This window comes from Cnephaeus nilssonii, assembly GCF_951640355.1.
Source record: "Cnephaeus nilssonii genome assembly, chromosome: 9".
Taxonomy (NCBI): domain Eukaryota; kingdom Metazoa; phylum Chordata; class Mammalia; order Chiroptera; family Vespertilionidae; genus Cnephaeus; species Cnephaeus nilssonii.
The window spans coordinates 1,012,700-1,077,834 of NC_137080.1; the positions used below are offsets into that span (position 1 = coordinate 1,012,700).

General features: G+C 58.1%; 2 protein-coding genes across 3 annotated transcripts; both read right to left on the bottom strand.

Annotated features, from left to right (window-relative positions):
• Nucleotides 1-1,748: 1,748 nt before the first annotated feature.
• On the bottom strand, nt 1,749-8,643 carry CCR6 (C-C motif chemokine receptor 6; the record flags this gene model as incomplete). The annotated part of the gene is made up of 4 exons (XM_079781147.1): nt 1,749-2,846; nt 2,944-3,015; nt 8,249-8,351; nt 8,534-8,643. 4 exons carry the CDS (start codon nt 8,641-8,643, stop codon nt 1,749-1,751), a joined length of 1,383 nt encoding a protein of 460 aa, XP_079637273.1.
• A 21,351-nt stretch (nt 8,644-29,994) lies between these two features.
• On the bottom strand, nt 29,995-57,154 carry CEP43 (centrosomal protein 43). 2 transcript variants are annotated; one of them, XM_079780894.1, is made up of 13 exons: nt 56,989-57,154; nt 56,498-56,551; nt 51,556-51,610; nt 51,036-51,124; nt 50,216-50,353; nt 47,840-47,920; nt 45,585-45,644; nt 41,206-41,432; nt 39,398-39,510; nt 36,806-36,874; nt 34,993-35,032; nt 34,142-34,238; nt 29,995-33,322 (listed from the first exon to the last, which is right to left on the bottom strand). In XM_079780894.1, the coding sequence occupies exons 1-13, from the start codon at nt 57,088-57,090 to the stop codon at nt 33,242-33,244; spliced, it is 1,206 nt and encodes a 401-aa protein (XP_079637020.1). In that variant the 5' UTR covers nt 57,091-57,154; the 3' UTR covers nt 29,995-33,241. The 2 variants fall into 2 exon arrangements, with proteins under 2 accessions (XP_079637020.1, XP_079637021.1); XM_079780895.1 differs by lacking the exon at nt 45,585-45,644.
• Nucleotides 57,155-65,135: the final 7,981 nt, after the last annotated feature.

The following is a 65,135-nucleotide window of genomic DNA, read 5'->3' on the forward strand; positions in this document are numbered from 1 at the left end:
ACACCCCGAGCATTTCCTGCAGGAGGAAGCCCCACGCAGCTCCGTGCCGTGGGTGGGCGCCAAGCGCTATGGAAGTGCCCGACGTACCTGACGTGCGGCAAGAACAAAGCACTCAGGACATTCGGAGACATTTTTATTCATCGCGGCGGCGGAGGGGGAAGGGCTGCTGCTTAGAGAGGCGAGCCTCCCCCTCTGGGGGTTCCGGTCACACAGAGGAGCCATTTCCGCGTGCCGGGCACCAGGCGTCTTGGTGCCATGGGGGTCCTGTCCAGACGGAGAGGAGGCCGGACAGGGCCCACACAGCCAGGCAGATGGCGCGGTGGTGCGCCCGCACGCGGGCACGCAGGCGGAAGGACCGCGTGGCCTGCACGATGGCCACGTAGCGGTCCAGGCTGATGCAGGCCAGCAGCAGCATCCCGCAGTGGAAGTTGACGGCGTAGACGCCGCGCACCAGCTTGCACAGGGCGCCGCTGAAGGCCTCCGGGTGCAGCCGGGCACCAGGCGTCTCGGTGCCACGGGGGGTCCTGTCCGTGCCGGGCACCAGGCATCTCGGTGCCACGCGGGGTCCTGTCCGTGCCGGGCACCAGGCGTCTTGGTGCCACGGGGGTCCTGTCCGTGCCGGGCACCTGAAAGGGGCCGCTGGGGGCGTCTCCTTCGCTTTGATTTCCGGAGGCGACTGCTGACGGGTGTGAAGGGCGGGAGAGTCTCTGCTTCCCATGCAAACCAGTTTCGTTTTGCGAAGCCAATGCCGTGTTTTAAATGCGAACTTCAAGCCCAGCCGGCGTGGCTCAGGGGTTGAGCGTCGACCTATAAACCAGGAGGTGACGGTTTGATTCCGGGTCGGGGCACAGGCCCGGGTTGTGGGCTCGATCCCCAACAGGGGGCGTGCAGGAGGCAGCCGATCCGTGATTCTCTCTCATCACTGATGTTTCTCTCTCTCTCCCCCTTCTTCTCTGAAATCAATTTTAAAAAAAGAAATCATTTTTTTAAACTAGTGGCTTTAAAATTTAAAAAAATAAAATAAAATGCAGACTTCAGGCCCTAAGATGTCACTTTGAATCTCACGTAGACGCTCGTGAGCGCGAGAGAAAGCTGCAGAGGCCATGTTCGTCCGCATCACACGCGCCAGCCTCCAGGAACGCGTGTCAGCATCTCCCCAGCACGCCTGTCTTTCGGACGTGTTGAGCTTTTCCCTCTTGTGCTCCTACATGTACACGGCCCTCCCAAACACGAGTTCCAGGAACTTTCTAGAAGCTGAGAGATGGAGGAAACCTGATTCCTAATGGACCTCCGCCTCTGGGAGCCGTCTCAGCGTCCACAGCAGAGCCAGGAGCCTCTTCATGGCCCGCCCCCTCCCCGAAGGGGACAGGGTCCCTGTGTATTCCTCAGCAGTGTCCTTGTTCTTTTTGTGTATTTTTGTTTTGTTTTTTGTTTGTTTGTTTTTAGTATTGTTTTCTCTGACCGGGAGAAATGGTGGTCTAGGGCTGGTTCATGAATATTTCCCCAACGGTCCGTTTGTCAACCCTCCCTGAAACGCGGCGTTGCCCGGAGCCTGCTTCGTGGGGTGCCGGCCCTCAGAGGCGGCAGAATCAGAGTTTCTGGTGGAGAAAATTTGCATGAGCCCCCCCTCGCCGCCCCCCAGATGTCCACAGCCCAAGGCCACCCGGCCCCGGTCCCCGGGGGAGATACCGCACACTCTCCCGCGAGTCCTCTCCCGCCGTGAGCGCGGCCAGGGCGCCCGGGGCGGGTCACATGGTGAAGGAGGACGGGTTGTCGTTGTCGGCGGTCTCGCTGTTCTGCCGCGAGGGGAAGGCCTCCGGGTGCAGCCGGGCGCAGGCCAGGCCGGGCGCGCGCCGCCGCCCCACGCACAGCAGGTCCTTGGCGACCTTCAGGAAGTAGCTGCGGAACTTCTGGCCGACGAAGGCGTAGAGCAGGGGGTTGAGGCAGCAGTGCAGGAAGGCCAGCACCTCGGTGCCCGTCTCCAGGTAGCCCCGCACCTTCTCGCCCCAGCAGGACCGGCCCACCTTGCCCAGGTTCGCGGCCGTCACCAGCAGCACCACGTTGTGCGGGACCTGGCAGGCCAGGAACACGAGAACCACGGCCATGATCACGCGGATGGCCTTGTGCCGCCTGGAGTTCTGGGCCCGCACCAGGGTCCGCACGATGAGCAGGTAGCAGAAGGTCATGAACAGCAGCGGGACGAAGAAGCCCCACAGCAGCTGCAGCCCCAGCAGCAGCAGCTTCCAGCGCAGCGGCTCCGCCACGTCCAGGTACCGGGGCTCGCACACCTCCCGGCCCTGCAGCGGGTACTTCTGGTTGAAGACGACGGTCCAGACGGAGAGGAGGCCGGACAGGGCCCACACAGCCAGGCAGATGGCGCGGTGGTGCGCCCGCACGCGGGCACGCAGGCGGAAGGACCGCGTGGCCTGCACGATGGCCACGTAGCGGTCCAGGCTGATGCAGGCCAGCAGCAGCATCCCGCAGTGGAAGTTGACGGCGTAGACGCCGCGCACCAGCTTGCACAGGGCGCCGCTGAAGACCCACCGGCCCGTGGCGTGCGTCACCGCCCAGAAGGGCAGGGTCAGGACGAACAGGATGTCCGCCAGCGCCATGTTCAGGAGGTACACGTCCGTCATGGACTTGGCCTTCTTGTAGAACGCGAAGGTGAGCACCACCAGGACGTTGCCCAGGAGGCCGAGGACGCAGATCAAGGAGTAGGTGACGGGCACAAACAGCCGGGAGAAGTCCCGGACGTCCTGCAGGACACACAGGACGTCCGCGGCGTAGTCCGCCGTGGCGTTATAGTCGTCATCGTCGGGGTAGGCGTCCATGTAGGTCACGGGCTCCTGGGACGGGCGGAGGGAGAGTTAGCGGCCGGGCCATTTTCAAGGAGCCACCGTGAACCCAACGTCTGCCCCCAGCCAACACCCCGGGGACACTCACCTCACTCATGGTGCTGCCGGTGCCGGGCAGAGCTGTGGGCCCGCCCACGGGGATGACAGGACAGGAGGGACCCTGGGCAGGAAAGAAAGCAAGAGACACGGGGCGTTAAGACACGTATCTGGGAGGGCCAGACAGTCGAGGGCGTCGTCCTCTCCCACAGGAACAGGAGCGCACACGGGTGCGCCACACAGACACACCCACTTCCAGCAGGGGGCAGCACCCTCCTGGGAGGCCGGACAGAGGTCTCAGGCCCTGCAGGTCACAGGGTCTCTGCCACACTACTTTTTATCCTTTTAACAGGTTTTTATTTACCTTTTTAGAGAGAGAGGAAGGGAGAGGGAGAAAGAGCTAGAAACATCAATGACAGAGAATCACGGATCGGCTGCCTCCTGCACACCCCTCACTGGGGATTGAGCTCGAAACCGGGACATGTGCCCTGACCGGGAATCAAACCGTGACCTCCTGGTTCATAGGTTGATGCTCAACCACTGAGCCACGCCAGCCGGGCTCTACCACACGACTGGAAAGTGGTTGTGGGCGATCACACGCACACGTGGGCTGGCCCAGACGCGGCCCCTGGGCTGCGACTCGCGGATCCCTGATCCACAGGGTGAACAGGGTGACGTCAGCACCGCCGCAGACTCTGACCTGCACAGAACGCCTCACGCCAACCCAGCGGCAGCGCAGGCAGCCAGGTCCCCTGACGAGCTTGTGCCCGAGGAGTCGGTCCAAATCCTGACCGCTTGCAGCGCTCGCCGGCAAGGCGCTGACAGCACAGCTCAGGGCGCCGGCACGTGAGCCGTCTATGGGTTTTCTTTAAACTCTGAACGTGAGGGCCATCCTCAGGATATGCTGGCAAGACTCCCTGGCCGGGGAAGGCAGCAGGAATGTGTACATCCTCAACTAGAGGCCCGGGGCACGAATTCATGCTCCAGTGGGGCCCCTCGGCCTGGCCTGCAGGATCGGGCCGGAACCGGCTCTCCGACATCCCCTGAGGGGTCCCAGATTGCGAGAGGGCACAGGCCAGGCCGAGGGACCCCACCGGTGCATGATTGGGGCCGGGGTGGGATGTGGGAGGTTGGCCATCCGGAGAGGGACCGCGGGAGGGCTCCAGGGCGTGTCTCTCCTGGCTCGCTCAGTCCCGATCGGCTGGACCACAGCAGCAAGCTCACCTACCAGAGTGTCTGCCCCCTGGTGGTCAGTGCACATCATAGCAAGCGGTTGAGCGGTACTAAAAGCCTAATATGCTAAGTGTCTGGTTGTCTGGTTGGCCGTTCAACCAATCAAAGGGTAATATGCTAATGATATGCTAAGGCCACTCAACCGCTCATTTGATGTGCACTGACCACCAGGGGGCAGACGCTCAACGCAGGAGCTGCCCCCTGGTGGTCAGTCGCTCCCACAGGGGGAGCGCCACTCAGCCAGAAGCCGGGCTCACTGCTGGTGAGCGCAGCGGCGGTGGCGTGACTTATACCACCTCCACAGCAGCGCTAAGGATGCCTGACTGCCGGCTTAGGCCCGCTCCCCGCGGACATCCCCCGAGGGCTCCCGGACTGCGAGAGGGCACAGACCAAGCTGAGGGAGCCCTCCCCCCCCCCCCGCCCCCGAGTGCACAAATTTCGTGCCCCGGGCCTCTAGTATTTTATATATATATATATATATATATCTCCAGTGCCCATGCTTCTTAACAACCGCTCATCTTCCAGGCAGACACGGCGCGATCCTCAGAAACTCGCACGTGGGGGAGGGTAAGAGAGCATGATTCGGAAAGGCTCCGTGGACAGACCTGCTCGGGTGGTGGGGACGCAGCGAGGGCGGCAGGAGGGGCACGCCTGCGGGAAGTGGGATCGAGCACTGAGTGTCTGCCACCAGCCCCCCCCCCCCACCCCCGTTCCAGCGCCCACCGCGCTGCAAGGTGCTGGGCAGCCAGGAGGGGTGCTGCACGGACCTGGCTCCAGAGCTTGGCGGGAGGTGAGGGAGGGGAGGGGCTGGCCTGGGAGTGAAGGGCGGGAACTCCATCCCGGAGACAAAACCAGGAAGAAAGCTTTGCTCTTTCTGCTCACTCCTTCGCCTTAGCTGTGTCCTCACCCTGCCTTACTCTCTCGCACACGCCCGTCCCCCCCAAAACCCCCGGCCTCGAGTTCCTCCTGCCACCACTCATTCCATCCTCTCGCCGACCCCTGGCCGCGTGGCCGGGAGAGGTCAGGAGGAGGGAACACGGCAGAGGCAGGTGGCGGGTGCGCTGGCACGGACACGGGTCCCACCGGCCAGGTCCGTCCTCACCTGCAGGCCCGCGTGTGTCCCGCGTGTGAGGAGGGAGCCAGCATGACCCACAGCTCCCCTGACGGGTTCCTGAGCGCGTGCCCCTGTGAGGTGACTCCCACTCTGTCCCTCGCACGCTCGATGGGCGGCCTCACCCCTCCCTCCCGTTGCCGGGAGCCGGCACCGGCAGGCAGCTGTGGCCGCCCCCCCGCCCCCCAATCGCAGCTCTGAGGCAGGGGGGCGGGGGCTGCGGGAGGCGGGGCTGCGGGAGCTGCGGGCTGGTGCTGGGAGGTGAGGGTGTCCGCTGGGTTGTCTACCTGAGAGGCACTGTTTCAATCCCCTCTGATTCCTGTGATTGGAATTTCAGGATTCATCACAGGGACCCTGGCGTGTGAGTTCCGTGTTGCTTGGGGATGGTGTTCGGGACCACGGGGTCAAAGGGCACGCACCTGCAGACAATGCCTAGTCCGCGCACGTGGCTGAGAATCGGTGCTCGGAACCCAGACCGCAGCGCATCCCCGTGTCTTCCCGGCACCCGCGCTGCTGGTGGTGATTCAGCCGCCAGGCCACCGTGTCACCACAAACATCACGTGGATTGTTTCAGGGAAGCGGTGCTGGTGACACATGCCACCACGACACGTCAGGAGGCCTGCACGCGCCCTGCTCACGTGACTCGCCGGTTCAGCTCTTTGGAGAAACACCGTTTCTGCCATGAAGATTGTGGCAGAGGGGGAGGGGTGCCCTGGAGTAGGTGAGTTTGGGAAACGCTGAGGGCATCCTCCTCCTGGACATTTAGCAGAGCCGAGGCCAGTGCCCGGAGAGCTGTGCTTGAGGGACGCCCCCCCCCCGCCCACCCAGTGCTGCCTGGACACGGGCAGGCGGACGGGAGCTGCTCAGGAGCCCACTCAGGGCCACGCCGGGCGCACAGGGGCCGGGCGCACAGGGGCCGGGCGCACAGGGGCCGGGCGCACAGGGGCCGGGCTCGGCTGGCCTCCTGGCGGTCCCTCACCGGCTGCACCCAGTGGCTCAGAGACGCACGCACGCAGCTCACTCCCGACCCGTCGTCCCGTGGCGGCGTCCCAGCCGTATCAGCAGCACCGAGGGACCCACTGTCCCGAGGACGCCTCGCGGAGCGGCTGCTCTCCCCTCCCCGGCACACGGGCTGCGTCCGCCCTTCACAGGCTGCAGGTCCGCTGGGACACGTGTCAACGCGGCGCCTTCCCCGCGAGAAGCCAACGTGCTGGCACCCGGGCGAATGCAGGCAGGTGGCCGGCGGTCGCGCCGCTGCCTTCGGTTTAACGTGGCAGAGCCGTTCCCGCGCGTGGAGAGCGGTGTTACTTGGAGAAAACGAGGTGTTGCTTAGAGTCACATTTTAGACGCGGCACTTACAATATTAACTTACATTTTGCAATAAAATCATGTGGCTTCCTCGTCCCGTTGGTGTTAGGTACCACGAGCAAAACACCACCTCTCCGAGACCGACAGCGAGTATGAGTTCGCTCGGCAGCGAAAAGAACGCCCTGAGAGCCGGGCCACGCGGGAGCCGCCGAGGGGCTGGCGGGCCACACCCACACGCCGGCCCCCACACCCACGCGCCCACGCACCGCAGAGACCCCGGGGCCTCCTCAGAAACCACGGCTTCGCACGTGGGGGCTTTGGGCGCCTCCGGCCACAAGCAGGTGACCGGGCCCGTGGACAGCGCAGGCGCCCTAGCGGGACCAGCCGGCAGGCAGCGCGGCCGCGGGGAGTTGGCGGTGGGTCCCGGTGGGGCCGGGGCGGGGCAGGGAGGTCCCGGAGCTGAGGAGGCTGGAGAGGCGTGTGGCCGGCGGGCCCTCCGATCTTGGGCCACTGGCCAAGGCGGACTCACCCAGAAAACTACCCCGGGAAAGCATCGTGCGTGACAGCATTGAAATACCGCCAGCAAGCACAGCGGTTAAAGTTAATTTAAACAAGTTCAATCACAAGGTTAAGTTCGTTACAATTAAGTCAAAGCAGAGACTTAAAATCTGAGCTTGTTTTCACAAACAGTGAAGCCTGCAGGCCAAGGGGCAAGACTGGGACAGAGTGTGAGTTATGTGCATGTGTGTGTTGTACATAAACGGATGTACACACGTGCATGCATGTGATGTGTTCATGTGTAATGTGCATGTACCGTGTGTGTATGTGTGTGCACGCATGTAGGCATGAGTTCTGAGTACATGCTGGACATTGGGAATCACTGCTCCACATCCATGGTCTCTACCCTCGCACACCCCCTGAGGGGGACAGAGCGCCCGCCTTGTAGCCGGGACACTAGCCCCCTGAGAGCCTGTGGGCTCCCACCATCCCCCTCACTTCGTGCCAGAGGCCTCGGGGGGGGGGGGGCTGCGAGGCGCCCCGAGACCTTACATGGAGCGCAGTTAAAACCCGCTCTGAGGCAGAGCCCCCGGCCGCCGTCTGTGCTCAGTGAGCGTGCTCTCTCGCCTCCTCGGAGCCCGGCCCGGCGCTGTGGCGGTTTTTAGATCAGCCGCCGGGGCTGAAACTCGCTGCTTCCTTCTGCTTTTGAGCGAGCGCGGTCACCGCGGCAGGAGGTGATTTCCAGCGATTTGTGCAGAGGTCTGTGCGCTCTCTTTCTTCTTCTTCTGGTTCCTTTTGCTGCTTCGGGGGCTTGCTTTCGCATTTTCTTTTTTATTTGCAGAAACTACCTCTGTGAGCCTCTCAGAGTCGCGTTGACTCGGCACCGCATTTCCCTCCACAGCACAAGCCCCTCCTGCCTGTGTCTCGGCCCCACAGGCGTGGGGACGCTCACAGGGCCGTCGCCGTGAACCTCCACGGCCGCAGGGCACCTGGGGTGTGAGCAGAGCTGCCCCTGATCCGGAGCCCAGAGCACGCCCCATCAGCTTGTGGGCACAGCTCTCCGGACGATTCCCTTCCCCGGGGCCGGCCCCCTCCCCACGCGGCCCCGTGCCTTGCGGTGCACAGGTCACCGTTTGCATCGCCCCAACGTCCCCCAGCGTAGCTGTCAGCGCTGCAAACGCCACGCTCCGCTGGATGAAGAGAGCACCTGTCTCCGAAGCAGGGCCCGGCCCCCGGCCCCGGGAAAGGCGATGAGGGCGCAGCCGTCGCTGTCCTCCCGGGCCGTGGGCTTGTGCCCAGGACGGGGCCCGCTAAGACCCGAGGGCCACGTCTGAAGCGCGAGTGTTTGCCGAGTGCGGCCCGGTCGGCCGCCAGCACTCGGGAGCCGGGAGCCGGGAGGGAAGCGGTTTCGAGTTTCAGGGCCCTCGGACCAGGGGCGCGAGGCCGAGGCCCGGAGGCTGGAGAGGAGGAGCCCCTTTCCCGCCGCACTTACCTTGAGCGACGCCGCGATCCGATCCCGGGCGTTCCGGCCACGCGCCCACGAAGCTCCAGGCTCCCCGTCGCCACAGGGGACTCTGAGAACGAGATGGGACTCCTGGTCATGGAGGGAGACTCGGGGAGACTGACATTGGCCCCAGGAGCAGGCCACTTCCTACTCAGAGGCAACGCCTATTTGCCCAAATGCAGATGTTAACCACCTCCAGCCCGCGGGCCGCAGGTCATCATGTGACTCCCTCCCGCAGGGCCAGGGGCCAGGGGACCTGGAGGCCCACCCTTCCCCTCCCCCCCCCTGTCAGCAGGGACGCCGGCGGCTGCCTGGGAAGGGGAGGGAGCGCCCAGCCGAGCCCCCCGAGCAGGGTGCTGGGTGCACCAGGCGGATCCCCAACCCCCTCCCCGCACAGCGCCCTCCTCGCTGCGCTGGAGACGGGACAGTCCCAGGCGGGGCGGGGCGTGTCAGAGCACCTGGGCGGGCTCTGAGTACCCGGCTCCTGGCGTGGCCACCATGTCACAGCAGGTGTCCCGCCCGCAGGCTGTGGCCTGGAACGCTGGACGGCAGTCACGTCGCGATAAACACACACGCTAGCCCCCGACGCGGGGACGGCCGTTCGACGGCAGGTGCGAACCCAGGACCGCCCGCCCTCAGCTACGACCACGGTGGACCCCGGGCACTCAGCTCAGGGCCAAGGACCCCAACTCCCCACGGGCAGGCGGAGTCAGAAAGGTGTTCACCACAGCGCGGCGTGGCTGGGACCAGCCCCGGAAACGCCGGAAGTGTCACGGCCGAGGGACCGGCCACCGAGACGCGCCGGGGCTGGCTCAGCTTTCACTGCTCAGGCCACGGCCCCTTTCCGCCGTGACCGGTGTTCACGCGCCCCCCACCCCCGCGGCCCCTTCCCACGGGCCGAGCTCTGCCGCCTCCACGCCTGCCGAGCAGCAGGTGCAGCGGCCCCTGTCGCCGCTCAGATCCATCTCTTCCACCTGCCCCCCCGCCCCCTCCCACGTCCTATTTAGCATGGAGCGGGACGTGAGCCTGCGGCAGGAATGGTGGCCGGGAAGAGAAGCAGGTCCGCGTTCCTGACACGGGACGGGAGCGCCGTGAGCAAGCTGTTCCGTGTGGCCGCATGGAGGGGGGCGGGCTGAGCGGCTCAGTGGCTGGTCCTCCCCGGAGACAAGGGTCACCCCACTGTGTGGCCGCCTTTCCGAGGCGCAGGGCCGGGGGGGGAGAGGCTCCGAGGGGTGACCCCTCCACCTGCGCCCTCGCTGCCCCGGAGGGAGGGCCTCAGAGACGGGAGGGGCTCCCCGCCCTGCCCTGCGCAGCTGCCGACCCTTCTGCCCGTGAGGCTGCTGCTCGGACTCACTGGCCAGGACGGAGTCTGGAATGTTCTATGTCCCAATATCCCTTCCGTGTTTCAAAGTGAAATCCACCTGCTCCACCTGTTATAACGTGATAGCTCAGTGACGGCCGCGCACACAGATTCCACGCAGGCAGCCCGCCTCCCGCCTGTGGGAACTCACACCGTGGGGGAGGGGAGGCACACGGGGGCCGGCCACGCCGCCACGCCGCCACGCCGGGCTGCCGGTGGGCCGTTGCTGGGGAGCCGCACTGGGAGTGTGGGGAGCGCGCAGCCAGGAGACGCGGGACCTGCCAGGGGGCGGGGGCGTGAGGCCAGCGGCGTGAGCAGAGGAGAGTGCGGACCCGCTAACCCGCACAGGCAGGTGGGGGCCGGACGCGGGGCGGCGGGGGCTGTGGCGTGGCGCGGGCAGCAGCTCACAGAACCGAGGAGACACAGGAGTCAGACGTGGCCGCGGCCAGGGCGCGGGGCAGGGGTCGCAGCCGTGGGCGGGACAGGCTCCCAGGGGCCTGGGGGGGACCCCGCGGGGTTTCCCTTATCCTGTCTCTTTCACCCCTGGACGGTCGGTGTCCTCGCTCCGAAACGCGGAGAGAAAGCAACTTCCCCAACTCCATCTGCCCAGAGAGCGTCCGCCGGGCCCCGGGACGGCCCCGAGGACGGAGGCGTGAAAACGGCGCCCAGTTTTCCGTCGCAACAGACACGGGGCGTGGGGACTGGACGCGCGTTCTGACGCTGACACGGCTGTGCACAGGGAAGCTGTCGAGGCGCAGCCGAGGGGCGGAGATGCGGCTCCTTTAAGGCACACGGGTGCGAGGGGACGGCCGTGTGCGTGGAGATTCCTGATGTGACTTCAGACCTGCGTCCGCCCCTGACCGGCCTTTCCAGGTTCCCCCGTGGGCGTCGGCCTCCTCACGGGGAGCGAGGGTGAGGGATCTGCAGGGCCCCTGCACCTCAGAGACGCTCCCAGCGCGTCCCTCCCGCGGTAACAGGCGGCGATGGAGGCTGAGGGACGGGTGCCCACGGCCCCGCAGCGGCGCCGAGGACGGAGCGGGCCTGACCGGGAGGCGGAGGGGAGTTTGTCCAGACGGCAAGTGGGCGCCTGGAAAGAGCTGTCCCCCTGCCCGTCTCCCCTGCGGCCCCGGGTCAGACTGTGACCCCGTCACCCTGCGATGCGCGACGCGGCCTCGGTGTGACCGGGACTGAAAAGTCAGCGTGGAACTCCCGGGACGGCGCTCCACGGCAGCGGGCGGGCTGAGTGAGCACGAGGGGGGGCCGCTGGGGGGGGGCGGGGGGTGGGCGCTGCTCTGTCCCGTCCCGTGCCTCCGGGCGCTGAACGCCGGGCCCCGCCGGAGCGGAGCCTCTAGGAGCCTCGAGGGCGGGTCCAGGGTCACCTGTGTTCACGCCGGAAACTTCCACCTTCCAGGCCGTTCCTGGCCGTCTCCCCCGGGTGCCCCAGGCCCGCTTCCTCCTCGGTTTCCAGAACAGAAAACACGCTCTCTCGCCTCAGAGGCAGACACAGGAAATGGGGGGGAAGGGGGCCCTGCTCAGCACAGAAGCCAGGCCCGTGCCGCTGACCTGAGGCGGCGGCATCGGGGAAACGCTCCAGGCCCTCAAACGCGCTCCCTCGTGGACGGGGCTCTCCCGGACCCACGGCAGCACCTGGCACCCTCTCCCAGGAGGCTCGGCGGCTGTCGGGGGGGGGGGGGGGGCTCCTCCAGTTCTGCCCAGTCCGGAGCCTGAGGCCCCTCGGCCGCCTCGGGTCAGAGGCCGGCGGCAAGGCTGAGCGCAGGGCCTCGCTGGTCAGCCCGTTGCCAGGGGCAGCGGGAGCCCACAGAGCCCGCGGCCCACACTCAGGACGCAGGACGCAGACACGGCGTGTTCACTGCGCTCGGTCTCACACACGAGCCGTGATTTGTAGAGTCACCAAAATAGCTGTTATCTACCGGAAAGCCACGTGGAAGCCACACTCGGCGGGTGCCAGGCCCCGCTGCGCGATCGCTGACAGATAACCCACCGCCCGCCCACGGCCCTGACGGCAGGCGCCTCCCTGCGGGGGGGGGGGGGGGGGGGGGCGGCGAGCAGAGGGCCTGCCGCGGACTCTCTGCGCTCGGGGGACCCAGACGCGGGCCTTCCTTTCGTCCTGGGTGACGAAGCGCCACAGGGATGAGGGGGCGTGAAGGCGTGGCGGCGGCCACGGGCTCGGTGCCTGTCCCGCGGGGGCTGCTCACCCTGAGCCGGGTTACAGTGCGAGGAGCACGGACCTCCCTCGGACCGGTCCCAGCCCGGAAGGGTCCACGCCGCCTGTGCGCACAGACCCCTCCCGGGGTCGCGCGTGGGTTCTGACTGGGCCCGAGGGCAGCCCGAGGCCCGGCTCAGGGACCACCTTGAGCAGAAGGACCTAGAAGGCCTCGGCGACGTGCACGCCACTTCTCACCCCTGAGCTCAGCCTCCTTTCGCCCCCAGCACCCCGGGTGCTTGGGCGTGGCCAGTAGGAGGGACAGCGCGGGACGAGGGTCCGTAACTCCGTCCAAGGAGGAAGGTGCCGACGGGCCTGCAGGGCCGAGGCCTGGCCCTCCCCAGTTCTAGGGACCCCGACCCCAGGCTGCGGGCGCCCACTTGCCAGATGAGAGTCCACTGAGCCCAGGGCCTCGGTCATGGCACAGACTGGGCCCTCCTCGGTCACGGTGCACCCGCCCCTCCCCTGCCCTCCCCTCCCCGCCCCCAGCCTCTGCTGGTCGCCCTCACATCCCTCCCTCCTCCCTCCCTCCCCCATCTCGGACCCTCTCCCCCCCTCCCCATCCCTCGCCTGCCTGTGCCCACCTCCTCTCGCCCCACAGTGGAAAAGCTCCACCAGTGGAGGGTTGTGGGGAGCAGCCCTCTCTGGCGTGGGGCCCCGTTAGCTATCGTGGGCTCTGAGCCCCGCCGGGCCGGGGCGCTCGCACGCGTCAGGGAGCAGGGCCAGGCCAGGCGCTCGTTGGAGGGACGGTGCCCAGGGCTCTGGCACTTCAGAGCTGTTAAAACCGGAGTCGTGGCCGATGGAGAGCCAGGTCCGCACCGCGCCCGGCCTGATGGCGCCTGCGGTCACCAGGGCCTCAGACCCGGCTACTCGGCTGCGTCCCCTGCCCGCCCCTGGGGAGCTCACTGCGTCCTACCTGCACATGGGGTTTCCCTTCCCAACGTCTGAGGGCAGGGCCTCTGTCTGCCTGGGCTCTCCCGAGACTGACCCCTGGCTGACCTCCTCCCCGCTCCCCTCGGCTTATGCGAAGGGCCCCCAGAATAGGGGTCAGCACCTCGAGGTACCCTGAGCCCCCCCCCCCGGAGGAACTCGGGGCGCGGGCTTGGTGGGGCCCACTTCGCCGCGTCCTCTCTCCCGGTTTGTCCTCGGGCTCCATCACAGACACAGGCTCGGTGGGTGCGGGGCACGGGGAGCCGCGGCCCGAACAGCCTGGAGGTCACGGCGGCTCCAGCGAGGGGCGCAGTGTGCTCATCGGCGAAGGCGGGACGGATCCGCCTTCAGGCACTTTCACTCGCCAGACGGGGTTTCACAGGCCGTCCTCCGTGATCGCAGCCGCGAAGGCGCCACGATGAGCACAGCCGGCGTTCCCCGTGGGGTTCGCACCTTCGCTGAGCGGGCTCTGGCCACCCTCCTCTCCTCCGTCCCGCTGTCCGCGCCGGCCTGTCCACGCGGGCCCTGCCCCGCCCGCTCTGCTCACCACATGCCGCCCCCTCCCCAGTCATCACCTCCCCGAGTCCCGGCACATTAGGCCCGCGGCCCCCTCGCTCGATCCCACAGGCGCCCCCACAGCGCAGTGCCCGGCGCCCGGGTTCTGTCGGCCGGGTTCCTGACCTGCACTCCCCCTCGTTGCTGAGCCTCACACAGACCCTGCTCGGGCGGCTCGGCCCCCTGGGCGCCTGTGAGCAGCATCCCTACGGCTTCTCCCCAGGGGTCAGCCCGCCTCCGGCCACCGGTGCCGGGGGTCCCGGCTCCTGTCCGCGTGAGACAGGCCCGCAGGCCTCTCAGAGGGCTGGACCCGCCCTCCACCCTCCACCCTCCACCCTCCACCCTCCACGCAGGGGGCGATGCATCCCTAACTGCTCACACCGCCTCCCGGGACTCCCGTCAGCATCGCATGAAACAGGCCCCGGAGCAGGTCCCCTCCCAGGCCCCCAGGGGTGAGCCCTGCCCGCCCCCGGGGCACAGGAGGCCCAGCGAAGAAGCCCCAGCTGGTGGGGGGGCGGCCGCCTCGGCCACGCACACTCGGCAGGGACACCGGCCGCACCGCCCAGGGCCCAGCAAAGCCAGCACTCACCGGGGAAGCAGGTGTCCGGCACCGACGGCACCGAGCTCTCCTAGGAGCTTCAGACACAAACCCGAAGTGCTCTCCCCAGGGCGGCGCCGGGCCCTCCTGGCTGACGGGGTGGGCGGTGCTGCCTGCAGGGCTCCTGGCCGGGGCGCCGCCTGTCCGTCCGTCCGTCCGCACAGCTCGGCGACCTCCGTGAGCCTGCTGGGTCCTGCACCCCGACGCCGGGCTGCGGGGAACTGCTCGCCACAGCGTTAATGCTTCCAGCACGTTCTTCAGATCACAGAAGAGGGCACGGCGGGGAGGCAGGAAGGCAGGGTTATGTAACTAGGTCACTCGATCATTTCAATTTCAGATAGAAATTTTTTTGTGTGTTTCAGAATTATTCGTCTGTGGAATGTTTTTGCTGCTTCTTGGAAATTCCCAGTTCGTTAGAATGACAGTGACGTTCTCTGAACAGCCCCCCACCTTCCCCAGCTCACTCGATCACCAACTACCCCACTTCTCGTCCGTAAAAGAACAAAACGCCGGAGAATGACAGGACTTGGGCCTCTGAGGGTAACAGAACGGACGGAGACCCGGAGGCCACCACGGGGCAGGCGGACCCTCAGGAGGCGTCCCGGCTGGGAAGGAGGAACACCGCCCTCCGGGGTCCTGCTGCCTCCTTCAGCAGCTGCGCCCGCCCCCGCCCCTCGCCGCTGTGACCATGGCCCCCGGGAACCGTCCGGTTCGTTCCAGGAAGACCCCGCGCTGTGAGGGGCTCGGGGTCACCTCCACCACCTAAGCCCTAGTCACGCTGCTAACGCCCCCAAGAAAAGTCCCGCGTTAGCCCTCGGCACAAACCCCAGGACTGCACAGCCTGTGGTTTGTCTTATGGTTGGAAGTAGCATTGCTGGTGCTCATTAACACGCAAACGGGAAAGTGCTTTCCGTATGGATCGTTTCATTGAACACCGACTGACAGTTCTGGCAAAACGTCATCGGGCAGGGAGTGCCTGAATCAGAGCGGCGGGTGCCACATGAGGCCTGGGTCTCCCACGCCCCCTCCACCCCACTCATTTGTCCGGCAGCAGGACTTCCTGGGCACCTACTGTGTGCTGGGCACCTACTGTGTGCTGGGCACCTACTGTGTGCTGGGCACCCCTCTAGGCAAAAGGGTCACGGGAGCGAATAAAATGGACAAGAGCCTTGACCCCAGGGATTTACATTCCAGTCATGGGAGCTGGACCACAGATAAAACAAACGAAAGGATATACAGCATGGTAGGTGGTGATAAGGGCTTTGGAGGAAAATCACGCCGGAGGTCGGATGGGGGCGCTGAGGCAAGTTCAGGTGGAGTGAACGGGGACCGGCACAGGCCAGGCAGCAGGGAGGCAGAGCCTGAGGTGGGAGGGAGCCACGTGCACCTGGAGGAGGAGCGTTTCGGGGGAAGGGCAGCGTCCCGGATGCAGATGGCTGGCGTGTTCGAGGCCAGCGCGGCGGCGGGGAGCCAGCGGGAGGGCGAGGGGAACGGAGGTCAGAGAGGCGGCAGGGCCGGCTTCGGGGCCTTGCAGTCCCTCCTAACGGCGTCACCTTCTCCCCAGGGCCCGTGGGAAGCCAGTGGGGGGCGTGAGCGGCATCCTCCGCTGACATGTAAGGAGACTCCTCTGGTGGCGTGTTCAGGTCGGTCAGGAGGAATCAGGGGCCTCCTGGTAGGAGACGGTGGGTCTGTTTTGGAGATAAAGTGAACAGAGCGTGCTGCCAGGCTGGAGACGGGTTTGAGAGAAAGGGAAGCACAAGAAAATGACTCAGAGAGAGAAGCATCAGTGATGAGAGCGAATCACGGACCGGCTGCCTCCTGCACGCCCCGCACTGGGGATGGAGCCCGCAACCCGCATGTGCCCTGACCGGGTATCGAACCGTGACCTCCTGGTTCATAGGTCAATGCCCAACCACTGAGCCACGCCGGCCGGGCCACCTACAGGGCTTTATATGAGAGAAAAGCCAGCCCAGCCCGCCGAGGTTCCCTCGCTTCTATTTGGTGTAGGACACGCAGCACAGCCAGTCCTGCCCACACCCGTCCCCACGACGCAAACCGGGAGGCAGGCTGAAGGGCGGGGGTCGGGGGGGAAGGGGAGAAGGCAGCCTCCGGGACCGTGGCCACAGAGGTCACAGGGCGCCAAGGGCGTGGAGAGTCCGCCGGGAGGAGGCGGGATGGCAGGTGGGTTGGGGCGCAGACCCGGGCAGAGGGGGCCCGTGGGTGCAGGGGTCTGGTCTATCCATGGGCGAGGGGTACGGAAAGGCCCCCCCAATACGCCTCTTATTGTGACCCAAAGCCCCCGAGAAGCAGCAGCAAAGCTCTGGGAGCCGCACGGGGTCTCCTGGGTGAGGAGGCCTGGGCTGCGGTCCCTCCGCCGTGCGGGGGGGGGGGGGGGGGGGGGACCCATGTTCTCGTGGCGGTGGCGGCCGGGTCACAGACACACGGCTTCCCCCGGTCACCTGCCCCAGCCTGCCTCCTCCCCAGACGGCTGGCCGGAGCCGGTGCCCACTGCCCAGCGGGGAGCGGATGCGTGTGCGTGAGCTGTTCTCTGCTCATCAGTCTGCGGTCACTCCCAGGACAGGGCCCCGCGGGGGGGGGGGGGGGGACGTGGAGAAACAGCGCGTCGGCTGCAGGCACCGCGCGGTGCGGATGCTCACACCTCGTCCATCTTCTCACGCAAAGTGTGTGACATCGGAAACCGCCTCTTCCCACCCCCACCCCACCCCCACCCCGGCAGCCGCACTCCTGCCCCGTGTCTGACTTCTGCGTGCGGGGTGTGTGTAGACCCGTGCGCGTGATGCCATGGTGTCCGTCTCTGTCCGGTTCCCGCTTCACACAGGCGCCCGAGAACACGGTGTTGTTGCGAACGACAGGACCTCCCCTCGGTAAGGGCCGTGCTGCCCCGCTGTGCACGGAGGTGCCGCTCCCCATCAGCCTGTCGAGGGGCCCTGGGCTGCGCCCGCGCCTGCTGCTGTGAGTAATGCCGCTGTGAACCGGGAGGAGGGACGTGTTTTAGGATTTATCTGTTTCCTCCAGGTTGTCCCAGTTCTTGGTGTATAACTGTTCACCGTTGTCTCTTAGGAACCTTTGTAATTTTGTAGCATCAGTTGTAACAACCCTTTTTTCTGATTTTATTTAGTCCTCTCTCACCCCCCGCCCCTTGTTTTGTAAGTTTGGATAAAGGTTCGTCTGTTTTATTTATTGTTTCGAAAAACAGCTCTGAGTCTCACTGGTCTTTCCTGTTGCCTTGTCAGTTTCTATTTAACTGATGTCTGCTCTGGCCTTTGCTAGTTCCTCCCTTCTGCTAACTTTGGGTCTCGTTTGTTCTGCTTTTCAAGTTCTTTGAGGTGGAAAGTTCCTTGAGGTGTAAAGTCGGGTTGTTTATTTGAGATCTTTCTCTTTTCTGAATGTGTGTGTTCATCACTTCCCTCTCAGAGCTGCGTCTGTGGTTGGGAAGACGGCCTGATGGGACTCCAGGCTCCTGAGCTGTACTGAGAACCGCTCTGTGGCCTCACACACGACCCGCCGTGGAGGACGCCGTGTGGCCCGGAGGAGTGTGTCCGCTGCTGCTGGGTGGACGTTCTGAACATGATCGTCTCTCAGGTGCCTCTGAGCTAAGGTGCCGTTCGGCTCACCTTCTCCTTGGTGATTATCTGTCTGGGTGATGTGTCCATTGTTAAAAGCAGAGTATGGAAATCTCCTGTTATTACGGTGTTGCTGTTTATTTCTCCCTTCAGATATGTTCATCTTTGCTTTATATACTTAAGTGCTCCTATGTCGGGTGCATAAATATTAAAACTGTTACATCCTTCTGTTGAATTGACCCCTTTATATAATATAATAAAAGGGTCATATGCAAATTGACCGAACGGCGGAACTACTGGTCGCTATGACGCGCACTGACCACCAGGGGCAGACACTCAACGCAGGAGCTGCCCCTTGGTGGCCAGTGCGCTCCCACAGGGGGAGTGTCGCTCAGCTAGAAGCTGGGCTCACGGCTGGCGAGGGCAGCGGCGGTGGCAGGAGCCTCTCCCACCTCCATGGCAGTCGGACATCCCCCAAGGGGTCCCGGACTGCGAGAGGGTGCAGGTTGTGCTGAGGGACCGCCCCCCACTCCCGCCCAGTGCACGAATGGCCTCTAGTTATCCTATATAATAAAAGCCTAACATGCTAAGTGTCCGGTCATCCGGTCGTTCGCTCAGCCAATCAAAGCATAATATGCTAATGATATGCCAAGGCTGCTCAACCGCTCGCTATGATATGCACTGACCACCAGGGGGAAGACATGCCGACCGGTAGGTGAGCTTGCTGCTGGGGTCCAGCCAATGGGGACTGAGTGAGATGGGCCGGACATGCCCTGGAGCCCTCCCATGGTCCCTCTCTGGCTGGCCAACCTCCCGCGTCCCTCCCCGACCCCAATCGTGCACCGGTGGGGTCCCTCAGCCTGGCCTGTGCCCTCCTCTCACAATCCAGAACCCTTCAGGGGATGTCAGGGAGCTGGTTTTGGCCTGATCCCAGAGGCCAGGTTGAGGGACCCCCCCCCCCCCCCGCCAGTGTACAAATTCGTGCACCGGGCCTCTAGTTATATAATAACCTTCTTTGTCTCTTGTTAAAGTCTCTGGCTTGAAGTCTACTTTGTCTGATATAATTATAGCTATTTCTGCTTTTCTATAAATATATTATTGATTTTTAGAGAGGATGAAGAGGGAGAGAGGAAGAGAAACATCAATGCGAGAGGAGAACATCGATAGGCTGCCTCATGCATGCCCCTCTACCAGGAATCGAACCAGCAACCTTTTGGTGCATGGGACGATGCCCAACCAGCTGAGCCACACGGCCAGGCCTGCTTTATTTTTAAATTTCCTTTTACATGGGGTACCTTTTTCCACCCACCCACTTTGTCTACCTGTGTCCTTAAAGCTGAAGTGAGTCTGTTGTAGGCAACATATAGTTGGGTCTGCTTTTTTATCCATCTGTCACTCTATGACTTTGATTGAAGAATTTCGTCCATTTACATTTAAAGTAATTATCGATAGGGAAAGAAGTAGTTGTTACTTGTGGTTAATGATTCTTGTTAACTGCTTTCTGGTTGATTTGCATTCCTTTGTTCCTCTCTTACCCTCTTTCACTCTATCTTTTTTATTTGATGATTGCATGACTGGAATGCCTAGATTTCTTTCTCTCTATATTTTGTGTATCTACTACAGACTTTTGTTTTGTGGGTACCATGAACCCTAAACCACCTTATTCTTGTAATAGTCTATTTTGAGCTGATAATAACTCAACTTCGAACACATACCAAATCTCCCCTACCCCCACATTTTTATGTCACAATTTGTATCTTTTTACAATGGCTATCTAGTAACAAATTATTGTAGGACAGTGACTTAATGCTTTGTCTTTCTTTGCTAGTTTTGATTAATCTTCACTCGAGGATTTTTTTCCATTGATTTCTTTTCCTTTCTTTTTTAGAGAAAGTGGAAGGGAGGGAGGAAGGGGGAGAGAGGCAGGGGGAGAGAGAAAGATAAACATTGATGTGAGAGAGACATATCAATTGATTGCCTCCCATACATGCCCGACCAGGGCAGGGATCGAACCTGAAGCCCAGGTAGGGGCCCTGGACCAGGACGGAACCCGTGACCCTTCTGTGCGTGGGCCGATGTTCTAACCACTGAGCCACGCCATCCAGGGCTTAATGCTTTGTCTTTTAACCTTCCTACTAGAGTTATGTGATGTACCCACCACCATTGCAACATTCAGGTATTCTACATTTAACTACACATTTACCTTTACTCATATGTTTTCCTGTTACCAACTAGTGCCCTTTTGTTTCAGCATAAAGAACTCCCTGCAGCACTTTGTGTGAGGCCACTTCAGTGCCGATTCACTTCTTCCGCTTTCTTTGTAGGCAAAACGTTTATCTCTCCGATTCTGAAGGACAGTCTTGCCGGGTAGAGTAGTCACGGTTGGCAGTACTTTTCTTCCAGCACTTTTAACGTATTATCCCACTGCTTTGTGGCCTAAGGTTTCTGTTGGAAAAAATCTGCTGGTCGTCTTACAGGGATTCTTTCTACATAAGAGCAGGCACATCATTCCATGTCCACGTCCCATGACCAGATCAAGTCTCAGGCCAAGGCCGATCCACTGTCCGGGTGCCACGTCTGCCTTCTGTGAAATCACAGAGCAAAGGGCAGGGCTGCTGGGGACCCGTCCCGGGGAGCCCCTGGGGCCACCACCCCAGGTCAGGTGGCAGGCTACAGGTGTCCACACTGACCGGACAGCAGGGGTCACTTCTGCAGGCCTGGGCACCCTGTCTTAGCAGTGATGTGAGCTGCATTCAGGAACGCCACCTGAACGGCTGAGGGCTGGGGACCACGCCTTTTAAAAAAGAATTACATGGCCCCGGGTCCGGGGGGGGCCGCGGGCCCCTGGATCCGGGTGGGCCTGGCCCCGGGTCCGGGGGGGGCCGCGGGCCCCTGGATCCGGGTGAGCCTGGCCCCGGGTCCGGGTGAGGCCGCGGGCCCCTGGATCCGGGTGAGCCTGGCCCCGGGTCCGGGTGAGGCCGTGGGCCCCTGGATCCGGGTGAGCCTGGCCCCGGGTCCGGGTGAGCCCGTGGGCCCCTGGATCCGGGTGTATCAGTGCCCCTGGGTCCGGCCGAGACCAAACCAGAGGGAGTCGGACCTGCATTACCACCATTTGTCCACCATCCAGAGCTGAGGGGTCAGTGCCGACATGTACTCATAGGGAACTGATGGACATTGATATTGGGTCTCAAAAGAACTGTTGGTCCAGAAAGAAACTCACTACAGACTGATTCATTTGCCTGTCAGCATAACTATTATTGCTCGTCGCACATTCAATTCTTATAAGTATATCTCTATTGACACATGATTTCGCTCATCTAGGGGAAATGATGAACAACATAGACTGATGAACAAGAACAGAACCAGAAACAAGGAGGCATCGATCGGACTATCGGGCCTCAGAGGGAGGATAGGGGAGGGTGGGGGGAGGGGGGAGAGATCAACCAAAGGTCTTGTGTGCATGCATATGAGCCTAATCAATGCTTAAGTTCAACAGAGGGTTGGGGCATCCAAGGGGAGGGGTGTGGGATGGGAATGGGGGGATGAGGACAAATATGTGACACCTTGGTCAATAAAGAAATTAAAAAAAAAAAAAAAAAAGAAAGAAATAAGATACCAAAGGCTGAGGATTGTGGAAGTGATGATTTATTAGATAATTCTCGGTACTTTGTGTATGTTTGAAAAGACCATAATAAAAACTTAAAATACAAAAAAAAAAAAAAAAAAAAAAAAAAAAAAAAGAATTACAGCCCTCGCTGGTGTTGCTCAGTGGATAGCGTGTCGGCCTGCGGACTGAGGGGTCCTGGGTTTAATTCCAGGCAAAGGGCACAGGCCCGAGTTGTGAGCTCGATCCCCAGTAGGAGACGTGCAGGAGGCAGCCGATCAATGGTTCTCTCTCATCACTGATGTTTCTAACTCTCTCCCTCCTTCCTCTCTGAAATCAATAAAAAAAATATTTTTAAAAAATAAAAAAGAATTATAGGCCTGGCTGGTATGGCTCAGTGGTTGAGAGTCGACCTATGAACCAGGAGGTCACGGTTCGATTCCCGGTCACGGCACACGCCTGTGTTGCGGGCTTCATCTCCAGTGGGGCGTGCAGGAGGCAGACAATCATTGATTCTCATCAGTGATGTTGTATCTCCCTCTCCCTCTCCCTTCCTCTCTAACATCAATAAAAACATACTTTAAAAAATGAAAAATGAAAAGGAAGTATAGGAACAGAATGTGTTTAGCCCGAAATGAGAAAATCAGGACAGCACAGGAACGCCACGTCAGACGGCGAGGGCTCTCCTGGGCCAGAAGCAGTCTTACTCTCGGTTCCCCAATCGGTTCCGAGGTTGGTTCTGTGCCCGGAACACGGCTGGGCGGAGACCGAGGGAGAGGGAGGGGCGTTTCAGGAGGACTTCTTACCCAGGGAGACGAAGCATTACTATCAAATACTTCACCTGAGCCCTGGCCGGTCTGGCTCAGTGGATAGAGTGTCGGCCTGCAGAGCGAAGGGTCCCGGGTTTGATTCTGGTCAAGGGCATGCACCTCAGTAGCAGGCTCCTCCCCGGCTGGGCCCTGGTTGGGGCTCCTACAGGAGGCAGCCAATCGATGTGTTTCTCTCACATCAATGTTTCTCCCTCTCTCTCCCACGCTCCCTAAATCACTGGGAACACATCCTCTGGTGCGGATTCACAACAACAAAACAATAATAATTCACCTGAGCCAGGTGAGTCCTGAGGCCTCCTGAGGGGTTCCTTCCCCGTGTGGGTCCCAGAGCTGGCCTCCAGGTGGGGTTTGTGGGAGCCCATCGTGGGCTCCCTGGGCACAGACACACAGGCTTACAGAACCTGCAGTCCCACAGGACCATCCTCTCAGCCCCAGCCCAAGTCGCTATGTTTGGTAAATGGTTCTGCTACACTAACCGGTGACAAAGGGCGCGATGGGTAAGTGACTGAAGGTCACGTGAGACCAGGGGCTGAACTGGAAGTGAAACAGAGAGTGTGGGTGCCGATCCGTGCCGGCCCCGCAGGCCCCGCTCCGACCACAGACCCAGAGGAGGCGCCCAGGGCCCTGAATTCTTGGTAGTCATTGTTCCCGGGGGCGGGTGAACGTGACTCCTTTCAGGAGAAAGAACTGACTTTCGGCGAAGGCACGGCAACGGGGACAGAGCCGGGTCACAATTCGGAACCACGAGGGGCAGGCCCTTGTCCTTGCTGTTTCTCTGCCGAGGATGCTCCCCCAACCCCCAGGTGTCCCCTCCAATGCTCGGCCTCCCGACCTCCTTACTCTGGCTCCAGGCTCCTGCCTGTCTGCCCGCCCCGCACCTGTGGTGTCGCCCCCTCCTGGGCCAGCCGGGGAAGGAGCAGCCTGCTGTGCTCACTGCGGACGCCCAGGGCCAGCCGTGCCCCAGAAGTGTGTGCGAGGGGACGACTGAGTGGACAGAGCCGGGACTGGCGTGAGCTGCAGCGAGTGAGGGCTTTTTAAAGGCGCGTCTCCCCGGGCAGCAATCTCTGGGCCGATCCGGCGCCGGCCTGTCGCTGATGCAGAGATAGGGCCGCCCGAAATCTGGGGCAAGCGGCTCTGTGATGTGTCATCTCAAAAAGGGAAGAGGTTTTAACTTGAAAGAGATGAAAAGTAGGTGCCTTTCTGTGGGACACCTGTGTGAGGCGGGGAGGGGGGGGTGACGGGCGTCGCCTGGCTCGGACCCCTGCACACGGCCACCCCGGGGGCTGAGGCCACAGGCGTCCGCTCATGGGAGATTCTCCAAGCCGCAGGATCCAAGGCCGCTTTCCATTTTTCAGGGAAAATGGGCCACTCGGCCCTGTGCCCGGGGCTTCCTTTCAGAGTCGAAACTGGCCCCTGGTTCCAGGGTAAGGATCCAGGCCGAGGCCTGGAAGCAAATGGCCGTCGGGGCGTACGGGAGGCAATGGAGAGATGTCTCTCTCTCCCGTCCTCGCGCTCGCCAATCAGTAGACAGATCCTCGCTGAGGGTTTAAAAAAGCACAGCCGGGCTCGGGGCTCTCGGCAGGCACCCGGACATCGGCTGCTCCTGTGCGCCTGGCCACCTGTCTGGGCCCAGGGACCAAGGTCACAGCATCCCGGCCCGGGGGGGGGGGGGGGGGGACGCCTCGGCACATGGCCGGGGGCTCCTGTCAGGAGGAGGCTCACCGAGGGGCTGCAGCTCCGTCCCGTCAGGGCCCCGAATGACCGTTCCCCAAGGCGCTCAGGGACTCCCATCTTAGCTCAACTTGGCAGCACTGATCACATGATAAGAAAGCTCCCCCCAAATCAGTCCCCTCTTGACTCATACTTCTTGTGGTTTTTCACGTACAACAATGCTCATTGATACCAGCAACTGGTCTGCAATGACTATTTTAAGCCTAAAAATCTGGAAATTTCAAGCACGTATCGGCCTTGGTAGTCCCCGTTTACATCACACTTGGAACTCCACCCCCGCCTGTGGCCTGAGCCTGTGATTTGCTTCCACAGACGTGGTAACCTCACGCACTGTTTTCCTTCAAAGCACTAATTGTGGGAAACGTTGTTCGCTTCTGCTTTACTCCGCCCGTCCTGGTGCTCCCGTTGCCTCGTGCGGCTGCACATTCCCACCTGCGTCCTGCGGCTGCGGCCCCAGACGCCCAGGAAGGGACATTTCTGTGCCGTCTGCCGGCCACGCTCGCCTCGGGTTTTGTCGTCCGAGCAGCTGAAGCTCTTCTTCCTGGTCCACAGCTCCTGCCTTTCAACACGTCCGAGGGGCCCCACACCCCCTCTCCCCTGCGTGCCATTGGGCAGGAAGCTGGCTCGCGTCTTCATGGAAGGTTGCACACCCTCTGGAGGATCCGTTCCCTCCTGGCCTTGGTCTTTAGTGGTTACTTACGTCTCAGTGGGTTTCTTTGATTTTTTAAAATTATTTTTTTGTTTTGTTTTGTATTTACACTGTTGGGGTTCTCTGAGCTCATGGATCTGAGATGGATTGTCTTGCACTGTTTTGGGGAAAGGATTAGCCATCATCTGTTTTTTATGCTCAATTTCTTTCTCTTTTCTTCCGGGACTCGGATGGCATCCGTGTTGGCTCTCCCCTCCTTGGAACGCAGCTCAGCGCCGTCTGGCCGAGAACAGCGGTGACTCTGATGCCCTGCGTTTCTCGCTGTGAGCACGGGAGGATGCTCTCTGCGGCTTCTGCGTGGGAGCAGAGCAGACGCCGGGGGCCGCAGAACGCTGAGCACTGTGGGACTGTTATTGTTTGCGTGTTTACAAAGTGTATCTTTCTCCATGCCCCCCCCCCCCCTTGCCGGCTTTTTGGTTTGTTTTTAACAGTTTTATTGAGATGTGATTCACTCATCACACAACCCATCTATTTAGCGTTTACAATTAAATTGGTTCTCGGGATAGTCACAGGTATGTGTACCCGCCCCCTCAGTCACATGGAGAACACTGCATGACCTAAAAAACCCTGCCCTTCAGCTCCGACCCCACCCTGCCGCCCAGGTACTTCCTGTTCCTACCGATTTACCTAGTCTGGACTTCCATGTGAGCAGAACCGTACAGAATGCGGGCTCTGAAATATGCTTCCAAGTTCCACCCAAGTTAAACGTGTATCAGTGCAGATAATATGTCAATAATCATACTGAGTGCTAATGGCCTAAACACACCAATGAAGACACAGATTGTCAGAACAGATTTACAGAGAGAACCTAACGCTGCCATCTGGTCTAGCCACACAATGAAAAGTATTTGGCCAGAGAAAGGAATAAAGCACTGCCCTGGCTGGCGCCCAGTGGTTAGAGCGTCAGCCCGAGGACCAAAGGGTCGTGTGTTTGATTCCGGGTCGAGGGCACACACCTGGGCTGCAGGTTCGATCCCTGGCCCCGGGCAGGGTGAGTTCAGGAGGCGACCAATCGATGTGTCTCTCAAATGGATGTTTCTCTCTCCCTTCCACTCTCTGAAATCAATGGGAAAAATCTCCTCGGGTGAGGATTAACAACAAAAGGAATCGGTAGATTTATGCTTTGCTGGATTTGGAAGTTTTAGTCATTATTTCTTCTCACACCCTTCCCCATCCTCTCCGGTTCCAATGACACCGGTTAGGCCCGTGGGCGTCCCGAAGTGCCCGCCGGTGCATTTGTTCTGTCTTCAAATCACAGCACGCCCCCTGGCATCTCTCTGGCATCTTTGCTCTGCTGCTGACTTGCTAATAGATCTTTGACCAAGACTAGGGAACTAGGAGTATATTACTTTTTAAATTACAAAAACAGTCCCGCTCAGGGTCTTAGCGTGGCTCATTTTTGGTGAAAAGAGCTGTTCTCAGTGAGTCAGGAAAAGGAGGCGGAAATTCCGCCTTTGGTGATGGCGACGGCCATCCCTCCCACCTCACTTCCTTCATTATTTTCCTCTCGTGTCTGACTTCAGCTCTTCAAGTAACTTAGTAAGGTTTGCATCTGACTGAATCCCTCTAACAAGAAACATTCCACTGGATTCATTTCTATTGGTCACCTTTGGGAATAAAGCAAATAACGAGAAAACAGCTTAATGGAAGGGGCTTTTGTAAAATACTCGGCACGAGGTAGACACCCAAGAGTATGAACAGCACGAAGGAAGGGAGAGAGGGAGGGAGGGGGGAGGGAGGGAGGGGGGAGGGATGGGGGAGGGGGAGGGAGGGGGAGGGAGGGAGGGAGGGAGGGAGGGGGAGGGGGGAGGGAGGGAGGGAGGGAGGGAGGGAGGGGGAGGGGAAGGGAGGGAGGGAGGGAGGGAGGGAGGGAGGGAGGGATGGGGGGAGGGAGGGATGGGGACATGGTCCTTTCCCACAAAGACAGCATCATGGCACTCCTGCATCTGCACACGCTCCCGGGGAGCCAGCACACAGGAAGCCTGTATGTCCCCTTTTCTTTTCTTACAGAGACCGACTCCTCCTGCGGGGTGTGGCTTGGAGCACAGAAATATAGGCCGCCGTCGAAGGCACGCCACCGCAGGAAGCTGTGCAGAAGTTACCTGGTCGTTTCTCTCGAGGCTGGCGTTTCCACTGCGGTTTGGCCTCCCTCTGTGGGTTAGACTCGTGTGTGTGCTGAGCGTGTTGTTATGTAACAGACGCCCTGGCATGGTCCGTGCTCACCGCACTGGTGAGGCCTGGTGACAGGATGACTCAGGGACAGAGTCCCTCCACCAAAATTCTCTGCGTGAGACTAGAAAACTTCAACACTGAAAACAGTCACAACACAAATTAACTTCTCTTCAAAATAAAATGAAATCATTGTAATGAGGATCCGATTTTCCACTTTAACGATTTAGGATCTGCCATTAATTCGGGGTCATCGTCCTCCTCAGTGTCGATTATTGTCACCGTCTCGATCCCCACGCACAGCAGCAGGAGCGCCCACCCGAGCCCAGGGGTTGCCCACGTGTAAGCTCTGACGCGCCTGCAAAGACCAGAGACAGGAGGAGCCGAGGCGGGAGCCTGGGCGAGCTGTGGGAGCAGGCTGCCCTGCCCCGAAGGAGACGAGATGGCTGATTTCTGTCTGAGCAAGAAATCAGGTCCTGGTGGCTAAGTCACTGAGATTTTGAAGCTGACTGCTAACAGCAAGAAAAAAAGGCAGACGTGAAAACAAACAGATTTCAACAATAGACTTCAACACCCCATTTTCACTAACAGAACAACTAAGAATAAAACCAACACGGAAAGAGCACTAGAGCCACACTGTTCAACTACCCCTGAGACACCCACAGAGCTCGCCACGGTACAGCAGCAAACAACACACCCTTCATGCTCTTAATTTTCTTTTTAATTTCAGAGAGGGAGGGAGGGAGGGAGGGAGGGAGGGAGGGAGGAAGGGAGGGAGAGAGAGAGAAACATCGATGAGAATCATTGATCGCTTGCCTCCTACACGTCCCACACTGGGGATCGAGCCCACAACCCGGGCATGTGCCCTTACCAGGAATCAAACCATGACCTCCTGGTTCACAGGTCAATGCTCAACCACTGAGGCACGCCAGCCGGGCCAAACTACACATTCTTAAGTGCATACACAACACACTCCACGTGCAAATCCCAGCCACGGTGCGAGACACCGCACACCTACCAGAATGGCTGCCATTTGGGAGAGAATGTGGAGGAATAGGAAGCTTCCTGCATACGGGGGGGGGGGGGGGGGGGGGCGGAGGGGGGAGGGGGGGAGGGGGGAGGGGGCGGCAGCTGTGGGCGCAGAGCAGCCAGTTCTTTAGGTGAATCATCACGTGACTCAGAAACTCCACCTCCATGGCGTCCCCAAAAGGACAGGAAACGCGTGTCCACGGAAAACTTGGGTGCGGACGTCCTTAGCAGTGTTACTCCCAACAACAAAATGTGGAGACAGCCCCCCTGTCCACCCACCTGTGAGTGAATATAGCAAGGATGTACCAGGTGGACCGGATAACAATGCGGATTTTGTGATCAAAGAAAACACGGTAACTTCAAGAGAAACATCAAAAGTGCTTTGTTCACAGTAATGTCCATTGCTAGCCACACATTTCCCCCGTCTTTCAGGTGATTTGTGGGTACCGTCCCAATAGAACTTTTCTTGTTTTGAGGCAAACCATTCAGAGACCCCATTTTCCACTTCTTCGTACGTTTTGAAGTGCTGCTCAGAAAGTGCGTGTGCCATCGATCGGAACAAGTGGTCATCTGAAGGAGCAAGGTCTGGTGAATATGGCGGGTGGGTTAATACTTCCCAGGCAAGATCTTTTAACGTGTCTTTAACTGGTTTTGAAGTGTGTGATGGTGCATCATCATGAAGCAAAATTACTTTGCTGTGTCTTCTGGCACATTCTGGTCGTTTTATGATCAAAGCTTAGTTCAAATTGATTATTTGTTGTCGGTAGCAATCAGTATTAACAGTTTCACCTGGTTGTAGAAGCTCATAATACACCACACCTTCCTGATCCCACCAAACGCAGAGCATTGTCTTCTTTCTGAAGCGATTTGGCCTTGCTGTCAATATTGATAGTTGACCTGGATCAAACCATGATTTTGTGCATTTGGGATTCTCAAAATAAATCCACTTTTCATCGCCAGTCACAATTAGGTGCAAAAAAGAAGCACAATTTTACTGATGACTTTTTGGTTTTCCATTTGTCTTTCATTCAGTTGATGTGGCACCCATTTTCCTTCCTTTAAAATCTTTCCCATCGCTTGTAAACGATCGGAAATGGTTTGCTGAGCAACGTTTAATCTTTCTGCAAGTTGTTTTTGAGTTTGACACGCATCCTCATCCAATAATGCTTGTAATTGTTGGTCTTCAAACTTTTTCGGTTGACCTGGGCGGTCTTTCACATTGAAATCACCACTTGTAAAGCGTTTAAACCAGCATTCACAAGTATCTTGAGATGGAGCATGTTCACCATAAGCTTCCCGAAGTAAGTATTCAGCAGCACTTTTCTTCAAAATAATGAATTAAAACTTCCCGCAAATGCTCTTTTTCTGGCACGAATTTTGACATTTTTAAGTGTAACACTATTTATGATGTTAACACCTTCAGAAAATTTGACATATGAAGTTTTGAAGCTTGTTGCCAATACATCAAAATAGCATACATATCAAATCGCATATATATATCAACATATGTGTAACTCCATCTATTGAAAAAAATCCACATTATTAACCAGTACACCTGGTATATCCACACTGTGGGATACTATGTAGCAACAAAAAGAAATGGATCAGCAAGAGATGCCACAATATGGATTAACCTAGAAAACAATGTTAAGTGAAAGAAGCCAGTCATGAAAGGCAACATTGTTATATCCTATATAATCCTATATAATAAAAGCCTAATATGCTAAGTGTCCAGTTGTCTGTTCCACCAATCAAAGCATAATATGCTAAGGATATGCTAAGGCTGCTCAACTGCTTGCTATGATGTGCACTGACCAGCAGAGGGAAGACGCTCCAACCGGTAGGTTAGTTTGCTGCTGGGGTCCGGCAGATTGGGACTGAGCGAGACAGCTGGACGTGCCCTGGAGCCCTCCCGCGGTTCCTCCCCGGCCCCGAGGTTCCTCCAATCGTGCACTGGTGGAGTCCCTTGGCCTGGCCTGCACCCTCGTGCAATCCGGCACCCCTCAGGGAATGTTGGAGGGCCGGTTTCAGCCTGATACCACAGGCCCGGCTGAGGGACCCCACTGGTGCACGAATTCGTGCACCAGGCCTCTAGTGTTGTATAATTCCGTATAAGCAAAGTCCGGTACAGGCTAGTCTGTAGCGACAGGAAGCATTGTGTTGGGGAAGAGGGGGTGGGGTGGAAAATGGGGAGCGACTGCGATGCGTATGAGGCTCTTTTCTGGGATGAACATCAGTGGCGGTGACAATGGCACAACTCTGGGAATAACCCCAAACCGTTGACCTGCACACTTCACCACGCACCCGGGACGCCCGGCCTAGGTTACTTATCTTGTCCCCCTGGGAAGAGAGTTACAATGCATTTTGGGAGCTGAATTCAAATTCGGTGTAAGCCTCCCCGTGCACCCTGCTCTCTCACACCGCCCTGTGGGTGCCGGGGGCAGGGGTGGGTCCTGGCTCAGCACGGGCAGCGGGACCTGAGAGGAAGCAGATCTGAGGTGGTGATGCTGGAGGGGGCTCGGCCGCAGGAGGACTTTGGGGAAGTGACACATGAATGGGCCTCGGAGGAGGAACAGAAACTCACGGGAAACCCATCCAGGCTCCTCTCCTTCCTCCCCGTCCAAGCGCAGCCAGGCCCCGACTTCCCCGCGGTGAAAATCGCTGCCATCTCCTGGTGCTGCGGCTCCCCCGCACAAGGCCGGCCACCCCTCGGTCCTGAGGTCAGGGCGCCCGGCCCCGCGGGGAGGTCCTGCCTGGGCAGGTACCGCAGGTTCCCTGTGGCTCCGCCCCACACTCCCTGCCGGGCGGCTCCCTGGGCCACTCCCTGGGCGTGGCCGTGGCTCGCTGCTCGGGACCCCATTGACCCCGGGCACCAGGTCGGCTCAAGCACCACCTTGCTGGTGGTTGACCCTCTTCCCTCCAGTTCAGAGGCCTGGCAGCGCGGCTCATCTCCCGGGCGCCAGGCCGCGCTCCTGGTTCTGCAGCTGCGAGGATGACTCGAAGACAGCCTCCCTCGTTTCCAGTTTCCCCAGAAGAAGCTGCCGCGTGGGCCTGGGGGCTGTGCAGGTGGGACCCAGCGCCCGCAGGGGGTCTGTATGGCTCGGCGGCCCTTCTTTGATAGCCCTTCCCTGCCCAATCGGGTCGCGGTCAGCCGCCTCAAGTCCCACTCCGCTTGTCCTGTGCCAGCAGCCACCAAGCGATGAACAGGACAACTGTCCGCTTCCTTTGAGAGCAATGTTCCCCCTGGCCGGTGGGAGGAGGGCAGCTGGGGCCTCACTGAACCGCGAGCCCGGTCCTCAGGGTCAGGGTGAGGTCAGCTGCCCAGGCCTCAGCCAGCACTCAGAGCCTGCCGGGCAGACTGCGGGGGATGCTATTCAACCACCACGGGGTTCAGCACTGCCCCGCGCCGATGGGGCTTCTGGACAAGAAACAGCCGTCAGACAGGGGCGAGGGGAGGGACACGGGGACAGTGACAGCGGCAGGCTGGGAGGGAAACCCCTCCAGGCGGGAGCGTCTGAGAACAAGATGGAAAGGAGCCAGGCGGCCACGGTTCTGGGGAGCAGTGCTGGGGGCTGGGCGTGCCCCACAGGCGGGGGTGCTCGGCTGTGGGGGGAGCCAGGAGGGGCCCAGACGACACGGAGACTGGCGGCCACAGCTAACGCCTGGTCACTGCCACACAACACAGAGTAGGAAAGGTGCGAGCTTTTTATTCACTCGTATTACCGCCGATAAAATGAGAGCTAACATTTGGAAACTCCACTGTAAAATACAGGTTTTACCATGAAAATGTATTTCACAGGGTATTTCAATACGCATTTAACACACACACGCTAAGCACACTCAAACCCCGTCCAATCGAAGCACACATGGAAACGACACCTTTCACAGCCGAGTATTTACAATCGAGGCTCATGAGAAAGAAGTTCCGTTTGGCGTTATCTCCCCATCCCCCCGACAGGCCTGGAGGCCAGACTCTCTGGTCACAGGAAAGGACACTCAGGTAAACTGTCCCCGGTCCTCACACGGTGAGAGCCTCTCCTGCGGCCCTTCCACCCACCGAGGTCCAGCTCCCACCACGCCCTGCGCCAACAGGGCACGGGGCTGCCGCTTCCTGAGGCGGGCAGAGGCGAAGCTTCACGGCGAGGGCAGACGGGGAGCCAGTGGGGCACCAGGACGTCAGCGACAGCCGTGTCTTCACGCAGCGCCGACCGCGCACAGTGTGGACAGCCCCACACACGGAGGCGGGACTGCGTCCAGGCCGCCGGCCCGTGTGCTGTCCTCTCTCCTGCTGGCGTTTATGGCTCAGTTTCACTTGATTTTAGATTCAAACTCCAATGTTCCACAGCCTGATCCCCACACCACCACTCCCCTTTCCACGTCGGGCCGGCAGGTGTTTCTGTGAGCGGGAGTCTGAGAGAAGATGGAAGCGAGCACACACTGACCATCACGTGTGCGCCCCGACTGAGATCAACCAATCAATTCCTCCTCTCACTAGGAAAGGCGACTTTCAATAAAAGCCATAATTTAATTGAAATAAAAAAGTACAAAACTGACCACGCAATCACAGCTTCGCTTGTAACTGTAGCACAGCACGCGTCACCCCCGCTGTGCAATAGTACCATGGGCACCAGTGACCCCTGTAAACACAGCGCCGCCCCGGGCGGGGGGCTCGCTCTGAGGTGACAGTGGAAGGAACTGCAGCAGGAAGCTGCCCCTGGACACATCTGAGACCATCACCCCTCTCGCCACACACAGGTCCGGACGGAAGCACCGCTGCGGGACTCAGATGCGCCTCGGAACTGAACGTCTCAAGACAGGGTCACAGGTGATAACTGGGCTCTCAGAGGGCCTGCGAGGATGGCTTCTCGCGTGGACACAGCAGGGACGCGCCGCCACCGTGACAACCGCACCAACAGCCCCCCCGGCTCTTTAGGAGCAGAGCTGGCAGCACCCAGAGCACTGTCACATCCCCTCCCGGACGGACGGAAGCGTCTCACCCTGGGCTCCGGCGGCCCTTCCTTCTGCCACCACCGCAGCCCCACCCGCCCCACCCGCCCCGCCCACGAGGGACCTAGAAGACCAAAGCCACGCGTGTCCGCGAGCCGGGGGCCTGCAGCTTCGCTCTCAATACTGCTGTCTCACGGTGCCTCCTCACCAGGCATCCGAGCGGAATTCCTTTCTGAGGGAAACGGGCAGGTAACCAGATTAAGACGGAATCTCCCACGCGTGGGCTCCAGTGGAAGGCTGTTTAGTTAATGAAAAGTTAATCTTTAAAAATATCTGCCGTCGTTCTGAACACAAGGCACCAGCAGAGCGGACTCCGGCCACGACTGCCCGGGAAACGGAGTCCTGGGCGGTGGCAACGCTCCTTCCTCAGGTGAAGGCCACGTCTTCCAGGTAGTCGGCGACGTCGCTGAGCTGCGACACGGTCAGGTCCTGTGTCAGGTCCTCGAGCTGTGGGTCAGACAGAGGACAGAGGAGCGTCAGCACGCAGCAGTCTCAGGTCTCCCGAAACACGCGCTGTGCCGTGAGGGTCATCTCGGGCCCCCTGCTGCCGCCGCACGGGCACCGAGCGGACAGGTGAAGCGCAGAGAGCTCGTGGAGAGAGCAGGCAGGAAGGACGAGCGTGCGAGCCCAGGTTTGCTGCGCAGACTTGTCTTCACTGCAAACGGTGCCTCCCTCCCTCCAAGGCCTCCCGCTGCAATCCTCCTCGAAGGTCATGGCACTGAGGGCGAAGGTCACGGCACTCGGGGGACATGCTTGTGGGGAAGGCAGGCTCACGAGAGATGCCCACAGCTCTCTTGGCACCAACATGCGATCCTGAGCCGCCAGCTCACACATCTAAGTGCATCCTGCTCTCTGCCTAATCGCAAGGCCCAATGTGGAACCCCAATACAGACCCCAGTTCTACCCTGGCTCCATTTCTGCTGTGCCGTCTCCCCTGGGTGTGTGGCCCCCGCCCTGCTGTGTGAGCCCCCGACACCACAGGCAGCCCCAGCGCGCCTCCTGCCCCACAGGCACGGCTCCTCCTGCACCGACTGTCCACACCCCGAGGGTCGGTCCGACCCAGCCCTGACCCCTGGCCCGAGACAAAGCACCTCCTCAGTTACAGAGGGAGTGACAGTGGACACAAGCTCACATCCTCACTCAAGATTCTTTTCAGACTGAGCCAGGTCAATCTGCCATCCATTTCCGCCGTCTCCCCCGTCAGTGTAGCTCCTAGAGCCGCATGAACCGAGGCAGCCCCGGCCCGCGCCCCGCACTCCGCCCAACCTTGTCGCTGGTGTTGGCGTCGTCCAGCTCCGCAGACAGGTCCTCCTCGATCTCCTCGCCGATGCTCAGCTCGCTTCTCTCCGAGCGATGGCTGGTGCTAATTCAGGGGAGAGAGAACAGTGACGCCAACTCCCGTCTCAGCCTCTAACCCTAAATAGAGTGCCACATCACATCAGCTCCGTGCCTGCCTACCTGACCCTGAGACCCCTGCGAGGCAGCAGGGCCAGTCAACGGGACAGACGAGAAAAGCAAGGGCCACGCTGCCTCTCACAAAGGCAACCCACCAACTAACCAGGCACCCAGTTACAGACACACTCCCGGGAAGGGGGCTCTCCGAGCATCTACGCCTCAGCCTCCGACTTCAACTTCCTCGTCACCTCCACAACCCCCACGTCCAGACGAATGACTGCCCAACTCCTGTCACCCCACCTACACCCACCTGAGTCAGAAAGATCATGTGAGGGCCACCTGTTTCAGGTAGATGTGGGCGGTTCCCACGAGGCGGGGTGGGGGGGGGGAGAGGGGAGTGGAGATGAGGAGAAGGAGGGGAGGGGGAGAGGAGGGGAGGAAAGGGGGAGGAGGGGAGGGCCCTCATCCTAGGGAGGCCTGGTGCGGAGACTCAGTTCTTCAGCTACTTCCATTCATTCTCCTGAGTTTCCTGAACACCCACATCCGGATGCGGAATCTACCCAGGCTTCCAGGCCATGTGCAGCTCTGGATCACCCCCCGCCCCCCCCCCCGCCACTCTGAAGAGGGCCACGCCACTAAAATAAGCCCCGGGTGATCCTGTCACTCTCCTGCGTCCAGAAACGGCTGACGGTGTGCATCTCTGGTCCACCTGCTTTTCTTACCTATTAAAGTCATCCACATAGTCATCGTCTTCTCCAGCCCCTGGAAGTTCAGGGAGAGACACGTTATCCAATACTGCATCGTTACAGAGGACCCAAAGATCAGAAATAACATTGTTACCATATATAAGATACTAGTACAAGCAAGTAACAAAGTAACCCGAGAAACAGTACAGTTATTTCCATCGTGACGAGTACTTAACGTGGTCTTTTAGTCCAAGCACTCAAAGCTTCCTCCTGTTGCATGTTTACTCTTTATAATGTCATCTCTTATCAAAACCAAGTATTCGGTCACATATTCCAACTCAATAGATCAACTTAAAAGCGAGCAGAGCGAGAGCATCCTCGGTGGGTGTGGGCGCTGCCCCGTGACCTGGGAGCTGGCCAGTGTCCTGCCGTCCCTCAGCTCTGAGCTGTGGCACCTGCCTGCCCAGGTCAGCACAGGGTCCTACCTGTGAAGGGCCGCAGACCCAGTGCCCAGTGAGCACCGGGGAAGGACGTCACAAGGGCAGGGCCGCGCACAGACGCAGCAGCCCCACAGGCCGCCCTATGGCATTGAAAGTGCATCGAGGCCCTGACAGAGCGCACGGTGGATGCCACCCCCTCGCTCCCGCCATCTCCTGAGGGACAGCTGGGGACATGGTGTTGACGGCTGAGCAAACGCTTAGGGCCCATGAGAGCTGCCCTCCCCATGAACAGTGGCACGTGGAAGACATGCAGAATCACGTGTGGCCACTGAGGGAAGAGTGGGGACCCGCATGGGGAGCCCACGGGTCCCTCGAAGGCCAGACCAGGCACTGCTGGGGGTTCAAGGTCCGGATGGATAGTCAGACAAGGTCTTCCTCTCCTGATACAATTCCCTGGTGGTTCTACTTTTGTCAAACATGAGCGTGACTGCTGGGTCCCGAGGCCCAGCATGGCTGACGGGGCGTCCCTGACCTCATGGAGCTCCCCATCTAGTGGGAGGAAGCGGGGGGGGGGGGGCCACACAGGCCAGACACTGAGAGGGGTCCTGAAGTCTCTGAGGGCAGCTGAGTGGAAATCTAAGGAAGGTGACGGGGGACACATCGTGGGAAAGTGTGTCCCAAGAAGAAACGTGTGCAAAGACCGAGATGGGGAGGCCGTGGTGGCGGGAAGGCCCGTGAGGAAGCTGGCGCAACCACGGACGTCACCGTGGGCCCAGGGCAGGTGGGGAGACAAGGAGGGCGCGCAGGGCGGGCCTGGAGGTCGAGTCAGGACTCCAGCGTGAATGCAGAGGGGGAGCCGTGGAAGAGGGCAGTGGCCGAGGTCTGACTGCTGTTTCCCACACTGCAGCCACCGCAGAACAAGGGTGCCCGGAGGCCGAAACAAAGGGAAGGAGAGCTGATGTCAAAGCGAGGCCCAGGCCAGAGGGGACTGCGCTGAGGGCTGGGGCGCGTGTGTGCTAGAGACCTGAGAGATGCGTGTGGGGGGAGGAGAGACCCCAGAAAATAAAGAATCCAGCGGCACTGCACAGATCACTGCAGCAACGAATCGGAGTCCCTGCCACTGGCGGAGGGCGGCCGAGGCCCCACGACAGGCTAGCTGGTGGCGGCTGCCTTCTGGTGGGCGGTGGGCGGGAGCCTCCCTGCACACCTGGAGTGGCAGAAGGGTCAGCTGAGCCTGTCATGGCTGCTGCTAGGCCCCTCGGCCCGTGGATGAGCCCAGGCACGCGGGCCAGGCAAGCATGCACTCAGGAGGTGCTCACGGCAGGCTGGCCACACCCAGGCATTCAAGATTTTATTTCTAAAAAATAACCACCTCCGAGCAATCAACACTAAACTGGTTATCAAGTTACCTAATCCAAGGGATCCGATTTTATCATTCACCACCTTCAGATCTTTCAAAGCTGCGTTTCCCCTTTTACCTGTGAACAAGTAAATACATTTGCATTAAATCAACATTTAGAATACAACCATTTCTTAAATGTGTCAATTACTTCTCCCCCAGAATAAGGGCTTCTTTACAACAGAAGCTTCCTCAACTAGAAGATGACAAAGTGTGACTGATGCCTGCCGAGTGCAGCTCTCTGCTGTAACTTGACCCTCAGTGTATTTGCCCACTTTTTTCCTACTAGAGGCCCGGTGCACAAAATTTGGGCGGGGGCGGGGGCGGGGGGGGTCCCTCAGGCCGGCCTACATCCTCTCACAATCTGGGACCCCTTGGGGGATGTCAGGCCTAAACCGGCAGTCGGACACCCCTCTCGCAATTAGGACGCTGCATGCACCAGTGACCGTACTTTTCCTACAGGTGAAAGGCATCTTGCTGTTGCATGGGAAGCTACATTTTTGTTGCCCTGATTATAAAAGGTAGTACATAACATGATCCTCTGAGGCAGTAGTACCATTCTCCCCATCTTATGGGTGGAAAAGCTGAAGCAGAGAGAAGTTAAGTAACTGGCTTTGTCACACAGTTGTAAGTGTCAGAATCAGGGCTGACCATAAAATGTGCAAGCCAGAGTCCATGCATGTCATCGCTGCATCACCCTGTTTTTTCAGTGTCAGAGTAGCCTTGCCAGGTTTTGATTTTTAAATCTAAGGGACTGTTCCCAATATATGGGGTAAGGTCCCTAGGCCTGGCTGGTGATCAGGGCCATCTGTGGGTGACCAGTGGGCGGGGCGATCAGGCACCCACCGGCCAGCTCCGCCCCCCGCCGCCGCCTCCCTCTAGGGGCGGGGGGGGGGGGGGAGGGGGGCAGTGCGCATCATAGCGACCCATCGTCCGCTGTTCTGTCGATTTGCATATTAGGGTTTTGTTATATAGGATGGCGCCCCTCCAGGTGTGACTGCACAGACTAGTCATTCTGTCATATTACGTCCCTTGACCTCTAAATTTTGCACCAATTCAATCACTATTTCATTTCCCAACCTGACCGACTCTCACTGGTTTTACTTCTTCAGCCCTTAGCCCTCAATGTTCTCTCTAAATCATTCGTCCTTAATCAGCATTAAGAGTGACCCGCCTAGCTGGTTTGGCTCAGTGGATAGAGCGTTGGCCTGCGGACTGAAGGGTCCCAGGTTGGACTCGATCCCCAGTAGGGGGCGTGCCAAGAGGCAGCCAATCAATGATTCTCTCTCCTCATTGATGTCTCTCTCTCTCCCTCTCCCTTCCTCTCTGAAACCAATAAAAACATATTTTAACAAAGAGTGACCCATCCTGACTCTGGGCTCCATCACTGAAGGTGACAGTGGCCATGGGAAAGGAGAGAGAGGGGGGTGACGGGGCCACAGTCTCAGGTCCACGGCTAGCTGACCAGATGGTTAGGAGAGCCACAGAACATCTCGTGTGTCCTGGGATACCTACCCTACAGCTGTACCACGTCATGCAAAACTGTGCAAATTACACTGCAATTCCCTCACACAGAGCTCACCCACTTTTTAGAAAACTCACTCGGAAGAGGCCCAGTTATGCTCTAACACTGTGCTGATTAAACCCTCTGTCCCCTATGACGTAGTACCCAAGCTCATCCCACAGGTCCGTGTCTGAGCACTGGGCCTGCACCGTGTGCGCCGGGGCGGGGCGGAATGTGTGGGCAGCCCGGCATTCCTTGCAGCTGCAGTCCCTGTCCCTGCTGCACAGGACACACCAGGTCCAAATCCCCCCCACACCCTGAGCTGATCACTGTGGCACCACACAATGTATAAGACACATGTTTGAAAAATGAATTTAATTAAATCCTAATCAAGTCAATCTAAATGTCCGAGAGAGATGGTTTAAAATTATACCTCTACTAGAGGCCCGGTGCACGAATTCATGCACCAGTGAAGTCCCTCGGCCTGACCTGCAGGATGGGGCCAAAACCGGCTCTCTGATATCCCCCAAGGAGTCCCAGATTGTGAGAGGGTGCAGGCCTGGCCAAGGGACCCCACCGGTGCACGATCTGGGCCAGGGAGGGACACGGGAGGCTGGCCCGCCGGAGAGGGACTGCGGCAGGGCTCCAGGGCATGTCCCGCTCATCTCGCTCAGTCCTGATCAGCTGGACCCTAGTAGCAAGCTAACCTACCGGTCAGAGTGTCTGCCCCCTGGTGGTCAGTGCACATCACAGCAAGCAGTTGAGTGGCCTTAGCATATCATTAGCATATTACTCTTTGATTGGTTGAATGGACAACTGGACACTTAGCATATTAGGCTTTTTTTAAATATCGAATAGCATGATAGACAGCCAAAATGTCAACTAATAGTGTTTTGGTGGCATAGGAAAAGCGGAATACAGACCGTATCTTAAAAAATCAACACCATATTAACAGAATCTATCTCTGAATGGTAACGTTATGGGCTGTTTTTATGATTTTACATACATTTTTCTGAAAAAATAAGCAATGATCAAATGTTCCATAATGAGCTAGAGAGAAATACAGCATCCAGTGCCACCTCTGCAGCCAGCACTCACCTTCCGAGTCTTTTAAGGAGGGGGCTCCCGGCAGGGAGCCGAGACCACTCTTCAAGGATGGGGCGTCGGCGAGCGAGGTGAGGCTCCCTCCTGGCTTCCCAGGGTCACTTCTCCTAACAGGAAACAAGCGCAGTCAATGGCGCGCTGGCCTCTGCCCGGCCCAGAGCAGCACAAGCAGCTCTCACAGGACACGAAGAACACACACAGCGCACCGCACCAGAGGGCGAGGAGGCCCCAGCTCTGGGCGACATCCCACTGCTCCTCCTCGTCACGGTGTGTGCTTCGCTCAGCAGCTCTCCTCCCTCACCACACCCACCTCCCAGCGAAGATGGAGGCCTGGGCACTCAAGTGTAGCTCTCCAGAAACCCTGTCCCGACACCACTAACTTCCCTCTTGAAAACTGACTGTTCTCGCCCTGGCCGGTTTAGCTCAGTGGATAGAGCGAGCGGACTAAAGGGCCGTGGGTTTGATGCCAGTCAAGGGCACATACCTGGGTTTCAGGCTCCATCCCAAGCCTGTCAGGGCACGTGCAGAGGCAACCAATCGATGTGTCTCTCTCACATCGCTCTCTCCCTTCCTCCCACTCTCTCTAAAAATCAATGGGAAAATACCCTCAGGTGAGGATTAACAAACAAAAAAAACCCAGGACTGTTCTCATCCACATGCTAGTACATGCATGCTGTTAATTTTCCCGCTCTAACAGTTCTAACCCCACCCCGCCCTCCAGCCCCACCCATTCCTCTGCACACTCCTATAAAACTCATCAAAAAAGTATTCACCACCTACAGCCCTCTCCTGTCCTTCCTGAGCCCACTCGGACCCATCAGCACAGCACGGCCCCCAATGCCACCATCTGGCTAACCCAAACGTCAAGGCCATCCTCGGCCTCGGGCTGCTAAACGCAGAGCAGGTTTCAGAGCCAAATGCGGCTACTTGGCCAGCCTCCTGCTCTGGCTCAGTCCCCTGCCCACTTGCTCCTCTGCGGGCTGGCCTGGAGATGCTGCAGAGCCCACGGCCTGGTGACCCCAGCAGGCACCCAGCTTTCCACGCTCCCTAAGGTGGAGTCCCTAATGTGCATCCAGCCAGAGCTCCCTCCACCCGGCCCACACCCTCTCACCTTTCCGGGACCATCTTCTCCAACCCAGCAAGTGGGAACGGAGCTCTCCTGTCCCCTGGCCCACACCCGAGGACCCCTCAGCTCAGTCAAGGGCGGTTTCCGCCTTCCAGGTGCTCAGCCTGGAAACCCGGAACTTCCCTGAGAGCCACTGCTCTCTGAGCTCGTCCTTCTGCTCCCACTCAGGACACAGCCCGTCTCCTCCTCCTCACCATCCCACGTCACCTGTCCCGGGGCGGACGACCCTGCCACTCCGCACCTGGAGACCTGCGCCCAGGCCTGCAGCTTGGCGGCCAGGCCTTGAGACAAGGCCTGCGGACCCAGCCACTCTGCTGCCCAGCGCCAGCTTCCAGTCTCCCTCAGAGCAGAGCCAGGCCCTCCTCTGGGGGTCCAGCCCCTCGGCCTTGTGACTGGCAATCCCCCTGCACGCTGTGCCGCTCACAGCTGTGCCGTATGGCGCCTGCGCCCTGCAGTGGCTGGCAGAGAGGCTCAGGACCCCTGGCTGCGGGAGTCGGGACACCTAGGCTTCCTCACTCTGGACGCATTTCCACATCGAAGGCTTTGATCACACAAATCAGACTCACGTGTCTAGTAGGTACGGAACCTTGAGCAGCTCACTGTTTCTTAACTGTAAAAAGCATTGGGAAATTACCTTTTTAAGCCTCTATTCTGATAACCAAAAGAGTCGACTCACCAACCGTAAGTTTTTTCGGGTTTAGGAATGGGATCGTCAAAGAAAGAATCTCCGTCCAGGTCATCTTCGTGCGGACAAAGGCCAGCTTTGTCTTTGACATCTAGACTTCTGTCGCTTAAGAAAGGTCCAAGTTTTGTGTCCTGGGCCAGTAAGTGAGGACTGCTTCTGCTCTTTGGCTCTGACGAGGAGACGCTCGCGTCACTCTGACTAGCACCACTGCCGGCTTTCTAGAAAGAAAGGGGGAGGCAGGTCCCCTTGGTGAAATAAGGCTGTGATAAGGTGTTTTAAATCAGAGTCCTGAACATCTGCAACCCCCTGGGCATGAGTGTGTGAGGCCGTGAGGGACGGTGGGAGGGGCTTGCAGTGAACTCGGGGGTCCAGAGCAACTACGGCCCTCAGCTGGCCCCAGGCCTCGGGCCCCGCCAGGGCAAATGTCAGAGAAACAGGTGGGCACCACTCCTCACACTCCCTGAAGGAACCCTTTGCTATGCCCACTCCATTTATTCATGACTTCCCACTTCCTCTTCCACATCTCTCCCTGCTCCGCCAATTACCGTAAGTCAACGTGCCCAACGTGAAAGCAAAGGAAGGTTAGTTCACACAAACGAACCAAGAATTACAGCAAAGTGAACACAGCCTTTCCGCCCAGAGCCCAGCACACCCGCACACCAACCAGGAGGCCGCCGCTGCGTGCGGGTCTACGGCGGAGATCTGCCGCAAGTGCAGCCCTGGCCTCCACTCAGACCTCAGAGGGCGCCCCCACCGCACCTCCATGTCCATGGCACATCCGGCCAGCCCCTGAGCGTCTACACCGGCCAGCCCCTGAGCGTCTACACAGGCCAGCCCCTGAGCGTCTACACAGGCCAGCCCCTGAGCGTCTACACCGGCCAGCCCCTGAGTGTCTACACCGGCCAGCCCCTGTGAGTCTACACCGGCCAGCCCCTGAGCGTGTACACCGGCCAGCCCCTGAGCGTCTACACTGGCCAGCCCTTGTGAGTCTACACCGGCCAGCCCCTGAGCGTCTACACCGGCCAGCCCCTGTGAGTCTACATCGGCCAGCCCCTGAGCGGAGCCCCTGAGCGTCTACACCGGCCAGCCCCTGTGAGTCTACACCGGCCAGCCCCTGAGCGTCTACACGGGCCAGCCCCTGAGCGGAGCCCCTGAGCGTCTACACCGGCCAGCCCCTGTGAGTCTACACCGGCCAGCCCCTGAGCGTCTACACGGGCCAGCCCCTGAGCGTCTACACCTACCAGCCCCTGAGCGTCTACACCAATGTTCAAGGCCCTCGAGCGCTCTCCCTCCTGTCCCAGCCTGCATGCAACAGCGTGTATTCCCTTGTCTCCAGTTGGCCCTGACCCTCACAACCTAACTGGATTCTGTCCTTCACCGGTTTCTCTTTGCCCTTAGACATGCCTATGTTAACAATATAGTAACCAAAACCTTGATTCCTAGAATGTCTATGAACTAGAAAAAAAAGTTTTTCCAAACTAAAGGCTTAATCTGAACTGCTCATAACAGACACATTAAAGCCAAAGAAAGTTTTCCAAGTTTACAAAATTCATGCAAATTCTTTTCCTGCCCATGCCTTATCCCCCAGCTTCCTCCCCAAACACACCAAAGGCAGTTTATGACCCGACTTACTAATAAATTAATTTTACTACAGCTCTCTCTCTCTCTCACACACACACACACACCCCTAGAAGTTTAACTCATGCACAGAGAGAGCAAACACTGTGTTATTGTAGAATCACAGAGGCCCAAGCCCTTTCTAGAAGCTCAGTGGTCCTGGAGAAGACCTATTTCCATGCTCCCTTCACAAGCCGGACCTCCTGCAGGTGCACGGAGCCAGCGCTCTGGCTTTGAAACCAGACTGGTCGGCCCGCACAGCTGCTCCACGCTCAGCCCTAAGAAGCCAGCTGCTCGGGGTCAGAGGACAGTAGTGCCCAGATGTCAGGTCTCGGGTCTGAAGCAGCCAGGAGTGGACAGCTGGCCAGGCTGAGTGCTGGGCACACTGCCCACTAGGAGTGCTCCTGCATTCAGAATGTGTGTGTGTGTGTGTGTGTGTGAGAGAGAGAGAGAGAGAGAGAGAGTGTGTGTGTGAAGGGAACGATAATGCTTGGTTTATCTAGAAAACCAAGGTGTCTGTAACAGACACAGAAACATCCCCCCATCCCAAACACACACACACACACACACACACACACACACACCCCACTGCCCTAAATCAACGTGACGCTGGGCTTATTCCAGAATTTTGGGGGGGAAAAGGAGCAACGATTTCAGAAATGGTCCTTTTTAAAAGAACTTGAAGCAAAAAATACCTCAATACACAAGTTTAAAACACTTGAAAACTGATTATAAAAAGGCTGACCCTCTATATTACTTTTAATGTGAAGATAAAAAGCACTTTATTCTAAGTATTAAAAACAAAACCATCTACTATTCAGTTTTCCCAAGTGAGTGGAGCTACCAAGGGCTGCTGTAACTTCCGACACCCTTTCAGAACGGTGTCCAGTGAACAGGTGACACTCGGGGAGGCAGTGTCAGCACAGTGTAAAATGTCACCTCATTAAAGAAACGCCCGCCCACTTACCATCTGCCCGCCTTGGCTTCCACTTCTTCTGCCCACCCTTTACTGACCCACAATAGCAAAACCCAGCAATACAACTTGCATCTGACCAAGTTCAATTAGGTCCAAACCTTGGGTTTTGCTTTGCATTCTGACAGGCTCACACTAGTAAGTGCAAATCAGTTGTATATACACGTGAATGACTTTTTAAAAGTTCATCTGCACCATGAACTCGGGCCTTCTGCTCACAACAGAAGCCACAAGGCACCCCCGCAGGCCTTGCTGGGCGCCCCGGTGGTTCAGGGACAAGCAGGGCGACGCTCAGGGCTTTGCCCGTGGGAAGTGCTGTCCTGCTGCATGTGAACGGCGCCCCCTGGAGTCCAGCTGTGTACGCCCGCAATGACACACACATGCAGCTCGGTATGGGTTAAGACGTTAGGATGGTGGGGGATTAAGGGCGGGAACCTACTGCAGGCACAAGGCAGAGCGGAAAGCAGAGGGATGACGGGCTGAGGCTCATCTATGTGGCTGGGAACGGTGCTGGGTACCAGACTTCTAAAGCAATTCCACGACAAGGCCGGGGGCGCAGAGGAGACCAGGGTTCACAGCGACTGAGGCAGAACCTGGGGCTCAGCGACAGGACACGGGCCGCACAGGCTCTTCAGTCCCCCTTGGCCCGGACCGCCTGAGGCCCTGCCCGAGCAGGAGTCGGGCCCCACGCTGCTCCGTGACCCACAGTGCAATGTGTCTCCCTCCACGTGCTGTTCCCACGGACCCACTTCTTCAAAATGTTCGGACCTCTTCAAACCCACGACACCAACAGGATCACACAAGTGCGGTACCATGAAATATGCCCTTAAGTCCAAGGAACTGACTAAAGGCAGCTATGAAACATGCTGGTTTATGTTTCTAACGACCTTTCTAAGGTGTGTCACCTCTCCAATCCCACCGTAAACTCCTTACTAGTGAGTGAGGACCATGGTCACTGTCTCGCCCAGAGCACTGAACACGAGTTTCTCTATGCAAATGTGCAGACGTACTTGCTGAATAACGTTTTAAGACATCTCATATGGTAAGGCATGAAAACTGTGAACGGATGACAGGAATTCGCCGCTGAGCCAGCAGAACGAAGGCAGCCAGCACGGCGAGTCCTCGGGATCTCTCCTGACACCAAGCTCACCTGCACTGAGCCCCACAGACTGAAACGGTGGAGAAGGACACCTGATCCTAACGTGTGTAAGAACTGACTGACTGACACTGCTTCTCAGGCCTCTAATATTTAAAATTTAAAAGTGGCCAGGATACAGGCTTGGTCCATTTTTGTGATCGTAGGGGAGGACGCAGTGCTGGCAGCAGGCACAGCGCGCTGCGGCTCCGCCCTCTGCTCGGGCTCCGAGGCCGAGGCCTGGGCACGGGGTCACAGCTGTGCACACAAAACATCCTGAGGGAACGAAGTTTCGCCTTTAATTTGCCGATAGGAATGTATCAAAAAGTCGTGCAATGTTCTACTGACCTCAGATAAAAATCATGTAAAGACTATATACGTGACCATCCATTCAAAAAGTATTTTCAACTTTTTTTGTTGCCAAAATCAAAAAATCCTTAAAATAAAACTGACAGCACAGTTTAAAAATGTAACAGTGTGACTTTCACCTGGATAAAACTGAAAGTCAAACTACTTCTTGTTTTGTGCCACCGTGACTTTGTCATGCCTGACGACAGAGAGGAGAGGGTGACATTTCCAAAGAAGTGACCGCGCAATGGGCTGCAGGCCCGGAGGCTGCTGTCCCTCCGCCCTCATGCATGTTACCTTGGCACCAGACTTCTGCCCGCTTGTCTTCTTCTTACCTTGTCCTTTATACCTTGGTATCTGAGCATGAGAATAAAACGACGTTTTACCACAAAGTATAAATCTTTCAAAATAAACTAATTCATAAACAAACTAAAAAGGATTCCTATTAGAAAATTTCCTTAAATTGGAGATATTAATATGTTCCTTTAGGAAACCCACTTCTTTGGTCTTTTTACCTCTCTTACTCAAGGGGTTCAACTCATGTTTAATCACCCTTCCCAAGAGTTATTGGTCAAGCCTGGCCTCCCCGTGGACAGACACGCCCTCCCTGGGGACAGGCCCTCTTCCGTGCTCACTGAGCAGCGCTGAGAAGCCAGGCTTGAACTCCTGAGCAGCTTCCTTTCAGGCCGGGCCCCGCCCCCCTGCTCCGGAGCACAAAGCAGGCCCCCAGGGCTGGCGGGACGCTGCACTGGGCCACCCGTCCCAGAGTCCCTGGGGCTCTGAGCAGGAGGACAGCAGGCAGAGGCCCTTCTAGAGCCTCTGATGGCTCAGGCACTGAGAGGAAGAAGGACGCCGGCGAGGAAAGGGTGAGCCAAGTACTGGCATCCAAACCCAGACCCGTGAGGACCACGGGAGTTATCTGAGCCCAGGCCCCAGAGATGAGCTGCAGCGTTTCCCGTGGGGTGACTGAGGCTCCGCGGAAAACAGTCAGAAGGCGGAGGAGTGAGGCCCCTGCAGGCCTGTTCTCTATCAGCCTCAGACCCCTCACTCCTCTGGGACCGTGCAGAGCAGCGGTTTTCAACCTTCCCCTCTCATGGCCCACACAGACTGATGACTGAAACCTGCAGCACACCAAAGACATTGTTGCCAATCTGACCCAAAAAACTGCTGTCATTCTGACTCATTCACACTGGACGGCCATGTCGTGTCGGCTGTTGTCGTTTACATGTGACTGTCTGCGGGGAAGAGTCGGTGCCTGACACTGCATGCCAGAAACATGCTTGCGCTCACGGGTGAAAATCGCTGGTTTAGAACAACATTTCCTAACTGACTTAACATGTCAGATTCTCATCATAATTCTTAACTCTTAAAACTATTTCTATAAAGAGAGTAAGAACAGGCAAAACAGACATTAATATCTTATCTTGAAGACATACCTTATGGGGAAGGTTGGTCTTGCTAATTTGCTTTAAGAAGTAATTACTGACAAAAGGGAACTTCCGAATAGCTGGGTACTAGTATGTGGGGATGTGTGTCATGTTAACCCCCTAAAGCCCGGTGTCTCACAGAAAGCAGAGCTTGTGACAAAGGCTTTTCTCTCGGGTGGCTGCTCCGAGGGACTCGTAAACGGGCCCTGAGCATCGAGGGAAAGCCTTAAAGGCCCCTCCTACAGAGCAGGCGTCAGCAGGCCGCTAACAGGCCCAGCACCACGGTCTCCTACAGAGCAGGCGTCAGCAGGCCGCTAACAGGCCCAGCACAGCGGTCTCCCCACTCAGACGGCACAAAGGGCCAACCACACCCAAAGCAGCAGGAGTCCCCCTGGCAGCCCTTCTGTCACCCCTCCAGCCCCGTCACAAACAGCGGACCTACCAGTCCGGCTGCCCGGGGACACTCTGGCTGCTCCCGGGCAGGGGCCAGCGGGCGGTCCCCACTCACCGGGCGCAGACCCACCCTCTGGTGGGCCAGGTTCTCGCAGCGGCGCTGCTCCAGCGCGTCCCACACACACTTGCCTCCTGACTCGTTCTGCCACCAGCACAAACACCCTGGACTGGGAATCCAGTGTCCCCCAGTTCACTGTCTGTGACACCAAACCCGAGTCAGGGCCCTAACTTCAACCACTCAGAAACCACACACCAATATGGCCCAAGCTCACAGACCTTACGAACCCTCAGAACGGCTCATTACTGTAAACACCCGTCAGGCTTACAATCCCAGACTGTCACCCAGCTACCCTACTCAACACAGCGTTCTACACTCCTGAGCCTAACCTTCTCCAGCTAGGAATGTACAAATGAGAAGTAATGTCCAAAGTACCAAGTAAGTCCAATATTCTACAATTTTATTTAATAGCATATTCCTTTCTATGACACAAAATTCAAAAAACTACCAATTAAAGCAAAATAATTAATGCTTACAAATCTATACTTCATCCAGAGGAAGCAAGCAGTGGCAGAAACTGAACAGGAGTGTGACGTGTAAGACTGGGTGCGTAGGACTGGGAGGAACCCGAGCTGGGCGTGCCGGGCCGGACTGCCCCTGTGCCGTGTACTCACCTTACTGGGGCCCGTGTGCGCGCTCAGCTTTCCTTCTGGCGACGGTGGTGGAGAATGCGCATCAGCCAGATCCAATGCACCCTAAAACATTCCGTTTAAAATTAACACATTTACACATAAACATACTAATTACACCTCATAGAACTTCAGCATTTAAAACTACTCCACATGTTGGTATGTTGATTTCTTCCTAATTAATGTCAATATCCTCATTAGATTTCCCCCTAATTTTAATTTTAAAAACGGAAACACACTTAGATTCTGATTAGCTGCCAAGTATCCCCTCAATCAGCCTGGGCTCTGTGAGGCCCCCCCCCCTGCCTGACGCCCTGGTCCTGCCCGACTCCCCAGACACCTGCTCTGCCCCCGGACTGGCTGCCGCTTCATTTGTCTCAAGAAACCTCTCGCACAGCTGCTCCCTGGTGGGCACCGCTGCTCCCTGGTGGGCACAGCTGCTCCCTGGTGGGCACCGCTCTCTTCAAGGGCAGCCCTCCCTTCCTCCCACTTCCCAGGGCACTGGCCCGCCCGGCCTCCCCACGCCTTCTAAACCAGCGGGCACACAGCAGGACAGACACCTCAGGGAGCAGAGCGGCAGCCCCTGGGCTGAAGCAGGGAGTCGGAGGGACAAACCCAGCCCCAGCAGAGTGTGGCAGAGGACCAGACCAGGACTCTGTCCCATCGCCTTCACTTGGTTAGGAGGAGAATGGAGTCATCCTTCCACCCAGGACTCCAGCCTTCGAGTGGGCTGACCAGGGGGGATAGGGGAAAGGACTGACGGGACTCAGGGGCCATCCGAACAGCAATGGCCACAGAATCAGAGACGGGAACGGGAACGACGGCCGGCAGCGGTACGGCCGCCCATGCCCAGCACTGTTCCCCAGCTTCACACACCGAGGCCTTCAGTCCTCACAACCCCACCGCTGCCTCCCACCTCCACGTCCCGGGGAGGAGCCTAGGGCGTGTGGCTGAGGAGGGCCACGCACAGGGCGGGCCGGGCTGGGTGTGAAGCTAAGCAGTCTGGCTCCAGAGTCTGGGCTATTCCCAGTGGCTACAGAAGGGACAGCAGACCTGGGAGAAAACGTGGGCAACCAGCACGCATGCATGAGGTGCACCGGGGAGGGCAGGAGAGGGGAGGGGCAGAGAAAGACAGAGGTCAGGGCCACAGAAGCCGAGAGAGCTGTCACCAGCATTTCCAGACGGCGGCTCAGGAGAGCGGGAGCCTTACATGTAGGTCTCTTTTGTCCACTAGCAGCCAGCACAGTGCCCAGCCTGTAAGAAGCGCTCACCAACCTCGTCGAACAATTATGGAAGAATGAAATCACAATGCACGCATACGCATGCGGGGACAGCCTGTGCTCTGGCCAGGCCCCTGCGCCCTCCTCCCTCTGCACCTGCCCATCCCCTGCCCGGCTTTCACGTTAAGGTCGAGTTGAACAAAATTTCAACATGAAACATTCTGCCCCCTTTGACTAAAAATTATTACTCAGAACGTTTAGAACTAATCAATTATTGTATACTTCCTCTATAATCACAAACCATTTAAATGTGCATTTTCTTACGAAAGCATCTTATCTTGAACAGCTCTCAACCCTTCTACTACACATAATTTTCTTACATTTCCCTTTTAACGAAAAGCATCTATTTATTGCAATGGGCACTCAGTCAGCCTGAGTGGTTCCGGAGGCTCTAACAGGAACTCTGAGGCTGTCCAGACGGAGGGACGGGGCAGCCACGGCCTCCTCACACATCCCTGCGGCAGAAGCACGCTTAACCAGCTCCCTGGGACCGTTAAGACGCTGTCTACGCCTGTGACAGGACCCTTCCAGAAACAGAAATCAGACCGTTCACCTCGTTAGCAGTACTTCTAAAAGGGAAGGATAGGAATAAGAAAGGTAATGGCTAATCAAACACACAGGAATTAGAAAATGTCTAACAAAATAAGCAAAATCAATAGCTCAAACAGTTTTAGATCTAGCTTAAAAAAGCCTTTCAGTTCAAAAATTAACTAGTCTGTAACTCGGCCTTTGTATGTTTGAGTACCAAGAAGGCTAATGCTTGGAGTGCTCTCGCCACTTCTTAAGCAGTGCCCTGTGCTGGAGCTCCAGGTGCCCGCCCCGAGCTCTCAGACCCCTTCCCGAGAGGAACAGGTGAGCACTAGTCAGAAAGGATGGCGAGCACGAGTCAGCGGGAGGTGACACTAGCCAGCGGGGAGCAGGATCTATCCACAGAACTGGGGCGGCAGCAGCTCAGAGCACCCACACTTCCAGTTGCTTCCAAGGAAAAGTCTTTTATTTACCCTGACTCACTGCACGGAGTGCGGGCTGCCCGGGCAGCAGTGATGAACCAGGAGGTAACGGAGCACAGGGCTGCACTTACTTCCCCACGGGCGGGCCCTCTCTCCTTCTGCTGACAGCGCCGGATCACTTCCAACAGCAAGGGTCCGCCCACAGTGCCTTCCGCTTCAATAATGCCCAAGTCCCGGGCTAAATTCTCTCGACCTTCCAGACCTTGAAACTAGGGCAGAAATAAGATGCAAAAGTAAGCTATAAGTGCACAGATATATAACAAAATTATTTACTCAGAGCTTAAAGAAAAGTGTTTTCGGAACCTAAAGACATCTTTCTAAACTCAGAGACTGTTTTTCTAATGAATGAAATATCCATTTTAAAACATTACATATATGTTTGTGGGGGAGGGGGACTGAAGGTGGCCACAGAGCCCCATCCCCCCCGAGCTCACTCCCAAATACGCACTCACTGAATAGAATAGAGCCCTCAAACACCCACACCGTTTAATGATACTTGTTCTCACAGGAAGCACAGTTGCTCACGTGTGTGACATAAACACATAAAACACAATGACACAACATGAGCAAGTTTCTATTTGAGATTCTGCATATAGAAAATGCGAGAGTCAGGTTGCTTACATTTGTTATTCCTTTCACCAATCTCCACATTCAAAGTTCACATTAACAGCTACAGTCTGACAGAACAAGCCAGCTTTACAACAACACTCCCTTCTAGTTAAGTAAAGCAGGGGCCCAGAACCCCCTGCCAGCTCGGATGATGTTTAAGAAAATCAGGGAGCGATAGAAACATCTTTATGCAAGACACTACAGTTGTCAAATGTTAACTTTCAGCTGTTCATGGGCTCAGCGTTGTCCAAGGCTTCAAAGGTGAGGTGAAATCGTTCTTACTGTGCTAGCTTCCGGTTGGAAAACGGCCAAGGTGAAGTCAAGATGGAAGAACTGGAGAAATTCGGCCACCAGACTGGCCACCAGCCGGCCTGCAGGGCGAGAGAGCGGTGAGCGAGCCTTCAGGCTGAGCCTCCTCTGACACTGAGGACAGGCTGCACTAATGCGAGGAAAGTTTCTACATTGTTTAACCATGGACTCGTCTTTGCCGCGTACAATTAAGTGATGGAAACCGGTCTCCCCTTGTTCTCACTGGGACCCTAGGTCTGGCAGCAACCATCGGGAAGACCCTGTGACACTTCACTTGACGGTTCTGCCTCTTACAGTGACACTGGCTTTATCCCGGGACCCATGGTAAGCAAAGCACCTTAACAGCAGTCCAATAAAATCTCATTTTAAGAAATAAGGACCTATAAGAATCACAGACACCAAAAAATAATCTGAAATGCCTGATTTCTTCCAAATAGAGTCAGGATTTGAAAATGTACAGATAGACATAATAAAGAAGAGCTGAACAGCTTACCATCTTTCGTATTTAAAAACTTTTTCAGGCTCTCATTGACTAAAGGAGTTTTGTTCTGTTAAAAAAAAAAAATTCTGTCAGTGTTATGTGTTTATGATGAGAACTACAAAATGCGGATTAACGTATAACTTTCTGGCAAAGATGTAAGTAAAATATTGTCACCCATACAATTATGGTTAACCCATTCCACAACTATTGATCACTAAAAGAACTGCTTTGTGCTACTGAATAATATCTCAAAATTAATAAAACAAAGCCATATATGAAGACTTATACTCATTTTTAAATGTTTTATTAATTGCTGACTAAAGTACTTTAGAAGCCAGACCTTCAAATACTCATGTGAAATAACACTTATAAAAACAACTGATAATTATTTCAACTATATGAATTTTGATACTGTCATCTTAGCTATCAACCATTATGACACACTATGAACAGGACTATAATTACACACTTGCCATTTGCAGTCCACCTATAGCAGGTCACATGACTTTATGCAGTGCGTAGGCCAACTGATTTTTATCATTGGACATTTGAGTAAATAAATACTCCAGCACATCAAAGCTTCCTCCCGCCAACCGCAGAGGGGCAGGCGCCTGGCCGAGGAGTGGTGCCCGCTCTGGGGAAGCCCTGGTCTGGGCATGTTGTACAAAGGTGAAGGGCCCTCCATGTTCATCACCCGCCGAGGTATTTCCTCAAGTGAGGAAAGGGCAGGTCCAAGCAACACGCACGCACACGCATGTCCCAGCAGCCTTGTTTGAGTTGAAAGCTGGAAACCCAACGTCCACCCACAGGTGAGTGACTGAACGAACTGCAGACGTTCATACAGCCCAACACAAACCGGGAAACCAACGACCACGTGAATGAGTCTGTAAACTCATGTGCTGCGTGAACACAGCCGGACCAAACAAGCAACACGCACGCACACGCATGTCCCAGCAGCCTTGTTTGAGTTGAAAGCTGGAAACCCAACGTCCACCCACAGGTGAGTGACTGAACGAACTGCAGACGTTCATACAGCCCAACACAAACCAGGAAACCAACGACCACGTGAATGAGTCTGTAAACTCATGTGCTGCGTGAACACAGCCGGACCAAACAAAGAAACGAGCGTGTGCTGTGGATTCCAATGGCCTCGCTGTCAAAAGCCCTGGGGTTGCCCAGGTTGGAGGTGGGTGGGGGACTACAAAGGGGCGTGAAGGGGCTTGAGAAAGCCTTTTTTTCTTTAATCCTCACCCAAGCATGTTTTTGTTGACTTTGGAGAGGGAGAGAGAGAGAAATATCAATGTGAGAGAGAAACATCGGTACGTTGCATCGGGTACCCACCCTGACTGGGAACTGAACCGGCAACTTTCTGGTGTGGGGACTACACTCCAACTGACTGAGCCACCTGGCCAGGGTGCCTGAGGAAACTTTTCAAAGTCATGGATACGTTCATTATCTTTTTTTACTTTTTTATTTCAGAGAGAAAGGGAGAGGAAGATAGAAACATCAAAAAGAGAGATGGAACTGGAGAGCATTATGTTAAGCGAAATAAGCCAGTCAGAGAAAGATAAATATCACAAGATCTCACTCATTTGTGAAATATAATGAACAAAAACAGATCCAGAGACAGAGAAGCATCGATCAGCCGTCAAACCTCAGAGGGAAGGTAGGGGAGGGTGAGGGTAAGGGGAGAAATCAACCAAAGGACTTGTATGCATGCATATAAGCATAACCAATGGACACAGACACCAGCGGGGTGAGGGCATGAGTGGGGGAGTGGGGAGGCAATGGGGGGATAAGGACACATATGTAACACCTTAATCAGTAAAGAAAAAAAATAAAAATAAATAAAAGAGAATCATCAATCGGCTGCCTCCTGCACGCCCTCTACTGAGGATAGAGCCCGCAACCCGGGCATGTGCCCTTGACCGGAATTGAACCTGGGACTCTTCAGTCCACGGGCCGACAATCTATCCACTGAGCCAAACCAGCTAGGGCTATACCTCAATAGTTTTAAGAATACTCAAAAAACACAAGGAGGGTAAAGATCACAAAGGTACTCAAGTAGGCTAGTGTAAGAAATTTTAAGATGTTGAGTCAACTGAAATATTTAAAGAAATGGAAGGGCAAGATCGAGTATGTCCTATGAACAGCGACTGGGAGCAACGCGGAGAAGGGCTTCAGGAAGATGTGCGGACAGCAGAGGAGTGCAGGGAGGGCAAAGCCACTGGAGAGGAACGAACAAAGCCGAGCGGCAGCCGAGCCCTCCTCAGACCTCTCCGCACAGAACTGAGAGAGCCAGGCGGCCCAGGAGGGAGGAGGAGCGGGCAGTGGGACACGCAGGGCTGAAGCTTGGGAGGGCGACACGGACGGGAGAACCACAACTGCTGGTGCGGTCAGGGCTCAGGGAGGCAGACGACAGCTCTGGGACGCGCCCCGAGGCTGCCAAGGAGGGAACAGAAGAAGATCACGCCGAGGATCAAGGAGTGATCAAGAGAAAACAGAACAGAAAAATTCCCCAAAGTCAAAGCAGATTTTCAGGAAGGAATTCAAGTCCAGTGCCACAGAGTAACTCTATAGGTAAGAACTAAAAAAACCGAAGTAGGATTCTTCTTGACCGCAGCCAGGGAAGTCACCCAGGTGCAGCAGTGATGGACTCAGGTGCTCGTGGGTGAAAGGGCACCTGGACATGAGAAACAGTGTAAGACACATTCACCCAAAGCTCGTCAGAGGGGAAGCAGAGGGGGATGCTCCAGAGACGAGCCAGCAGCAGGGCGAGCGGAAGAGCTGAGACGACCGCGAAGGCAAACCCAGGGCAGGCCGCTGTGCAGCCGGCAGAGCCTCCCCACGGGCGCGGGAGGAGGGAGGCACAGGTGCGTGGGCACAGGTGCGTGGGCACAGGGGAGCTCTGTCTGGGGAGGACACACCGAGAGGACCTGACGCCCCCGTGTCCCCCCAGAGACACAGGCGTCGGTCACGAGTAAGGTGGAAGCGGCATGGGAGAACATATCTGGCAATGATACATCAGATAAAGGGCTTATCTCCAAAATGGATAAGGAACTCATACAGCTTAACAAAAGACAAACAATCCAATTAAGAAAATGGGCTAAGAACCTGAATAGACACTTCTCCAAAGAGAACATAGGAAAGGCCAAGAGACATGAAAAAATGCTCAAAGTCACTGATCATCAGGGAGGTGCAAATTAAAACCACAATGAGGTATCACCTCACACCTGTCAGAATGGCTACCATCAACAAATGACAAGTGCTGACGAGAATGTAGAGAAAAAGGAACCCTCGTGCACTGCTGGTGGAAATGTAGACTGGTACAGCCATTATGGAAAACAGTATGGAGTTTCCTCAAAAAAATTAATATGGAACTGTCATCTGACCCAGGGATCCCACTTCTAGGTCTATATCCTAAGAGACCCGAAACACCAATCAGAAAGAATGTATGCACCCCTGTGTTCACAGCAGCACAATGTACAGTAGTTAAGATCTGGAAACAGCCCAAGTGCCCATCATAGACGAGTGGATAAAAAGCCGTGGTACATTTACACCATGGAATACTACGCAGCGGTAAAAAAGAAGGATCTCTCACCCTTTGAGACAGCATGCAGGGGCCTGGAGAGTATTGTGCTAAGTGAAATAAGCCAGTCAGAGAAAGACAAGTGTCACATGATCTCACTTATGTGTGGAATCTAAGTGACAAAATAAACTGATGAATCCAGAGGCATGGGAGCATGGAACAGAGGGCGCAATCTCAGAGGGAAGGCGGGGAGGGTGGGTGGGTGGGAGGTGCTCAACCAAAGACCTGTATGCACATGTGCATAAGCCGTGGACACAGACAATAGGGTGGGGGCGGAGCGGGCAGCCTGGAGGGGCCAATGGGGAAAGGGGGACACATGCAGTACTTTCAACAATAAAGGTTTAAAAAAGAGGCGGAAGGGCCTCGCTAGGGTGGTAGTCTCCATCCAGTGACGTCAGCAACCCGCAGGCTCGGGTGACTGCTCTAGAGCGAACAGCACACGAGGGAGTTAGTGTGCTGAGTTAAAGGACCATTAAGACTTTTTTCCAGACCAAGTATGGCTAGAAGGTGAGGCTCAGAAGTATGGACCAGGGGTCCAGACCAGAGGCGGCCAAGAGGAGACACAGGCTGGGCAAACAGCAGAGCCAAGTGAAGGGCTCCTCGCGGTGACCAGCAGCGGGCATCAGGCCCACGGGGCAGCGGAGGCGGCGGCTCCTCGGAGGAGGGTGACCACGGGATTACCAAGCGACTCCCGTGGACAGCAAGTTCCAGGACATCCACTCAGGAGGTGGCGGGACGTGGGGCAGAGAGAAAAAGCTAAATGCACTTACATAGCGATTCGTGGTGGGACTTGGGGCAGTCAGACAGACTGCGTGATTGCACAACAACTGTGTGGCCCGGCCGGTGCGGCTCGGTGATGAGTGTGAACCCATGAACCAGGAGGTCCCGATGGGTCTCACTCAGGGCACAGGCCTGGATTCCCGCTGGATCCCCAGTCAGGGGGGGGGGGGGGGGGGACCGCGTGCAGGAGACGCCAATCCCCGATTCTCATCACTGATGTTCCTACCTCTCCCTTCCTCTCTGAAACAAAGCTAATAAGTAAATAAACTTAAAAACAAAAACTGTGCGGTCTGACCGTTCTGGGAAAGGCGCACACCAGCTGACCATGGCCTGTGTTTCAGATCCCCCTACAGAAAGGGGTCTGCGACCAGCAAGGTTCAGGGCTGGCTCCGCCCCCGGGGCGCTCCTGAGCAGCCTGGCAGGCCCCGCAGACGCCAAAGTAACGCTCTGCCTCTCCTCCCGGAATAAAGGGGCGCCCCCCGCCCCCCAGCTCACAGGCACCCGGCCCACACCACAAGCCGCCCTCCGGAAGGGGGTGAAGGTGTAAGGCGGCCGTGTCCGTGTCCAGGGGTGCGGACGTCATACCTCTACTTTTTCTTGCTCCTCCAGCGCCAAGAACACGGCCGCTCGGAGTTCAGCCTGGAACAGAAAGGGGGGTTAACGCACAGCTCCCCGACCCGCCTCGGCCCGAGGGCGCACCCCGAGCCCCAGGGGCGCCGTCCGCGCCGAGAAGCCCAGAGCGCAGCCCGGCGGCGGCCAGGCTCGGGGGCCGGAGCGGGGCGAGCGCGGCCAGGGGTCGCCCCTCCCCAGCGCGCCCCGCGCCCCGCGCCCCGCGGTCACGCCGGCTGGTCCCGCGGCGCCGGAGGAGCGGGTCCCGAGACACGCGCCGCCGGGACGGCAGCCCGCCGCTCGAGGCAGGTGGGGACCTGGGACCCGGGGACCCCGAGCCCGCCCGCCCCTCCCCACGGACCGGACCCCGGATCCCGCCCGGGCGGCCCCTTTGTGACGCCCGCCGTCCGCACAGGCCCCGCGGCCCGCGCGCCCCTCCGCCAGGCCCGGCCAGGCCCCGCGCCGACCTTGATGCGGTTCAGGACCCCGCTGCCCTCCAGCGTCTGCACCAGCAGGTCCCGCAGCTCCGTGTCCTCCTCCGCCGCCACCGCGGCCGCCGTCGCCGCCATCTTGCTTCTCCAAGACAACCGCCGAAGCCGCGCCAACGGCCAACGGCGCCGCAGAGGCCGCGGGGCGCGCGGCCGAGACCACGCCCCCGGCGCCGGCGCGCGCAGCCCGCCTCACGCTTGGGCGGGGCCTCGGGGTGCTGGTGAGCAAGGGGGCGGGGCCTCGGGCGGAAGCCAGGGGCGGGCCTGGGCGCGGGGGAACGCGGGAGGCGGGGCGGACGCAAGGGGCGGGGCGGGGTGGACGCAAGGGGCGGGGCCAGGGCGGAAGCCAGGGGCGGGCCTGGGGCGCGGAGGAACGCGGGAGGCGGGGCGGACGCAAGGGGCGGGGCTAGGGCGGACGCAAGGGGCGGGGCCAGGGCGGCAGGCAGGGGCAGGCGCTCTGGGTGCAGGTGCCAGTTCAGTGCCAACCGGAATCCCAGTTAGGGCCGCGGAGAAGAAGGGGCCTTTGTTGGCGCAAACAGCTCAAAGTGACCCGCTGGGCTGAGAGCACGGCCCTGCTGCGGGACGGCCCCGTCGTGTGCGCACCGGGGCTGCTGAGCCAGGCCCCTCCCGCTAGGCTGCTGGGCTCTGCGGGCTGCTCAGCCCCTGGTCGGCTCCCTCTGCCCCAGACCGGGTGGCGGACACAGTGCAGGCAGAGCTTCTCCCGCAGTTAGAGTGAGAGGCCCCTGTGCAGAACTGGCTGCTAGGCTCTGCTTATTATTATTATTATTATTATTATTATTATTATTTGCTTTTTTTTCCCCAGCCCAGTTAGCCACCAGGAGCCCTTCCTACCGGTGTCTTCTTTTTTCTTTTCTTTTTTTAATAGTTTGGGTTCACAGTAGCCTGAGTTGGCTGATCGGTTCATTCCAAAGACAAGATTGGGTTTCTGGTGACATTCTCCACAAATTTAGCAAGTTCTTTTCACTTTAAGGTCCTCAACGAAGTGCATTTCAAGCATGTCAGTAATGTATAAGACAGCAGAAAACATATTCTTTATAATTACGTGAACTTAGGATGAGGATGTTTGCTGTTAACTTACAAACGTGTTCACGGGCTCTCAGAACCACGCAGAGGTGCGAGGGCACAACCCTCTGACGTGCACGCCTGCGCCACAGCCACACGCCGTCCGCGGCTGGTTGGCTTCTTGAACTGGGTCGGTGGTGGGTGCCGGGCACGTGAAGCCAGAAGGGCTGGCGCTGTGGCTCCCCACGGGGCGACGGGGCTCCTCGGGGGACATCTGCAGTCTCTGGTTGTCACAGCGAAGGGGCTGCTCCTGGCATCTCGCAGGGAGACGCCAGCAATGCTGGTCGACGGCCTGGGGTGCACAGGACAGCCCACCGCCACCCAGCGCGCGCGAAGGCAGAGCTCAGACCAGGAACCAGAACGGGTGAAGGGGTCCAGTTTCAAGAGAAAGATGAAGCAGGAGTTGTGCTTTGATGAATGTAGTACAGCATTTACTTCTTTTTTTATTGAGATATAATTGACGTATAACATTTTATTAGTTTCAGGTGTGCAACCTAATGACTTGATACCTGTATATGCTGTACAGTTTACCCTTAAACAACATGGGGGTTAGGGGTGCCAGCCCCCGCACAGTCAAAAATTTGTGTGTAACTTTTGACTCTCCCAAACTTAACTACTAATAGCCTACTGTTAGTCTTAACTAGCCTTAAGCCATTAACACATAGTTGTATGTTGCATGTATTACACGCTGCATTCTTACCATAAAGCTACAGAAAAGGGCATGTTAAAGTCACAGGGAAGAGGAAATGCACGTACAGTGTTGATTGAAAACCCTGCCGGTTGGAAGGGGTGGGGTCTGCGGTGCAGAAGGATCGGCCGGCGGCCCCAGCAGAACTGAAGTGACCTCACATTCCGCAGGGACCGGGGACTGGCTGGGAACACGCACGACCTGCCGTTCTCAGCCCTCGTGCCCCGGCCTCTCGGTCCGGGCCCTCCTCGGCTCTCGTCCTGCTGCTGGCCCAGCAGGATGCAGCCTCTTCTCTCCCCACGACCCACCTTCCACTTCGTTCCCTGCCCTGGGTGACGCTGTATTAACACCCAGGTGCGCAGGTTCACAGCAGTGCCGAGGCAGTGACCACCCACAGCACAGGCTTCCCAAGGTGAGGAGGCATTCACCCTGCGATCCCGCCTCGGTGCGCTGGTCCGGACAAGTGGAGCCGCACCTGGATCAGGTCCAGGTAGACTCCTGCGGCTTAATGAGCTCCCAGGCCAAGGGCAGGGGATTACTGGAATGACTGGCTGTGTTTTGAAGAAGGAGCCGTAGCATTTAGACTAAGTAGAGTCCTCTCTTTCATCTGCGGCCAATTAAATGCTTGAAAAGAGATGAAAGGGAGACGCAAAGATGTATGCAAATAAGACCAAATGAGAAAGCCCTTTCATCCTGAATTTATTCATAAATGTCAGTATGAACTCATGATGCATTTCCCTTAAAACAAACCAACCCAAACCAATGAAACGCGTTTCCTGGCTTTGAAAGGCCCAGCAGCGGTGGCTCCCTGTCGCCACAGGCACAGGACTGTGGTCTCAGCGCAGACTTCCCAGGAGGACCAGGCTCCTGTAACGATAAGGCAGGAGGAGCAACGCGTGTGTTGATGGATGTGGAATTGGAGGCGAACATGTTACGATACAAAAAAGGATCCTTTTTTAAATTATAAAGGCAAATGTGATAAAGAAACGCTCAAATTAGAGCATCAAACAACCCAAAGCACCACACACAGACACACGGGCCGGGCCAGGGTGCGCCCTGGCGCGGTTTCCTGCGGCGTCGGACCCGAAGCTGCTCCGGTCTGCCCTCCTCACTCAGGCAGATCCTGGCCGCGGGCGCCGCGCTGACCGTCCAGGATGGCTTCCCCTCCAGCGCCCTAGCTTCTGCTGGTGGTCGAGGCTCAGGTTCATTACTTTGGGGGGCTGTCAAAGGGTAATGTTAAATACTACCATTCCTCCTCCTTTTCCGGGAACCCCCTGAAGGAGACCTTCCCGTCAGTCACTGGGTGAAGCTGCGGTGTGGCACAGGGGCGGGAGGAACAAGGACTCGTGGCCTTGACCTTCCGGAATAATGAGCCGGTTCCCGCGTCCCTGAAGTGACCGAGACTGCTCCCGGGGCACCCTTACGCCTCCGTGGACTTAACACATTTGATGTGTTTCAACCACTGTAGTTACTGTTGTTCAAAACCATTTCCTCTCGCCCTGACCGGTTTGGCTCAGTGGATAGAGCATCAGCCTGAGAACTGAAAGGTCCCAGGTTCGATTCCGGTCAAGGGCATGTACCTTGGTTGCGGGCACATCCCCAGTAGGGGGTGTGCAGGAGGCAGCTGATCGATGTTTCTCTCTCATCGATGTTTCTAACTCTCTATCCCTCTCCCCTCCTCTCTGTAAAAATCAATAAAATATATTAAAAACAAACAAAAAAACATTTCCTCTTGCCAGTGGGAGCCCGCGGGTCTGCTCTGAGTCCGGCAGGCTGGCATGGGCTGCCTCCTGCTCTGCTGCGCCCTGGGCTCCCGGCTCGGCCTGCACGGTGCCTGCACGGTGCTCCGGGAGCCCTGGTGCGGGGGTGAGGCTGCACCCAGAGGCCTCACCCTGTGCCGTGGCCCCACGCCGGTCCCTGGGGCCGGGCTGTCAGGGGCGAGGGGCAGTGAGGCTTCTTGTTTGCCTGTGTTGTTCTTCCTGTTTGTAGGAAACTTATGAGTTGCTACTGAGATCTGCCATGCAAATTTAGCACCACAGACTCTCACTTCGCTTTACTGCTCCCTGGTTTCCGTAGCGTTTGTTTTTGAGTGTCTTTCGGTTTTTGAGACCTCCCTGCTCGCCTCCTTCCTCGTCTGCTGTATGTCACTCACTTAGCCTCCCACGACAACGCGCGTGATGGCGAAAAGGTGGGAACTGAGGGCGCTGTTTTGGCCTCAGCTACGCCCCGACATCTCTCTCCCTTTGCCTTCAGTCCCTGTGTCGGGAGGTGGCGTTTTCAGGGTTCAGCTGTGTCTCATAGTTACGTGAAACACACACCAGTTCAAGTTAGTCCGCAGAACAGCTGCTCGCCAAGGGTTCCGGCTTCCCTCCCGGCCCCTGGCGAGTCGCCTCCATTGGGGACCCCTGTCCCAGCTCCCGAGGCCGTGGGCAACCACCCGCACCTCCCGCGGGGCAGCCAGTGGCGACCTCACGGTTTGGTGGGTCACCCGTTCAGACGGGCACACAGGGCGGCCTGGCTCTGGTGTGCCGTGTCGGGGCTCAGAGGGGAGAGCCCGCGGCGGGTGGGGACCTGTGAGCGGGCTGCCAGCCCCCAGCTCTCCAGGGCCTGCCCGCGAGCCTGGCCTGGTGGGTCCAGCGCTGCTGGCTGCGTCCTCGCCGAGGGCATCCCAACGAGGTGAGACAGGAGGCCGTGGGCCAGGGGACCTCAGCAGGCACCGCAGCCTCTGCTCTTTCCCCGGCCTCTGCTGCATCCCCGGCCTCTGCTGCCTCCCCGGCCTCTGCTCTTTCCCCGGCCTCTGCTGCCTCCCCGGCCTCTGCTGCCTCCCCGGCCTCTGCTCTTTCCCCGGCCTCTGCTGCTTCCCCGGCCTCTGCTGCTTCCCCGGCCTCTGCTGCATCCCCGGCCTCTACTGCATCCCCGGCCTCTGCTGCATCCCCGGCCTCTGCTGCCTCCCCGGCCTCTGCTGCATCCCCGGCCTCTACTGCATCCCCGGCCTCTGCTGCATCCCCGGCCTCTGCTGCATCCCCGGCCTCTGCTGCTTCCCCGGCCTCTGCTGCTTCCCCGGCCTCTGCTGCATCCCCGGCCTCTGCTGCCTCCCCGGCCTCTACTGCATCCCCGGCCTCTACTGCATCCCCGGCCTCTGCTGCATCCCCGGCCTCTGCTGCTTCCCCGGCCTCTGCTGCCTCCGCGGCCTCTGCTGCATCCCCGGCCTCTGCTGCATCCGCGGCCTCTGCTGCATCCGCGGCCTCTGCTGCATCCCCGGCCTCTGCTGCTTCCCCGGCCTCTGCTGCCTCCCCGGCCTCTGCTGCATCCGCGGCCTCTGCTGCATCCGCGGCCTCTGCTGCCTCCCTGGCCTCTGCTGCCTCCCCGGCCTCTGCTGCTTCCCCGGCCTCTGCTGCATCCGCGGCCTCTGCTGCCTCCCCGGCCTCTGCTGCATCCCCGGCCTCTGCTGCATCCCCGGCCTCTGCTGCATCCGCGGCCTCTGCTGCATCCCCGGCCTCTGCTGCTTCCGAGGCCTCTGCTGCATCCCGGCCTCTGCTGCTTCCGCGGCAGCCGCTACCCCCTCCCCACCCCCCTTCCCCGGCGGGAGGAGGCCCATCTCTGGGGCAGGCGAGGCAGGCAGGGCTGGAGGAAGCACCAGGACTGTGTAATGAGGTTCTGGTTGTCCCACTCAAAAAGCTTCGAGAGGCCCAGGACGGGGAAGGCCATACGGCATTTTCCCCGGCGCCTGGGGTCTGGGGAGCGGGAGGCGAGGAGGGCCAGGTGCCCAGGGAAGAGGAACCGAGGCCGGAGGGGCGGGACGGAGGGAGCCCAGCTGCACCCCAGGCGGCCGCGTTCTCCATTTCCTGGGGAAAGAGGAAGGTGCTGCGGTGGAAGGAGTGGGTTTTGTAAATTGACTTGTAAGCGCTTCTGTGAAAGGGGGACAGGGGGTCATGACGGGGTTAGAGCATGAGATCCCGTTTGCAGGAGCCTCCCACCCACGGAATGCGGGGCCCTCTGCCCGGCTCGCTCGAGGGTCTCTCTGGGGTGGGAGGGTAGGAGGGTGCCCGGCCTCTCCAGGCGCTCAGGGCACCCTTAGCCTCGCCTGAGCCTGTGCAAGCCCCGCCCGGGAGGAGGGCAGCTTCTGGCCGGCGCCTTCCCGCACGGCCGGGCCTCGGGATTGTGTTTATATCGGCGGCTACACACTGCCACCCACGAAATACTTCGATTCACCATCACGAGAAACACGGGCAGAGGCACCCACTATGGCAGCAGGCACCCCAGTATCGCGACAAGCACCCCACTTTCCGACAGACAGCCACTACCCTGATGGGCACCCTAGTCTTGCAACAGACACCCCAGCCTTGGGACATGCACCCCAGTACCGTGTGAGGCAACCACTGCCGTGACGGGTCCCCATGATCGCGGCAGATGCCTGCTATCATGAAGGCGCCCCCAGCGTCATGACAAAGCACCCCTATCTCAACAGGCGCCCCACTGTGGCAGCAGACACCTCCTATCGACAGAGGCATCCGCTCTCAGAGAGGCGGCTACAGGCCGTGGGCTCGGCCGTTTCTGTGGAAGGCAACAGTAACCGCGAGGACTGCAATGTGGTCTGGGGTGGAAAGGGCCTTTTTTTCCTGTTGGTTTTGTTCCTTGGATTCCACATGTGGGTGGGGTCCCGTGGGGTCTCTCCCTCTGGCTGCTGATTTACCTGGCGTGGAGTCTTCGGGTCCCTCCACACTGTTACGGGGTGGGGGGGTGTTCCCTTCCTTTTACAGCCGAGGGGTGCAGCCGTGTTCCCTTATGTAAATGTACCCAAAAGTCTGTAAGAAAAGGCACACAAAAAGAGTCTCCCTAAGACCTGGAGGCGCTGAAGCAGAGGCGTTGGAGGCCAGGACCCCGGCCCAGCGGCCCCTGGCAAGTGGGCCCCAGCCTGTGGGAGCTGCCGCAGGGATGGGCGCTCCTGCCCACCGAGCCGCCCGCCCCTCGGGCGCCCAGCACACTCTGGGCAGAGATGGCCCTGTTGTTAGCAGGACGTCTACGGAGACCAAAACCTCGCTCCCTAGGACTATGACCTTTGGTTCATGATCCGCCTTCACATACATGATCCTAAAGTGCACACTCGGCTGGGCCTGACTTGGCCTGGAACCTGGAACACCAGGCTGGGTGGTTTTCCTGCTAAAGGCGTGGGAGGGCTATGCTCCTTAAGAAGCCCTCTCACGGGGGGTAGGGGTGGGGGTGGGGGAGGCGGAGGAGTGGGGTGGCATCAGCTTTGGCGGGCGCTGGGAGCCAGCTCACAGCAGAGGGACTGAACCTCAGGACAGGCAGCGTTCAGGGGCTCCCCTGCTTCCCTGGGTCTCTCCCTCTTCGGCATCCCAGGCATCAGCAACCCACGCCGGGCTAGAAGTTGGAACTGAGGTCTGGCCCCCGCCTGTCCTGGTGACAGCTTCCTCGTCTGTAAACCCGGGTGAGTGGTCCCGCCTCTCGCGGCGAGGGCTGTGCGGAGTCAAGGGGGACCGTGCACATGTACTGAGGGGATCAGGCTCGGTAACCACCAGGGAGTGTGGGAAGCCACCCATTGTCCTCACTATCAGAGAAGTGTAGACAAGGAGCCCCTGGCAAGGGCCGGAGCTATGCACCGATGGATTGTTTAGTCCAGACAACGGGGGCTCAAGCAATTTCCTGACCAAATAGTCTCAGAGTAAACCTGTCTAACATTTACTGACCTTCGGGATAATCTGTCTGTTACCGCAGTTGCCTGCCTGCCTGCCTAAGGGCGAGATGTGCCTCCAAAATGGAATAAAAGGTTGGCGAGGCCTGAGCACCGGTGAAGGTCCCCCTGGGCTCCCGCCTGGCCCCCCCAATTCCCAAATTATTATTTCTTGTCTCGTCTCTTTCATTTGCACGCGGCCCCTCTTCCAGATCCCGAACCCTGAACCCTGAACCCTGAACCCTGAACCACGCGGGATGTGGGTCATTCACGAGGGACCCGCCGGCCTCTGGTTTTCTTCCCAGCTGGTAAACACTCACCCGCTTGTTTTACATGTGAAGGCACCGCAGGTGCTTTTTGCAGTAGGGTGTGGAATAAGTAGAAACATACTGAAAATTCTTTAAAAGCACTAAATACTTGTAAACTCCCCCGTTACCTGCTAATGCGACAGTCGCCGTTCTGTGTAACACAGTGCTCTCTACCGAAAGGCAGCTCGGCGAGGCACTAAATCCTCAGGTGTCGACGTACGTTTTAGAGATAAATTTTGAAAAGTCTTTTCTAATATCACGTAGGAGTGCACAGTAGTGTGTGGAGGTGTGTGTGCACGTGTGTGTGTGTGTGTGTGTGCGTGTGTGTGTATGTGAGAGTGAGCTCATTTTTTTC

Coding starts and splice junctions, on each gene's coding strand:
- CEP43 (XM_079780894.1), bottom strand. CDS start 57,090: ATGGCGGCGACGGCGGCCGCGGTGGCGGCGGAGGAGGACACGGAGCTG. Junction 51,125..51,555: donor GTTTTTAAATACGAAAGATG/GTAAGCTGTTCA, acceptor CTCGCCCTGCAG/GCCGGCTGGTGGCCAGTCTG. Junction 33,323..34,141: donor ACGCCAACACCAGCGACAAG/GTTGGGCGGAGT, acceptor TCTGACCCACAG/CTCGAGGACCTGACACAGGA.